The 72,089-nt window shown below is 42.2% G+C and overlaps 2 protein-coding genes and 1 pseudogene across 4 annotated transcripts; 1 reads left to right on the top strand and 2 right to left on the bottom strand.

Annotated features, from left to right (window-relative positions):
* Positions 1-12,675: 12,675 nt before the first annotated feature.
* On the bottom strand, positions 12,676-28,215 carry PIN1AT (peptidylprolyl cis/trans isomerase, NIMA-interacting 1). Its single transcript, XM_087369890.1, has 2 exons — positions 27,851-28,215; positions 12,676-12,996 (listed from the first exon to the last, which is right to left on the bottom strand). Exons 1-2 carry the CDS (start codon positions 28,083-28,085, stop codon positions 12,872-12,874), a joined length of 360 nt encoding a protein of 119 aa, XP_087226016.1. The 5' UTR covers positions 28,086-28,215; the 3' UTR covers positions 12,676-12,871.
* A 24,734-nt stretch (positions 28,216-52,949) lies between these two features.
* Positions 52,950-55,244, top strand: LOC147881446 (putative pentatricopeptide repeat-containing protein At5g09950 pseudogene; annotated as a pseudogene).
* Positions 55,245-55,720: 476 nt separating this feature from the next.
* On the bottom strand, positions 55,721-57,240 carry LOC147881445 (glycine-rich protein). 3 transcript variants are annotated; one of them, XM_087370174.1, is made up of 5 exons: positions 57,071-57,240; positions 56,811-56,855; positions 56,686-56,718; positions 56,443-56,571; positions 55,721-55,902 (listed from the first exon to the last, which is right to left on the bottom strand). In XM_087370174.1, the coding sequence occupies exons 1-5, from the start codon at positions 57,108-57,110 to the stop codon at positions 55,880-55,882; spliced, it is 270 nt and encodes an 89-aa protein (XP_087226300.1). In that variant the 5' UTR covers positions 57,111-57,240; the 3' UTR covers positions 55,721-55,879. The 3 variants fall into 3 exon arrangements, with proteins under 3 accessions (XP_087226300.1, XP_087226298.1, XP_087226301.1); XM_087370172.1 differs by lacking the exon at positions 55,721-55,902 and having other exon boundaries at positions 56,323-56,571; XM_087370175.1 differs by lacking the exon at positions 55,721-55,902 and having other exon boundaries at positions 56,323-56,547.
* Between the last annotated feature and the right edge of the window lie 14,849 nt (positions 57,241-72,089).

Raw genomic sequence — 72,089 nt, 5'->3', positions numbered from 1 at the left:
GTATGCTGATGACATAGTTCTCATCTCCTCCTCTGCAATAGGTTTACAGTGACATCTTGAGACTCTAGAGGTATTTTGTAGACCTTGGCAAGACCAAGGTTATCATTTTCAACACGATGCCATCTTCTAGATAGTGACATATGTACATATGCTATGGGCCTTACCCCGATGGAGATAATCGAGGCTAGGACTAGAGTCATCCAAATAGCTAGCTGAGAGCGGGATCAACTCAGCTTGGTATGCACATATCTCTCAGCGATTTTGGTCTCAGGGCCTTTAAATGGATCATCTCCCCCCCTTTCAATATAGTATGGACTCCCCATCCCTCCAGGTCCCACAAGATGAGATCAACTACATCATATGGTTGAAACTACTTTAGCTATATACATCATGGATTCGGGGAGGGGACTATGAGTTTCCTACCAAGATCCAATTGTACTGGGACCATTTCTTAAGGATATCAAGTGATGGGCTGATCATAGGCCCCATTAGGATAGGCAAGTTACCCACGCGTTGAGGATTGCCATAGGACAAATGCGAGTCTCGTCTCACCAGTTGAGGATCGAGGCAAGGAGGGTTGCAAGCACATCTAGAGAGTAGTGGATTTGCAAGTTATGCATGCTACTAGTAGTGGAGATAGAGGAGAACTTCTTTTGCATTTTCCCTGCTGATTATGAGATCTAAGGATGCTACCACTACTTCTTTGTTGAAAGGGAACTAATGATGAACAAGCTAAAACCTCAAATAGTCACTCTAGAGGAATTCCATCATGAATTATGAAAAAATCCACCTTATCTACAATACTAAATTGTTGAGTGACTAGTGATAGCCCCACACTGGCTAAATATGACTCCATAGTCTGTACTACATTGTTGTTGGGCTGACTAGTGATGACCCACACTCAATGACTATGAGGAGTAGGAAGCCTCTGCACAATCAAGTGGAGAGGAGACAATTTGGCCTAATAAAGATGTATTCAAGATTGATAAAATTTCAGAATAGTACTTAATGATTGGTAAATACCTTTAGCCCAGGGACATTTCAAAAGGGTATAACAGGAGTCAAAAGCGACAGTGAGTAATATAGGCAAAAATATTTAGTATAGTGAGTGGAACACTCTACAAGAAAGGTCTTGAGGGCATATATTGATGAAGTGTGACCAGTTGTGAGATCCCTTTAATCCTCCAAAAATTTCATGAATCATCTTGTGGAGGCCATTCAACTAGTAAAATGGCAACACAAAAAATCTTGTTGGCCAAATATGAGTGGTCCATTTCTATGAAGGATGGTCATGAACATGTGAAAGTTTGTGATGCTTGCCAAAGAATGGAGTGAGGGACGATTGAAATTGAACTCTGATGCCCATTCTGACGTTAGTCCCCCTTTGAAAAATAGGGAGTCAATTTCATCGTCTCTATTGCTCCATCCTTAAAGAAGAAATACACTTAAGTAGCTATTTATTACTTCATGACGTGGTTAGAGTGAGGTAGCGGCTACTACAAAGAATGACGTTGCTATGGTTGCAAAATTCTTTGTTAATCAAATTGTCCCCCAATTTTGCACCAAGGGAGATATAGCTGCCACTAATATGGGGACACAATTCATGAATGAGATAATAGAAGGTATTATTGAAAGACATTCCATTTTGCATGGAGTGGTGACACCATATTAAAAAATCGCAACTAGGCAAGTGGAGAGCACCAAAAAGTGTTAGGTGTAAATTTTCTAGAAAAAATTAATTGTGGGTGGTGAAATTGGGATTAGTTTGTGCCACAAGCAATCTAGGCATATAATTTGACTTCCTTAAGTATGGTACAAAATGTATCCTGCCTATTAAAATAGAGATTCAAATGGCATTGGAACATAACTTAGGAGAGCCAAAATCTTTCAAACAAAGGCTTTTTCAAACCTTAAAGTCCCACTAGTTATGGCAAGGACTAGTGAGATAGTCAATTTAAGACAAAATATGACAGTCTAGCTAGCTGAACTTTCAAATAATGGTTTACAGTGTGGACAAATTGCAACAAAATAAAACCTTATTATTCTAGACCAGTACAAGAGATTGGAGAGTTGTAGCATTTGAACCAATCATTTCCTCTTTGCACGTGTAATCTATTGTTATTCAATGTAAGCATTTGCATGTTTTGAGTGTGGAATTTTCATGTATGCATGTGATAAGGAAAATGATAAAGGATTCCATTATTTAATTCATATCAGGCAATGCTACCATTCAATTAAGATTTGTCATAGTAGTAGGAAATACTATTTTTTGACTGAGTATTTAGGGGATCGAAGAATGAAGTGTCGATTATGGGAGCAATGATGGGTTACAATTGCACCAATATATTATCGAGTGGAGGGCCCTGATCACATGACTCAAGATTGCAATCGGGGTTGAAATCACTCAACTAAACATCACTTGTGATGCAATTCTACTAATTCAAAAGCTTAGATGTGAGTACCAAGTTACTTGAGGTATTACTAGAGAAAGGCTTCAAATCTTTTGATTAAGTTTTACAATATCAAAATCAGCTAAGCATGATCAAAATGCTCTAGTGGATATTTTGCCTCTAAATTGTTTTGGGTCTTATAGCCTAGAGGATAAAGTTAGTTTACTGCAAAATTTTGAGCAATTTACTGTACATATCTTGCGGGCTAGAGTTTGGATTAAAACATGTCTCAAACATTCTATTGTATTTGGCAAAGACAAATGTAGAACTGTGCTTTAAGATAGAAGATGAAATCAGGCTAGGGAAGGAAATATTCAAAGAAATAGCCTCAAAGTACTATTTTGTGCACTAGTTAATATTGTTTTGTGATCCAGCGCTAAAGGGCAGTGGGTTTGATTAACTACATGGTATTGGACCATGATGGTTTGATGAAAAAATAACAATTTGTTCACTCTACAATTGAGAGGAGCACTCATAATGTGCTTGCCAACTCAAAACATCCTAGGTCACAATTCCCTATCACACATAGTAGGCTAAACACTCAATGATAGAAATTACATGAGAGATTCTTGGTTGATTTGGTAGCACTTCTTTAGAATGCATCTCTCATGAACTTTGTCAATTGGGTGCGTTTGTCTTCTACTAACCTATGGGTGTAAATGCCAAAGGCTCTATCAATGTGGTTCGAGAAGTGGCATGCTTCCACATCCAATGGTGTGAGCAGAAGAAAGAAGCATTGTCATGGCCCAATGATGGTTGTGATTGTTAAAAAGTTGAACAAATTGTTGAGATCCTATTGGCTCATGAATTTTTGTTTGGGAGTTGAACCTCGAGACAAGCTTCACCAATCAAGAGCTACCAAATGTGAAAATGTTTTGACAGCTCAAAAGCATTTGTTAAGCAAGATTGTCTATCAAAAAATTCAATTAATCCATCAAACCTCACTTGTTTGAATAGAAAAGAAAAACAAGATTTGAACCAATGATGCACTAAGTCAAAGAGGCCAGCTAGTAGGGCATTCAGTCATTTGGAGACCCATTATGTGGTTGATTGACTTGAATGTTTTGGGAGACATTAAAAGCTTGCTTTAGTTCTATGTGAAATGATGACCTTGGATGGGTGAAGAATGGCTATTTTATCACTAGTCATGGAGTTCAATATCTTATACCAAATCCATCTTTAAAAGAGAAGTTACATGGTCTCCTCACCTTTGACTTCTCTCATAGTAACTCGAAACTTTGTTGGAAGTTTACTTGCCATCATCTTCAATCTTATTGCACATTTCTATGTTACCATTATGAGAGCTTCCCCATCAATACATTCCCTCATTTGATAGAGGAGGTTAACAAGTGGTTGAGGGGATCAAATCTCGATACTCTCTTGAAGTTTGATTATCCTCCGAGCAACTTGAAATACATTATAGTGCTCACTTGACTATTCCAAGACAATGAGAAGGAGATTCACTGGACAAGCTAATTTTTTCTAGTGAATAGCAGATTTATTGCTTGCATGCTAGGATCTAGGTGAATGGTGTGATGATCAATAATTTTAATAAGGTTTCACACAGGGTCCTTGACCGACTCTTGATCGAACACATGCAATCAATGGAGATTATTGATGCTCTGTGTAGCATGGTTCAGGGGGTAGGATGATGGAAACTTAATGATATCACACCATGTGACTTCATTGGTTTCATTATCTACTGAGTTCTTGGGAGATAGAGGTTTGTCTATGTGAGGTTAAAGGGAGTATGGATAGCATATATAGTGTACATAATCAGATAGCTGATTGAAGTACATACGTCCCACATTGTGATGAATTCAATCCAAATTGGCAAGGCAAAATACATTTGGATGAGTTCATACCTCACCATGATGTAGAGATACCTTTCCATCATTAACCTAGTCCTCCATAGGTAGCTTGCAAAGTGAGCCATCTATCTCCTCAAGTAGTTGGTCCTCTCTATGAATTGGTACAAGATGCATCTTGACACTCACAAAAGCCATCATGCGGATGAGCAAGATTGGGAGCAATGAGGAGAATAGGTTGCAGACCAACCAACTGGAGAAAAAGGGGCATAGAAGGGTAGGGGAGGAAGCATGATCATCCTCAACTTGATGAAGATGAGGCCCTTATGCCAATCTATTGGATTAAATTTGTCCAAGTCAGTAATAGCAAAGAAAGAATCTGTCTCACCTCGCCTTTTGAACAAGAGGAAGCCCTATTGCCTCCACCATCTCATCCCTAGCTAGAACCTAGTGGACAATAAAACTCATTGCTTACCTGATAAGATTTTAATCTTCTATGGAATTCCCCCTCTCTCGTGATAGTAAACAGGTTATGTGAGAAAGAAATCATTAGAACAGGGTGACTCTTGTTTTAACAAGGAGGATGATGGTAGTGTAGAGGATGATTAGCATGCCTATAGATTTAAAGAATAGATGGACTACTAAGAGAGGTGGAAGTAGTTATGATGGATTATAAATTTAAAGCCCAATGTTTGGACCAACAATGAGAACAAGCTGTTATCACAAACTCAACAGCACTCTCTAACAAATTTGAGTGTTACATGCACTAGAGAAGAGACACTCGGAATTCTCTCGAGGGATACATTGGAGAAACAAGGATGGCATGTGCAATGATGAGTAGACAAGCTTGACTATAGTAAGCAGAGACCCTACTTTAGTATGCTCATGTACACGTGTGGAAGACCAAGTCCCAAGAGGAGGCCTTGTGCTACTAGATGGTAGAGTAGAAAGGATTTTGAGAGTGGCCTTGTGACATAAGGTGGTAGAGTGGGAAAAGACACAACTAATGGATCTCCTTAAACATGATCAAGAAGTTACACAGAGACCTCATGCATAGTTGATTGGAGCATTGGAACCTTGAAACCAAAATGGTGAGGTCATCACAACTCAAGTTCAATATTCCTAGAGAGTTCCAGGCAGCCGGTGTACAACAAGTTAAAGATAAGGCAGATGTCAGCTAGTTTCTTATTGGACTGCATCAAAGTGTAAGATAAGGTGGATGTCAACTAGTTTCTTATTAGGCTATATTATAAGGCAAGAGGTCAAGCTAGATTACAAAGGCTTTATCTACCATTCTTGCACAATAATTAATGGAACATAGTAGGATTCCTTTAACATGGTAATTCCATGTAAAATAGCCATTCTAAGCCATTTATAGCTTTATTTTTCCAAAGATTCCTATCAGAAAAGTTGTTCCAAACCAGTTTGTGAATCTTGGTCAAGAACTAAATAGAAGGGATAGATCTTCTCAATGCAGGCAGGTCCCTTGGAAATTGTTAAGATCTTGACACTCATGCATTGCCTATTCTTTATGTAGTCCACTCTCAACTGAATGTCTCAACCATCACATTTTATGTCACAAGAGGTGGTGATCTATTTGACCAAGACATCCTTGCTTCGTGCAAAGTGATGCAAGTACTATTCTCCATAGTCGCAAAGGAAGATATTTAGGACAATTTGCCATTACCATCTTGAACCAATAATCCTAAGACCTTGTAGCTTCCCTTTGATTGACCAACACAACCTTAAAAATCCTTAATAAAGAGTAATTGCCTAGCCCAAACAAGCATGTCTAAGCACATGATGCAAGTATTGGGAGAATCATTGGCTTTTCGTTGGTCCTCATCCACATTTGAAAGGCATCTCATTCTAACTCACATCCAAAGACACAAAGGGCCTTTTGTTAGTTATTTGTTGTAAGCATAGTTCGATTTTTGGGAAGGGGGATGATCAAAATGATGATATTTAGCAATTCAAAGAGACATCATTAACAAGCATAAGAATATTGGAACTATCGAACACCATATTCTTGTCTCGTATTGTTTTTTCATATTCCATGGGACAAGTCCACAACCAATCAACAAGCACCCTCAGAGAGCCAACAAAAAATTTCTCATAATCAACACGCAACGAGAGATAGAAAGAAAGATATATTAACATCTGCAGGAGGCCTCGCGGGCCTATGGGACAAAGTATGGAATCAAGTAACTCATACAGACCACTATGGGCCGGGGCAAACGGCTCACTAAGGCCCTTTGCTGAGTACTAAAATGCTATACTAGTACAAAATAGCAAAAAAAAAGGTAGCAAAATAGCATGAAAGTGGCATAAAGATATCAAGTGCTCAGAGCTAGAATCCCAAGTGCATGAACCGGCTCCATGTATCCAGGCTCCATGATGGCTCTCTAATGAGATGCAAAGAGCTCACGTATCTGCATCTGTCAAGATGTCTCCCATGGTGGTGGAGGACATGGTCTCCTCGATCTATGGATCCGATGGGCTATGTCAAGGGTGATGCCTCGCCTCGGTCGATCTCCCTTAAGGAGAGTTAAAATAGGTCGAACCTTGATCGTGTGTGCTCTGGTTGCCTGTCGCACTGTGTATGGTCTCTGTGCCCCTCGTCTAGCAGTGTTGTGTCGGCTCCCTCCACTGATCCATATATCTCTCATGTCAGCTAGCTCCTCCTCCTCTATCCCAGAGTGCCCTGAGGTTGAGTCAAATGCATAGAAAGCTGTGATCTGTCTCTACACTCGGTCTACCTCGGTACCCTGTGGTGCGGTGGTCCCATCCTCCTGCTCTCTGATATGTCATAGTAGTATCTCTCTATGTCATCGCATCTCCATCAGGTAGAGCCCAATACAAACCTGGTCCTGGAAGTGGATCAGACGTGAGGGTGGGCCAAACCCGTACCCCTCTTGAAAAAGGCAGTGGTAGCGCCCTCGGATCTCATAGTAGGCTAGGCAAACACATATAAAGTGCTCCTCTATCTCAACCACCCCCATCGTGCACAACCTGCAAGTCCGCTGCTCTCTGGGTATGCATGCAGCTATCCTTGTCTCGATCCTCAGCGGATGGGATGAGACCCGCATCTGTCCGATGGTAATCTTTAGCGCGTGTGAGACTCCTCTATCCTCAAGATACTAAGGTCTGATGATGAGCCCATCTTCTGATACTCTTAGAAAGTGGTCATAGTAGAGCTAGGTCTTGGTGGGGAACTCTTGGTCTCCCCCCCAAGTGCGAGATGTGTGGAGTTGGAGGAGATCTAACCGTATGATGCGGTTAATCTCATCTCATGGGATCGACTCGGGCGGTGCATCCATGCTATACTGAAATGGGAGAAGCCGATCGATCTGAATGCCATGACTAGCTAACCATGCGATGACGCGTGCAAACCATGATGTACCTGCCCCACTCTCAGGTAGTTGTATGGAGGACTCTAGTGCTAGCCTCGGAAGTCTCTTGCAAGGTAGGTCCCAAACTCTGTGGAGGAAGGTCACTGTCTCAAAAATGGCATCAACCTGGAGAGGGGTCATGGCAAACTCTGCCTGTACTATCTGATGGGGGACCGAGGGCTTACTCCGAATCATCCTGGAGCCCATAATCACCTGTAGCCGTTCGAATCTCTTCCATTCTGCTGCTGAAATATCACACCCCCAAAAAGGTGCCGCATACATGGTGGTCAGCCTCACTAGAGTGTCGAAAAGCCAACACTTCATCGGTGGATCTTGGAAGTGTGCCTAGAAGCACTGTCGCTCTAGTTGGGCCAAGGCACCATGCCCTCATGTGAGTCCTGCTCTAGCTGCATGGGTCATCGTGAAAACTGGCCTTGTGAAAACTGCACCCAAGTATGTGTAGGACTGCACAATCTCCACTGGCTGACTCTGGTATGTAAAACTATGTTGGTGAAGCACTACGTAAGAGGTGTTGAATATCATGACCTTGGTCTTCCCAAGGTTAACCATTAGGTCTCTCTCTCTGCAAAACACCTCTAGGTGCCGCATACATGGTGGTCTGCCTCAATAGAGTGTCAAAAAGCCAACACTTCGTCGGTGGATCTTGGAAGTGCGCTTGGAAGCACTGTCGCTCTAGTCGGGCCAAGGCACCATGCCCTCATGTGAGTCCTACTCTAGCTGCGTGGGTCATCGTGAAAACTGGCCTTGTGAAAACTGCACCCAAGTATGTGTAGGACTGCACAATCTCCACTGGCTGACTCTCGTATGTAAAAGTATGTCGGTGAAGCACTACGTAAGAGGTGTTGAATATTATGACCTTGGTCTTCCCAAGGTTTTAAACCATCAGGTCTCTCTCTCTGCAAAACACCTCTAGGGCATCTAGATGTCTATGTAGTCCCTCTGCCAAAGATGACAGGAGGACTATGTCATCCGCGTATAGTAGAATTTGTATCATCAAGTCTGCTAGTGGTGCTCCCTCGCCTCTTAGGCGGTCTATGAAAGATGTAATCTCATCAATGTAGAGCCCAAAGAGAGTCGGTGAGAGGGCATCCCTGCTTTACTCCGACCGTGCTCTCAACCTAGTCTAATAGGCCTCCTAGGACACGAACTTTCTCTCTAACGGACTCATATAGGCTCACCACTCCCCAGATCAGAGCCTTTGGAATCTACATATCATGTAGTCTCCTGATCATACGGGATCGTGGGACAGTGTCGAAGGCCTTCCGAACGTCTACAAAACAAGCCTAGACTTTCTGGCATCTCAACCTCGCCTCAATGATATCCCTCAAGGTGAAGATGTGGTCTAGAGTGGAGTGCTATCTCTGGAAACCTGCCTGCCTTAGAGCACGCTACCCATGTGCCTCTGTATAGTTGCTGATCTCCCTCTCTAGTATCGATCCATAGATCTTGGCCAGCGTGTAGCCAATCATGAGAGTGCGATAGTTCCTAGTATCCATGGGGTCGCATGCTTTGTGTATCAGTACTATGGTGGTGGTACTCCATGAGGGTGGGAAGCCGTGACATATGGCTTGGTTGAACATATGTGCTAACACCGGAGCCAAAACCTCCTATCCATGATCAAAATGCTCACAGTCCGTAGTCCCTCATGGTCCTAGGCTCTCCGGTCATGAAGCCGACTGAGTGCAACCCGCACATTCTGTGCGGTGAACAAGTGGCAAGTGGTGGTCCGGCATCGGGACATCATAAAGAGAGCATGCACAAGTGTGCCAAACACTTGGGTCTGTGATGGGTATAGGTGGCTTCCCCTCCAATAGAAACCCCCAGCCAATGGTGGGATCCCCCCCTCGAAATGAACCGATCACCTTGTCCATTATATGGGTGAGGAAGTCCCGCTGCTTACGACATGTCAGTCGTCATGAAATCTGTTGTGCCTCGGATGATGTCAAGTGGCCAAGGGCTCGCTCGCGTGTGAGGTGAGCTCTTATCTCTCTTCACTCATCATCATACCAAGGATTCTGTGGCATCTTCCCTTGTGAGGCACGTGCAGATCGAGTCGTGGGGAAAGACCTGATGGCTGCGTCCATGACTACTATGGAAAGGGTGTTTGAGGGGACGAGGTCTACAACATCTCCAAGTAATAGGGCTGGAGGTTCCTTCACCAAGTTGCTCACATAGACAGGGTCCAGGGCACGATCAAAGTGAACATGTACACGAGTGGGCGCGGGGGGGCTCTCTGTGGCTGCATAGTGGTAGAGATACAAAAGGCTAGGTACGAGTAATCAGCACCGAGTGGGGGAGGGGGCACAATAAAGTCGTATATCCATGAGGTAAAGACCAAGGAATCCAATAGGTAGTCCAATGTGCTTGTCCCTCCGCCATGTGGAAAACAAGTGAGACCACCGAATGATGGCCATCTCTCTAGACCATTGTAAATTATCAAATCATGAACAGCCCCTAGCTCAAATAGATGTCATCCGTAATCTTTCACATGTGCATATGCAGAGTGTCTCACTATCCCGAGCTTAGCTACATCTAGTTCTGGTACTATGAGGGAGTCCGATGCAAAGTCCAGTAGGCCCACCTGCCTATTCGCTATGCGTGCATTGAAGTCACCAAGAAGAAGGATGTCCCCTTGCTTGGAGAATTCAGTGACATCATCATGAATCGACTCATATGGACTGTGCTCTTCTGTAGTGACCTCACATGCATAGGATGAAGTATCTGGAGGAAAATAACACAGTGCTATGAGAATCGGTCGTGCGTCTAGTAGCTGGACTCGTATCCACATTTGCCGCGTATGATCCTCTCTCCGTGCCACTAATATGAGGGGTCTCGTGTGATCTTAAGAGAATAGCCACTCCCCACGAACCCCGCACACCAGTGTCTCTCCTCATCTCCTTCCTATGAGATGACTCCCATATATATCCTGTCACGGTGGGCAATCCTCTCTTGAGGCTCTCATATGTGTCTTAGTGTAGAAGACCATGTCTTTGTCAGTGTATGTCTCCCAAAAAACCACCTGGATCGGACCAGAGTGTGCCATTGCAATTCCACACTGCAATTCTTAGTCTACTTTGCGTCCCTCTGGCCCGACACCGTCATAATTTACCCTCTTCTATCTCTTCCTTCTCCCCCCGGTCCTGATCTCCTCTCTCTCGAACGATCACCCTACCATCTCTGTATGCAACCCATTTCCCTGCTTCTCTCGCTGCCCTGACGTGTACCATACCTTCCCTCCGGTGTTCCTGCTATAGGAGGGTGAGGCCATCGTCGAGGTAGATCCGGGTTCCTTTCAAGGTCACCCTTGTGCTCATGAGAGTCTTCCTGTCCATGGCTGTTCGGAGCTTCATCACAAGTGGCCTTGTGGGTGCATCGGGCTACCAACTCTCCAAGCTGTCTCACTGTCAGGTTCACACCCATTTTAGTGAACCAATCATTTGCATCTGCCACAAGCGTATCTCCTATTGTGACGCCTCAAACTAAGACATTTAGGGCTTTACTGTTTCTCCTTTTATCCTCCTTTAGAGCATCTGAAATAAACCCTTTCTTGGGGACAACAATACCTTTCTTGACCACATCGCTCCATTGCAGCCTCTCCTTTCTTGATTTTCTCAGTGAATTCAGCATGTAGTGTCTTGCAAGAATGCAAAGTCTTTTCTGAGTTTTACATTCTCAGATTTCGGTTCATTTATAATTTTACATCCTTCTTTTGACACCACCTTTGTCCCTTTGAGCTGCTTCATTTGTTCCCTAATGATGTTCAGCTCCTCTTGTAGGGATGGCTGGAGCTCCCCTTCATCTCCGTGTGTGTTTGATTTCAATTTTGCATTCCAATAATTTTCCACCTCGCCAATGAACATTTCCTTTGTAGCAAAGCCAACTCACAATAGAAAATGTCCCAAAAAAGAGAGAATTTAGAAAACAGACACATCCTTCAATCCCCTTACAAAGCTATCTCTACTCCCCTCTCTACATACATGGTCTATGTTCAATATCTCCAAATCTTCAAGACTAGTCACATTTTTTTTCAAGGACAACACTATTGCTCACAAAGCAAGGTGGCACCATATGTTAAATACCAGATGCACCTTGTTCCTGTAGTATTTGCCTTTGTACATTCATCTTATCTTTCGTAGATGAGGGGGGGGGAGAGAGAGAGAGAGAGAGAGAGAGAGAGAGAGAGAGAGAGAGGGACATGAAAGAGGGAGGGAGGGACAATATACTCATAACTCTAGTCCATAAAATGTAGTGATCAACCACCATCAAGAATCTGACTGGCTAGTACATATATACATATATATAATCATACATGCAACTAAACAATACACAGAGATTCAACTGGAAAACTGAAAGTTAGAACAATTACTAGATCTAGATTGTAAAAGATAGTAGAGGAACTCCTCATGAGTCTACACTCAGTGCAAATTAGAAGGAAACATGAAGGGGCAATTGACAGCGAGCAAGTACCAAGAAATCTAAAGAGGGTGCAAGTGAGAAGGAATACCACGGACTAGTAACAGCCACAACTAGGGACAACAGCAAGAAAGTACCAAGAAATCTAAAAAAGGGTGCAGATGAGAAGGAATACCGTGGACTGGTAACAGCCACAACAAGGGACAGCAACCAGCCTTGAGGGAAGGCAAGGGCAGGCATGGATGGAGGGAAAAAGGCTTGAGCAAGGGCAGATAGAATGTGAGTGCCAAATTAGCCTGATTTAACGTGGCAATGAGATTTTTAGGTACATTTTAAAATTACAAGTATACATTTGCAAGGAGGGGAACAGGTCCACTGACACAAACCACCCCCGCCCCCCCCCCCCCCCCCCCCCCCGAGATTATTTTTTTATGTTTTTTTAAAACATATTGTATTGTACGGTACCCTTTCATATGGCTCATATTGATAGGCACACATACTATAACTACCCTGTTAGCAAAGTTGAGTCCAAATGAGAGGGCAAACCAATGCACATTGCAAGCTACTAGTTCTCATAACAGAGTGCAAACAGTTTTAAACATATTTTCCAACAGGGCAGCCACAGTTGCAAAAAGCTGAAAGCTGTAACAATAGAGAGAATCCCCACATGGTACTATTGAATCACGTATGCTGTAGCATATCCTCTTCAACTAAAACCTTTTTTATTGAAAATCTCTTAAATTCATATATAGAACATATAGCATGGCTGTTGCCCAGCACATGCATGTCACCCTGTCCTCAAAATGATGTGGACCCCACTGTCGGTATCCACAATTTCACTCAACTCCCCAACCTTCAAGGCATATGTTGCATCTTCAAAGGGTTTCTGCATCTGCCCACGGGAAAATGAACCTGCAAAGGTTGGTAAGCACAACATATAAGGTTTTTGAGTCCCAGATCTCTCTCTCTCTCTCTCTCTCTCTCTCTCTGTCTGTGCACCTCTACTTCCATGTTGAGGGGATGGTGATCTCATGATGTAATCTTGTTTTGCGTTTTGCCCTCATGTGTCATTTTTGGCCTCCCACAGATGCTAGTACGACTTTCTTTCTTTCTCTCACCATTCAATTTGAGTGCCAGCAATTGCTGGTGTAGTCTTGACAGACAACAAAAGACATGAACAGCATGGATATTTGAGCGTAACCAAGTTTTAGTACACAAGAGCAGCCCAACAAAGGGAGGAAAAGAAAGAAACAATAAATACACCAGGACTGACCTAACATTAAAAAAAAGGTAATGGCAACCATTTCAAACAGAAACAAAGATAAAAGTGTGACGACTGGATTGCACAAAGAGAAACCAAGTCTGCTTTTCAAACTCTCATTATCTTGTGAGTGATAATGTAACATAAGTCCAGCTCTCATGTTCCAGGTTTGAAATTTCATCTTAGTGACAGCAATTGCTGCTGGAGTCCTGACAGAGAACAAAAGACATGAACAGCATCTGGATATTTGAGCGTAAGCAATCGTTAGTACAAGAGAGCAGCCCAACAAAGGGAGTGAAAAGTAAGAAGCGATAAATACCCAAGGACTAACCTAACATTACAAAAGACCTAATAGCAAACATTTTTCCAACAGAAGCAAAGATGAAAGTATGATGGCAACTGGATTGCACAAAGAGAATATCTGTGTTCTTCTCAATCTGGAGTCCCAGGCAGCTAGTTCAGCAAAGTCACATCCTCTTCACGCTGGTGTTGTCTTACTTCCACCGTAAGTAAGCATCCGTCCTCGCAGCAGCACTATAGTGCTCTTCCAACGCAGGACGCAGCAGAGCAGGCAGGAGCCGATGGCCTGTTATCTTAGCTTCCTGGCCCGTAGCTGTTGGAGATTGTGTGGTCACCTCCCCATCCGTAAGCACCCATATGAGGGCGGCATGGGGGGGGGAACCAAGAGGTGATGTGGCTGCCACATGGGCAGCAAACATTTGGCAAAACATGAAATCATGGGGCTGCCACATGGGCTGCCATGTGGACACAAGGGTCAAAGGCATAGTTCGTAGTTTGGGGCCAGCATAGAAGGGTGCAGAACTGCCACGTGTCTGTCAACAATTGGCTGAAACGATCTGCACGGGAAAGCCAGGCTGGAGCACTGCGATGATGTCAGCAACATGGGCGATCCATATGCCAAACAGTATTTGCTCTTTCAAAAATCCAAGGCAGATGTAATAGCACTTTATATACAGTGATGACACTGTGATATGTGAGAGCTTCAAGGGACGGGCTGAAGAGGAGGAAGAGCGTAAAATTCAATCCTCAAGCCTATGCTGAAGTTCCAAGGGAGGTACCGGCAAAAACGGTTGAAGCATTGCTGAAATCTTATGCCATAAAGGACGATAATGAGCTCCCAAATCGTATTTGCTGGCAGCCATAGAAAAAGATAAAAGTGTGCCATCATCCTGAAGTACATCCGCCACAAATGTAATGCCTTTAAAGGAGAGAAAATAAGAACGTCTCGGTTCTTGAATGGCCAAAGAAGGGTGGAATACTTTAGACCAATAAGTATTCTCAACCCTCAAAGAGTTTCCCGACAAAGAATCTCGGCCATGCCATTCCAAGTGAGATAAGATATGTTTCCAATCGAGAAGCAAGCGAGAAACAAAAGGGCAACCTCTGATCTTGCCTTGGATAGAGCCAAATATGAAATCCCACTGAGTAGGCTGCCAATGCCCAAAGACAGAAGTCTGAATATGTAATAAGAGAGAGCGGATCATGAAAGCCCAAGGCTGATCTCCTTGCATCAACTACAACATCATTTTTCCCCTGTGAGCAAGTAAATGCATTTGAATATTGAGAATGTTCAGACCCCCGTGCATCTTTGGAGAACAGAGACGATGCACAGAGAGTAATCTGAGACTTTTCTTGCCATTTTTTGCACACCAGAAAATTTCCATGATAGCTGACATAAAGGAATTCAGCTCTGCCTTAGTGAACATAATCAGACGCAGGTAAAATTGTATGTATGCTATCAAAATGGATTGTGCGATTCGCAAGCGAACATGTAGTGGCCAAGTTGCAAGTTTCCAATATTCAAGTTTTGCCCTCAACTTTGTCAACACCCAATCAGTTTGTTGAGAACGGGTGAGTTCCCAACCTAGAGGATAGCCAAGATGTCAAATAAATTGAGAAGCGGAGATAATTTCCCCACGCCACAGAAGACTGTGCCATTCCTGTTCATGCAACGGCAACAATTTTGATTTCTGAAAATTTACCCGAAGACCAGCAGCCAATCCATACGTAGAAAGAGCCTGCATAATCATGGACAGATCACTCCGAGTATTTTTTGGGGTCAAGAAGGAATCATCAGGATATGCTTGAGCGATCATGCTGTGACTGCTAGCAATCTCCAAACCATGCAACTGGTCAGTGTCCAAAAGGTGGTCCAGATATTGAAGCATTGGATGAGTGGCTATGGCAAAAAGTAAAGCACTTAGGGGACATCCTTGCCTAACAGAACAGCCAAGAGTCCAGGATGTAGAAATATCCCCTGAAAGTATGCAAGCAGCTTTACTATCTTGATATAGCCAAGTGATAACTTGCTGCATTTTTGTGCCAAATCCCAATGCCTGCATAGTCGATGAAATGAAATCCCACTTAACAGTATCAAAGGCTTTGGCAATATCAACTTGCAATAATAAAACATCCTGCTGCGTGTATTTGGCATATTCAATTCCAACATAGGCATTAGCAATGTTATCTGTGATATGCCTACACGGGACAAAGCCATATTGGGCAGGATGCAACCCATCATGTAAAAACCCTTTCAGCCGATCTACAATCATTTTTGTAGTGACTTTGTAAATGACTGGCATAAGGGTGATGGGTCTCCAGTCTGCCAAAGATTCACAAATTTGTTTTTTTGGAAGGAGTTTAATAAGACCTCTCTTCCATGTGTCTGGCATTTTCTGATTTTGCCATGCAGCATTCACCATATGTAGCAATGTATGCTTCAAAAGAGGCCAATATTCTAGAAAAAACTCAACTGTAAGACCATCCCATTCTGGAGATTTCCATATGCCGCAAGATTTAATTGCATCTGACAGTTCCCTCTCAGTAAAAGGTTCCTCCAATTCCAAAGCTTGAGTAGTGGAAATAATAGGAGAAACATGCTGCAACAGTAAATTTCGTGCAACCAAAGCTTGTTGTGAGGGAGGATCTGCAGAACTAAATTACTGAGAGAAATGATGCACACAAACAGAAGCAAGCTGTGACCGCGAGGTGGTCCATGATCCATTAGGCATAAGCACCCTGCAAATTTCTGTTTTTAATCTCCTCTGATGCAAGCTTTTGAAGAATTCTTTGGAAGAGCAACCTTTATCTGTAAAGGCTGTTTGTCTGGCTCTAGTCTCCCATTTAGCCAGTTTTCTGTGATCATTAAGTTTAAGACAATGTCTGGCCTCGCATAGTGTTGTTTGCTCATGCAGGGACAACGAAAAAAGATGGCTGAGTTCAGTGAGATCCTGACAAGTGAATTTGGCCTGAGCAATAGTTTCCCTCAGAGTCTTCACGTAAGACTTGTCATAATCTCTTATCACAACTTGCATTTTGGAAACAAAAGAATCCCAAGCATCATCAATATGAATATGGCTGCAAGAAGACAGAGGATGAGATGCTTCAGTAACCATGGTCTTGAAAGCAACATGTTGCAAGTAGCTATTGTTCACGATCAGATGTCGCCTTTGTGGCAATCTATCATCTAGCATATCATGAAAGGATAACCGCAACCATAGGGGTGCATGATCGGAATGCACAAAGGCATAGTCAATCCACATTTTGCATGTAAAATCCCCATTTTGTTGCGGAGCTACGCTATACCATCGATCCAGACATGCCTGATATGAAGAAAGAGCATTACGTTGGAATGTGTATCCAGGTGACAAAGGCTGCAATTCCTTCCAAAGGTCCACCGAATCCAGATGCATCAGTAATTCAGACCATGCATGCCTTTCAAGGGTTAACATATGAGTATGTCTGGAGGTATTGTCACCCTGTTGAGGAGCATTATTGAAATCCCCACATATAAAGGCATGATATCTCCATGGATATTGTTGCATGGCATCCCAAATTTCAGTTCTTGCTCTAGAGGATTGAGCTGCATAACCAGAGGCAAATTCAAACACTTCTCCTCGAATAATGCATTGAAGAACAAGCCATCTGCCTTTGTTGTCATTTAAAGCAATAACTGGTTGAAGCTCATGTTTGACCAAAATGACCACCCCTGAGAAAGAGTGCTCTCCAGCATAGAAAATGTCATAGCCACAGTAGTGTCCTGTCTTTCCTGCATAGACATGTTGGTTGTGTTCTTGTAATGCCACTATGTCAGGCTGAAATCTATTTATGTACAGCCACACTGTCTTCCATTTCCTACTATCACACATCCCATGGACATTGAGTGTAAAACATTTGATATGAGCAATATAACAACTATGTACAACAGCAAATTTCATGATATCAGCCCTGCATTTCTATCTGAGGGTCAATGCTTCTCCCCTGAGAAGAAATATCCACCTGAGGAGTAGACAGCAAAGCAGCAACCTCTTCTTCAGGGAAGAGTGTTCTGCTAGCTGTCACTGCAGCCCATGTGATCCCAATTCCTGTATTGACCTCTGGGGTGTTTCCACTAGAAGACGCACCATTCCAAGTGCGAGGGGGTAGAAGTCTTCTAGCAGAAATAACTTTTCTTGGACTTTGCCATCCATCGGTTGGAGGTTTCTGTCCTTTTGTCGAGGGTTGAATAGCAGGAGGGGAATGTGAAGAAACATTCCCATTTGAAACCACTGGAGCTTTGCCTTTATCCTGAGTTCGAGAAAGCTGTCTACTACCTTTGTTTTATTTGCAATAGAAGTAGGAGTATCTTTAGGAGGCATTTGAACCGGCAAAGCAACAGAGGCATTTTATGCTGATTCATTGGACACTGTGAAGCCATGTGTCCAAATTTTTTGCAGTCAAAACAAGCCCCTGCAAATAGTCCCCATTTCAGTTTGTAAAAAGCACTTCCCATGTCCACATTATTCACCATAACTGAATAAGAGTCTGGTGTGGGATTATCAGTATCCCAAAGAATGCAAAATCGATTTGAGTTGCCGTTTGGCCGTGGTGGGCAGACCACTTTGCCTAAAGAAGCTGCAATTTTAGGCAAGAGTGAGGCCATGCATTGTGGGAAGTCTACAACTTCAACCCAGACCGGGCATCTGTGTCGGATTAAAGCTTGATAATCCCTTGTGGGAGACCATGGCAATACATGCACCATTTGTTGCCCAAAAAAAAGAGGCGAATGTTCCAAAAGCATTTGTCTACCTCAAAAAAACCCCTGGCTGCATAGTGCACTTTGCGAACAAACAAGCCAGCCAGTGTGCGAGTCAACCGGTTGCCTATCTCTGCAGCAGGTGGCATCCGACCTGGAAAAAATAAAATGACTACATTTTTAGCATACTCTCTGACTGGATCCACAATTTCATCTACTTCCACCATGAGGCCAACTGATGGAACCGAGTCTTTCCACTCTTTCCTGGTGTCTGCAAATCCTTCATGCATGACATCATAGACCAATTGGGCCTCAAGAGTATCATGCACCGGGTCATGCTGACCCTCAGCCTGCTTTTGCTTCTTGCAGTGAACCGAACGTTCCTTTTGTAAAAAGTGGAACTCAGAAAGGAGGTACCTGTAAAGTGGTAGTGGAGGAAAAAAACCAGTCCCAAAAAAAGCCTACAGGAAGCCCACAGAGAAGAGAGAAAGAGTGTATGTGTAAGGAGAAAGAAGGGAAAGAGGAATGTAGAGGTCGAGATAGGATAGAAAACAGTTTTGTAGGGGAAGAAGAGAGAAAAAACCAGTAAAAAACCCCAGATGAACTATATTTCAGAGGAAAATGGAAGATTTTGGCGATGGGAAAGGTGCAGCAGACCCAGAGACTGAAGAGGGGAGAAACGGGAGCGAAGGCCTGCAAGATCAGTGCGTAGCTGTAGTCCGGGGGCAAAACCCTGCGTGGAAAAACAGTCCAGGAACCGGGTATGATTTGGGAGCAGCAAACTGCAACAGACGAGGTGGTCCGTACAGGCCGTACAGCTGTACGGAAGCTGTACAGAAGTCTGACGGGCTGTACAGCGGCTGACTACTGCTCCAAAAAGCTGATTTCAGGGCATTGATGCAGCACAACAGGGTGCTGATGTTCACGAGCTGGTTGCGGGTGGCTTTAGAGCTGATCTGCAAGGCTTCCTCTCTCTCACACACACACACACCCCGCCACACACACACACACCTTATTGGCTGGCACACACACAGGTTTGTTGAGTACACACAAGTAATGAAGTTTTGGATTCCATAGTTAAACACTTCTGCGTGAAATCCTAGGACCCTCTATCAGTGTTCTGCTGCAGGATACCCTCTGTCTAGTTCATTTCTAACGGTGCCCTTACCAAGGGAGTTCTGGCAGCTTGGACCATGGAACTACCTCGAGCTCCCAGATGAGTACCCACTTGCATTGGAGGTGAAGGTTTTGAATTTGCAACCTTGAAAGGGGGGGTCCATTAGAGTTTTGATTTCTGGACCCACCCATTTTGGGGGTTCAACCTTGCCTCCACATGGGAGAGAAGCAGTGGACACCCAGGTTATTCGAGTGGACATACACGTTGTTCGAGTGGACATACATGTTGTTCGACTTGATGATGAGGGATCAGTTGTTCAACATTATGAAGGATTGGCTAGGCCCCAGGGCAGGGAGTTGTGGATCACACATGGTGACACAGCTAACTTAGGCTTCCGTCCAGACAAGCCGGAATGGGTCCTCGCAGTGGGAGTGATTCACTTAAGGCCAAAGGTTCAACTTAAGCAAGCTATGTACTGGACCTTGCATTAGTGAGCTACCTCACATACATCATCCATGATGCTAAAACAAGTTTTGTTCGGGAGCGTAGCATCATAGACAACATCTTCCCTTTCTGGAAGGCTGTTGATTAGGTCCAAGAGGAATCACAGCCTCTTGCAATCCTTCTCTTGGGCCCCAGGAGGAGTAACAGCCTCTTGCAATCCTTCTCTTGGATTTCTAGAAGGCCTATGACAAGGTCAATGGATTCGAGGGGTTGCGGCTTTGTACGCAGGAAGCACCAATCAAATGCTCATTGGTGGTCACACAAGGAGCCCTTCGCGTTGTCCCATATAGTCTATCAAGGCTGACCTTTAGCTCCCTTCTTGTTTCTACTCATGGCAGAGGCTATAGGCTATTTCTTGGGATATCAAGCAGTAGGCCCCACTGGGATGCGCCTCCCGATTCGCCAAGAGGAGCTTCGCGACTCTGATTTAGCAGACGACACAGCACTCTTCGTGGAGGGCTCAATAGAGAGTTTGGAGGAGGTCGAGGAGAGCACTGCAGATTTATTGTGAGCCCTCAAGGGCCAGGATCCAACTGGTCTAAATCAATTGGCTTTCTCACAGCGACTGAGGATGTCTGAGAGATCCAGGAATGGGAGGCCACACGAGGTTTCAACCGGGTTCCGTGTGCGCCGTGATCACACAATGAATACCTTGGTTGCCAAGTGGACACTAATATTTCAGCGGAGCAGCAAATAGCCCCCGTCTTCGAGAGCATTCGGGGCAAGCTTCTATACTCAAGCTCAGCCAAACTTTCGCTAGCAGGTAGGGCTTTGCAAGCAGGTTCTTTTGGGCCTAGTGCAACTTCTTAAAGATGGCCACAATCTAGCGGACTCACCTGTTTCCCACATGAAGGGGGGAGTAGTACAGTAGACTACCTGCTCGGCCCACTGGCACTGGCCCCACAGATACATGACTTTAATGTGCCGCACCCCCACTCGGAGCCGACCACTCATATCTCACTTTTTGTATATCGGTCGCCATGCCAGCCATGAGGAGGGCCCCCCCACCACCCACTCGTCTTCAAATCTATTTTGACCGTGCTCTTGACCTCGTGTACATGAGACACTTGGCTTATGAGCTCCCAGTACTACTTGGTGATGGGATGGACCTCGCACATGCATCAGACACTCTTAGATCCTTCCCCACGACACGATCCGCACGTGTTCTAGATGGGAAGATGCCCCAAACTCCATGGTTTGATGATGAGTGCAGAGAGATGAGAGCCCACCTTACACGTGAGATAACACTGGGACATTTGACTCTGCTAGAGGCACACTGGGTCTCATACCGAGTGAAACGGCATAAGAAGCAGGCTTTCCTCATGCACAAGATGGATGAGGTGATCAGTTCTTGTCGCGGAGGAGATCCTACCACATGATGGGGACTCCTATCAGAAGGGAAGTCACCCATTCCCATCACAGATCCCGCAGTCTGACACACATACGCCTCTTTGTATGATGTCCCATGTCATGCACCACCTGATATGTCCACTATGCCCAGACCCACCACATGTCCTCGTAGAATGTACGAGCTGCCCTTCTTCGGCTTCATAACCGACGATCATCGGATCATGAGGGACTACGCACTTAGCATTTTGCGCATGGGCAAGAGATCCTGACCCTGATATTAGCACAGTTGTTCAATCATGCCGTATGCCATGGCTTCCCACCTACCTAGAGCACCACCACCATAGTACTGATACACAAGGCAAGTGATCCCATGGACACTGGGATTACCGTACTCTTGTGATTGGCCATACTTTGGCTAAGATATATGGATTGGTCCTAGAGAGGGAGATCAGCAGCCACAGAGGGTCATGGACAACGGGCACTTGGGCAGGCAAAATTTCAAAGATAGCACTCCACCCTGGATCACAGTTTCACCCTAAGTGCTATTATTGAGGAGGCGAAGTTGAGGCGTCAACATGTCTACACTTGCTTCGTAGATTTTCGTAAGGCATTTGACACTGTCCCACGCTCTCGCCTAATCAGGAGACTACAGGAGTTACGGCTCCCAAATATCATGATTTGGGGGCTCATGAGTCTATATGAGTCTGTCAGAGGGAGGATACACGCCCCAAGAGGCTTATCAGATTGGATTGAGAGCACCATCGAAGTTAAGCAAGGCTGTCCCCTATCGCCAACTCTCTTCGGGCTCTATATTGACGAGATCACTTCTTTTGTCGATCAACTAGGCGGAGAGGATTCGCTCCTAGTTAACCTAATGGTGCAGATATTGTTGTATGCCGATGACATAATCCTCATATCATCCTCAGCAGGAGGGCTGCAGAGACATCTAGAGGCTCTGGAGGTGTTCTGCACGGGGAGAGATTTGATAGTTACCTTGGGAAGACCAAGGTTATGGTCTTTCAACACCTTGCGAGCAACGTCCCGTCATCATAGTTTCACATACCGTGGCGAGCCTGTGGAGATAGTGCAGTCCTACACATATTTGGGGATAGTGTTCACTGAACCAAGCTTCACGATGATCCATGCGGGTACGACACGACTCACACGAGGACGGGGTGCTCTGGCCCGACTAGAGGGGGCCCAACTAGAGAGGAGATGCTTCCAAGCACACTTCCAAGACCCCCCAACAAAGGGCTGGCTCTTCAACACGCTAGTGAGGCCGACTGCCATGTACACAACACCTTTTTGGGGGAGTGATATTTCATCGACGGAGTGGAAGAGATATGAGAGATTGCAGGTGACCATGGGATCCAGGATGATTCAAAGTAAACCCTCAATCCCCCATCAAATTATACAGGCAGAGTTCGCCATGACCCCTCTCCAAGTTGATGCCATCTTCCAGACAGTGACATTCCTTCACAAAGTTTGGACCCTACCCCAGGGGAGACTACCGAGGTTAGCACTTGAATCCTCCAGGCGACTAGCAGAGAGTGGTGTTGATACGACATGGTATGCACGGATATCCACATGGTTTGGTAGTCACGGCATTCAGATGGATAGACTTCGCCCCTTTCAGTTCAGCCTAGACGCACCACCCGAGATGATCCCACGAGATGAGATCACTCCAGCTCCATTCATCTAGGGCTTGGGGGGGAGAGGATCGCTCCACCAAGCTCCAGTTCTACCATGATCACTTCCTGAGGGTCTCAGACGGTCTTGTCATTAGACCTCAATATCTTAAGGATAGGAGAGTTTCACATGCACTGAGGATCGCCATTGGTTAGATACGAGTCTCATCACATCAGTTACGGATTGAGACAAGAAGAGATGCACGCATACCCAGAGAGCAAAGGACTTGCACACTATGCCAGATGGGGGAGATCGAGACGGAGGAGCATCTTCTATGTGTCTGCCCGGTCTACTATGAGATCCGAGGATGATATCACTGTCTCTTTCAAGAGGGGCATGGCTTTGGTCCACTCACACGGTTGATACATTTTCACGATCAGGTTTGTGTTGGGCTCTAGCTGCTTGAGATGCGCCGACAGAGAGACACACTGATGGGACAAACTAGAGAGCAGCATGGACTGATGCCACAGGTCACAATCGACAGATCACAGACTTTTGTCACATACTTCAGCTGCCAGTGTAGCTGAGGGAGAGGAGCTTGATGAGATGAGAGCATCATGGGTCAGTAGCAGGATTGTCCACCAGAATGCGGTTAGACGAGTGACACACTCTTCACGTACGACACAGAGAGAGCCAAGGGTACGCACGATCGAGGTCTCGCCTATCTCCTCCCTTCTCAGAGGTGGCCGCCAGAGACGAGGCATCACGCTTGACATAGCCCACCGGATCCAGAGATCGAGGAGACAACACCCTCCCCCATGTCACGAGATAGCTCGACAGACACAGATACGAGAGCTTCTCACATCTCATCAGAGTGCCACTAGGTTACCTAGATATATGGAACCTGAACACGTACTAGGAGTGCTAGCCCTAAGCGCCTGACACGCTTATGTTACTTTGCTACTCTAGTGTCTTGCTTTGCTCACTAGATCAGCATGTTAGCATGTTAGCTTTTGCTTTCAGTTTTTCAGTTTTTCAGTTTTCAATTCTCAGGAAGGGTCTTAGTGAACCCTTTGCTTCAGCCCTCAGTGGCCTATATGATGTACTTCTTGGGTTCGCACTATCTCATAGGCCCGCGAGGCCTCTAGCAGACGTTAATATTTCTTTCTTTCTTTCTTTTTCTCCCACCTTGCATGTAGGTCGAAATAGGAACAAGTACTCTCACGAGGGCGCTCTTCCCAAATGGAGGGCCAATCGGGAATCAAATTCTAATCCATTTTTTTGCCTGCGGATGGCTCCACCCAAGGGGTATGGGGAGGATGACCATCGGAAAGTGGGGACCACGGTGTGTTGTGTCCATATCCTCTACGGTGAATCCATGGTACCACAAGAAAAGATACACCAAGTGTGGGCCGAGGAAGATCGGGCTTTGCTCAAGAGTCAGAGTGGTCTCTGGAGAGTACAGTTGAAAGAGAAAAATGTGATCACCTTCCAGTGCCAAGCTTGCCTGGATCCAGTGGCACACCCGCTGCCTCGTATGCATGAGTCCCACAATCTTGCCTATCATGACTTTGTCCTGCAATGATTGAATTGCAAGTTGCACCTGTTGCTTAGCTTCAGGTGCTTATCTTTCGAGGAGAGAAGGACCTTAATGGCAATGGGATTCAAGGGCGCTGCCATGAGAGCCCCTCTGGCCCTTAATGGCAATGGGATTCAAGGGTGCTGCCATGAGAGCCCCTCTAGCCAGGCAAGGGTCACCGCCAAGAAACTTCCTCTCTAAGATATAGCACAGAACCACCGCTGCGAAAAGGGAAAGGGGTGGAAAAGGCAAAGTAAAAAAGGAAAAGAAGGACAACCATCACCTCTGACTGAAGAGCTTCCAGCCAAAGCACTGGCTGTCACTAAAGAGGAAGACAGAAACCTTGCCAGGCACCAAAGGTGTTGGGCCAAATAAAGTCTTTACTCAAGCTGAGGAGATGAGGGCACCAGGGTGCACAAGCTGCTGGGACAGCTTCACGCAGCAATGGGCAGCCACCTTTGCTGTCCGAGGGCAAAGCTGAGGCGCCCTTGACAGTTCGCAGCCCCCTCACAAGGGGCGGTTACCAAGGTGAATTTTGTTTTTTCATGAAAAAAAGGAACCAAGGCCCAAGCGTGGCCCTTGGGCTAGTGCGGGCTAGCAAGGAGGCCCTAGGTGCAATGAGGGGGGCACACAGGTGCCCGTGGCACCTAGGCGCAGCCATGGGGCAGAGATCCCGCAAGAGCAATGCAACACGGCCCTACAAGGCGAGAAGGGAGCGCTAGAAGAGGCGAGGGCGAGCAACAAGGAGGGGGGGCTGAGGGCGAGGAGGGAAGGAGAGGCGAGGAGGGAGATGAGGTGGCAGGAGGAAGAGGGGAAGGCAGTGATGATAGAGGAGTTCCAGCAGCTACGGTCACACATGAAGGAGCTTAGCTTGTTTAAGGCCCTAGGAACTCTCGGTTCCAAAGATAGAAAGGCTCAACAACAAAAAATTTGAAAGCGAAAAGGAAGAAACAAGCAGAAAATTACAAGAAGAAATGCGGAGAGAGAGAGAGAGAGAGAGAGAGAGAGAGAGAGAGAGAATTAAATTAGGTTAAATTTTCATCACAACCCAACCTAACCCTAAAAATTTTACATTATTAAAGAAGCAAGAAAGAAACGACAGCTAATGTGCTAACACTATGAAACAAAGATAAACCAATGTACATATAACACAACAACTTAAACACCAACACAAGCACAGTATAATTAGACGATATCAGTAACAAGCTTCCAAATCAAGCCATAATCAACTACAGTGGACAGCCAAGGTCAGATAGTCGAAGCTGTAATCAGCTACAGTAAACAGCTCAACATGCCACATCCACAATGGACTCTGGATTAACACGGTAATTAGCATGCATGCTACTCTTCAGCAGTCAGATATATCTCTATCTGACTTCAGCAGTCAGACTGGATGCATGGTAATTAGCACACATGCAGCTTCAGCAGCCAGATATGTCTAGGTGAATCCAAAAGCATGTCCAGAGTCATCTTCAGAAAACACGACAATAGTGCAGTTTCAATCTTATGATAGTCACAAGGTTGAAAACCATAAACTCCATCACCCATTGGAGGGACTAGCTACTTGACATCGCCACCGATGTTTTCAGCAGTCATCTAGTCTACATGCATATCATTGGGCGTACTAGGTCGCACGTATATTTTAGCATCTAGGAAAAAGTCATGGCAAAGTAACATAATCAAAAGGATAATAGAACTTTCTTCAGATTAATTATATTTAAGTTTTAAAAGCAAGGTAGCGTATTGCCATCCTCTTGATATTTTCTGCAGATTACACAGATCATATTTTCTGCAGATTACACAGATCACAAGCTGTGTGATGATAGAGATTCCAAACAATAATCGCTTATATCTAGATGAATCCAGGAACATGCCCATATACCTAGATGAATCCAGGAACATTCCCAAACTCATCCTCTAAAAACACAACATAATGCAGTTTCAATTTCATGAAAGTCACTCATAAGGTTGAAAACCATAAATTCCATCACACATAGCAGGGACTAGCTACTATGACATCCCCACTAACGTCATCAGCGCCTAACAGTGGGTGTAGTGTATACCATAGTATAAACATATGCTCTCACACATACAAATCCACACGCAAAACTTACTGAGTTTCTCTTGACACTCTGGAGGTGAAGGGCAGACTCAGCCATGACGAAGGCTAGCATTACAGGAGAAGGCTATCACTAACCTTGCACTCTGTTTTATACCCCTGAAATTCCAAACACTAATCGCATGGCTGTCACTCGACCTTGCACTATGTTTTATACCCCTGAGTATATACCTAGATGAATCCAGGAACATTCCCAAACTCATCCTCTAAAAACACAACGTAGTGCAATTTCAATCTCATGATAGTCACTCACAAGGTTGAAAACCATAAACTCCATCATGCAGAGCTACTATGACATCCCCACTGACGTCATCAGCGCCCAACAGTGGGTGTAGACCATAGTATAAAAATATGCCCTCACACATACAAATCCACACACCCACACATACTTGAGCATCCATTTATACAAAGTCTTCGTACTGAGTTTCTGTCGGCACTCCGGAGGTGAAGGGCAGACTCAGCCATGATGAAGGCTAGCACTAAAGGAGAAGGCTAATCAAAAGGTGGTCCAAAATCTCTTCATTCAAGCTACAACTGCTTGTGAAGTCTAAACATTTTCATTTTATACCCTTGAGTAACCTAAAAAGAGACTAACTGAAAAAAAATGCAGAAAAAAAAAACAAATTTACCAAAGCTCTAAGCAGCTGAACTTGACGATTTAAATTACAGCTGAATATAATAACGGCTGATCTGATACCGCAAGAACTTCTGTACTACTTTATAAAGTTATCATATTTGCGATCAATGGGCAAAACACAACAGATATACAAAAGCAAAGATAGTAACCTAGGCAGACATGAGCACCTTGTGGATGTAAAGCACAGAAATGTTCCCAACTAGGGGTTTGAACAAGTACATTCGGGTATTCACGCAGTGAACCATAAACACCTGGCCAAGAGTTCATGATAGTCCATAGGCTAACATATGCCAATCGCAAGGCATCCTAACATCTAGCGATGAGGTGAGCGTGCGAGGGCCTCCTTAGGAGAGGCAAATAAACTAAATGAAGTGCATTATGGTGCACCAGAGACTTAACAGAATCTACGGGAGAGAGAGAGAGAGACAGAGATTGTCTTTTGCGATCGTCCATGGATACCGAACACAGGCTATGGAATACAAAAACGCTTCTCACAGGAAAATTCAAGAACGGAATCAGCACGAGCCAGTTTTACCAAGGTCGCCATTGCGCTTCGCGGAGCTGCAGTCGGAGTAGCGGGCCGCCAAATCTTCAAAAGTGGCCTTACCGCTCAAGATGTCGTCTCTAAATCCAAGAAGCTTGGCAGCGGCAGCATCGCGAGAGGTAGATTTGATGGAGACGCCCTCTGGGTCACGCCAAGAAGCAGGGCGACGGGAACCCTGGTGTTTGACGAGGATGTGGGAAGCTCGAACCTTGCTAGAGGAACTCATGCTGATCGGTAACGAAGCAATAAGGTGTTGTAAAAGGTATCTTAGCTGCCTTGGTAGTCCCTCTTCTCTTAGCTAAGGCCTTTGGTAGTCCCTCTTCTCCTTCTCCCAACTACAAATGGGTGAGACACAAGATGATGTTTTCCAAGATTCGTCCCCTCATCATCAAAGCTTTCCCCCCACTTCGTCTAACCATCACACCGTAATCATCAAGCACTAGTAAGCTCATCAAGCGCTTGGTTGGTAAGCTCACAACAAAATGGAACCTTTCTTTTAGGGTGTTTGCACACGACATGCCCCTCTTGCCCAAGCTTGAATAATATGGCTCTTGGCCGGCACTCGTGCTTGCACACCCCTATGGTGAATCTTGCATTGAACTAGACCTTTTAAAAAATAGCTCATTCTAAGACTTTGGCTGCTTCAGCATATCAAGGGTATTATGAAGTTCAAACACCAAGTAAGCATTTTTCAAGGATGGAGGATTAAGTAATTTGTTTAATATCTCACTTTTCATTACATGCCCATTAAGTTGTTTGTTGACAAAAAAACCTTGCCATATCGTGGCAAACTTTTTGTTCTTTCTTTCATTGGTATTCACATTGGACCCATGTAATTGTAACACTTCAACCTGTTGCATTGAAGGTTTCCCTCCCAACTTCATTTTCCCTTATTGCAGTGCACAAATGATCAACATAGCTTGTTGAAATCAAATCCAATCTATCTTGAAATAAAAGATGCCTTATAAGCATTGAAGTAGCAATATCAATCTTGAAAGAGAGCTTATAATAATTTGTTTGTTGTAGGTTAGCACCAAATAAGGAGCACACAACAAAGAAATAAATCAAGAGAGAGCGAGAGAGAGAATTAGCTTGCTACAATTGCTTCAAAGTGGCAAACGATAGCTTGGTTTCTATTCCAATTAAACCTGTATGCACATGAGAGAGAGAGAGAGTGTGTGTGTGTGTGTGTGTGTACACGTGTGTGTGTGTGTGAGAGAGAGAGAGAGAGAAAGAGAGCTTACAATAGCAAACCCATAAGCATCTGTGTGCGTACGCATGCACACAAGTGCACACACATGCACACGCACACGTGTGCATGCATGCACACATGCACACAAACATACACACGTGCACATGCATAGACATGTATGCACACACACACACGCATACACGCATGCATGCACATACACACACATACACACATGCACACACCCGTGCACGCACATGTGCACACACATGCGAACATGCACACGTACGTACGTGCACATGCACAATTTCCCTTGCCATAGCATAGAACTTTGTAAGTAGCCACATTACTACTAAAATAAATACAGCTCAATTAATGAACAACTTGAAAATGTATAGAGTGTTTATCTCCTTTTAATAATATAAGGGACTCTACTAGTGGTATATAGGGCCTTTAACGAACCCTTGCTGGGGGATGAGTTAATCAAGGTAATTGCTAGCATAATCAAATGTTAATATTCCCCTAGTTCATTTGTTGTTATAGGAGTTTTCTTATATATATTTCCACAAGCATGTATGTACAAGTATAAGTTTGCCAATCTAAGCATAAATAGTTATGCCAATCACAATTGAGTGTCATAATACACTCATCTCCCATCAATGGTAAGGGTTCCTATATTTAAGAGGGCTTCTCCGGCACCAACACTCATTATGGCATATAGAAGGTTAGACATTATAGTCTAAGGGCAGCATAGGTGTGCAATAATAGTACCCAAGTTGGGTAACAACCATGAGTTTATTAAAAAGGGAATGCATAGAGGCATAGGGAATTTAAACCCTAGGAACTAAGGGTTACCCTTGTATTAAAAATATTTGGTTTTTAAAGGGTAGGATTACTTTCATAATTGGAGATAGCTGGATGTGAAGGAGTTAAAGCATTTTGGAGCCCAACGGACAGATACTAGCGAAGACAACTAGCTAGGATTTATGAAGCAATCCATGGTACCACCCCGAGTGTGGTGAAGTTTATCCAATACAAAATGGCATCCAAACGTGTCTCTAACTACAAATGGCACGTTATTGAACTTGCACGAATTTGATCACAGGTGCATCGACGTGGTAGACCGTGAGCTCATAGTTCTGTGGATCTTCAAGCATTAGCTGCCAACACAGACCTCGAAGTGCGTCGTTTAGCCTGACATCTCTGAGCGACGTGAACTCGAAACATGGCTCGAGGAGCAAACACGCAAAGGGATGGATACGTGTTACAGCTTGCTAGCTGCATTGGAAATGGAACTCACCCAGGTAAGCCTGCATGCTTTCAAGGCCTTGGCTCCCATCCGTTCAACAAAAGTAGCATTGTCTCTAGCCTTCAACACTCACTGAACGAAACATTGTTTTGTTACAACCGGAGTGTCACGACCTGACCTTCATGCTATGAAGCTCTGCATCTCCCCAAAAGCTTGCACTTAGCCCGACTCCATGGATGACACCGAGATGGGAGCTTCTCACACTCATAGTTCACAGGGACCATGACCCGTAAACTTTGTAATATCTTTCACCAGTCTACCTTCCCCCTTCCTCTTCATTGCCTAACAGAAGAGCTATAGGAGTGGCTGTGTTCATGCATTTTGTTTGACTTGTTTGTATATTGTAAAATGTGACGCCAGAATAACGAGAGCTGACTGGCTTTCTTACCCAACCTCTTCCCCGTGCACAATGAGACTGGGTCGAGGAGAATGGGTAAGTTGGAAGCAACCAGACATAGAAACATCTGGCTAACAATAGAAATCGTTAGACTTCTATGCACTCTGAGACTCACTGAACAAGATTAGCACCGAAGATATTGTACAAATGTAGACTTAGAACGGGATACCACTATGATACACGAGTTGGATACCAATGGGAAATGCAAACATGCATGAGTTCAGCCAGCACCAGCACAAAGCAGACTGTCCATCGCTTGTATTGCAGTCAAATAGTAAATCTACAAACTTAATATGTGCAGCAGATCTCTCGGGTTACCTAGTGCCAGCTTGAACTTCGCTAGGCGAGAGATATTCCTGATACGCATGATGATACGTTTAAAATGGTAGACTTGCTGCTACTACTCAGCGTGAGATATACATCCTTTCTACAGGATTGACCTTGCACTTTCCTTTGGTAATATCGACGTAGTAATGGGCACGTACATGGTTGTAGAAAAGCTAGACCTAATATGAAACCGAATACAGACTAGACATAATTTGGAGTATATGATAAAAGAGCCGAAAGCACGGAGTTCATGATAGAGTGGTAAGCCGGGCTATTCAAGTTTCAAATTAACCATTTTCTCAATGTTAATGACAAATACTATAATTCGAGACCAGTAGTGAGGCTAGATAAGACTCATTAGGAAAAAAGGGAGCTCATTTTGGGGTCTTGTAAGAAATTCACTATTTTCTCTTTTCTCTCTCTACAAAAGCAAGAAAATATGGATACTTGCGTGAGAAATGTCACTGTGAAAAGGAATAAATATATTCTTTCACATGCTTTACATTCAATGTTCATATAAGAGCAACACTTTTCTGTGCAGAATTTGGTGATTCTGACACCGTAGGCGCGTTCGGAACGGCCCAAAACCCCAAAAATGGCTTTGGAAACGCTGGAATCGGACATCCGGAGGCCCGGAAACGGCCAAAAAAGGCCGAAAAGTGGGATTTGCAGCAAAACGCGATCTGGCACCTTTTGAAATTCCAGTGCCATTTTTGGGGTTTTGGGCCGTTCTGGACGCGTCTGCGGTGTCAGAATCACCAAATTCTACACAGAAAATAAATTTTTAAAAGATTCAAATTAGATCACCTCATTAACGTGACATGCTTCTACGAACATATAGTACTATTTCTTTTTCTTATTTTCATCTTCTTTTGTTGAATTTTCAACGTTACGTTGGCCCACTCCTGATTGGTTGAGAGCCTATTTTCTCTCTCTTCTAAAAGGCCCCAAAATGAGCTCCATTTTTTCCTAATGAAGTGCTATAGTATAAAGGTTTGTATATTGTAAGACAGTATGGTATTGAAGCTATGAATAGTGCACCTTTAACACTAGAGCCAAATGGCTACAAATGGTATTGAAAAATACCATAATAGGTATGCTATAAGAGTTGTACCATTCAAAAAGGTTTACATATGATTTATAGTAATGGATCTTTGCAGGGACCTTAATGTCTACATGGTTGTTTTTACTACGGATACTTTGGTTCTAACAACCTTGTTTCTTGCAATGGAACATAACAAGCAGGCCAGAAATGGTTATAAATATAACCCCCTTGAAGATTTTTGAGCTCACTGGTTTATAGTTTACCAACCCTTCACCCTGGTTGATCGAAATACTTTATTCTATACTTATATAGTCCCTTTAGGAGCAAGAAGTGGATAAGAGTGCCGTAATCTCTATCTCCATTCTTTGATGCTGTAGAAATCCTAATTTTATGTCACCAATAGAAAATAGAAATAGCAGATTATGATAATATTGAGTTCTTCTTTGCCCTTATACATTCACCATTATGTAGCATGGATAAGAGTTGTTGATAGTTTGTAAACTGCTCCCCTTAGACAATAAAAGGATTTGTTTTTAATAGAAAGAAAAATCTAGAGTAGGTGACTAGACCTTTCCTACATTTTGAATATAAAGTCTTTTTTGGAGTCTTTGATGAGACATGGAGAGAATTCTTGATGATGTAAACTCTAGGAATAGGAGGAGATATACATTTTCTCTATAATGAGACAATGGTTGAGACCTATTATAAGCTCATAGTTGGCTTTTCCTTTTAACTAATGGTTTAATCACTTGACATTTGATCATGTATGATGGTAATATAGCCCTACCAAGGTTATTAGGGAATGGACCTTTGCTATTATTGTATTGGGATAGATGGACAGAAAAAGTAATACCGGTTTTGTGTGACATTTAGAATTAGCAGAGTAGGTAGTTCATTTGGACACTTCTAACTTGTGAACAGTTTGAAAATACTTGATAAGAGGAATGACAAAGATGAGTAGTTGATAGGATTGCTTAAAACATAGGAAACAAACACGCTTGCACCACCACTGTAAGGTAAGAAAAATCTTATGACTAATGGTCTTGCATGCTTTGATTGTCTTCTTAGGCCACTTTATGGCACCAGGACTTGAGGGTGCTTGGTTATACGGATCCGTTACCAGCATCTTCTCTTGGATGTTAGGCTATTATGACTATGTTAAACAAGAAAGTCCATGAGACCATCCTTGCCTTGGATTTGCAAGAGTTAAGAGGAGGTTAAGAGATCACCTAGAATCTAATAGATAACTAGTCATGCGACTCTCTTTTAATCATTGGTGCCAAAGTTATCAAACAATTATCTGTCTCTTTGAGCCAATTAATGGATGAAGACAATTCAGCTTTAATGAAATTTGCTATGAAATATCCAACCACAATCATCAATCTCTACCTCCACTATAACCTCACTGCCCCTACAGGTCCTATTTCATCATAAAATTGTGTTTTTCTATCCCTGAGGGGACAACTTCCAATGTGTTACAACATAACTTCTATGACATGGATGGATTATCTAATGAAGAGCAGCAAGCTATTTTCTATGACCAAATGATGGCAAGTGCAATGACCCCAAAAAAGAGTATGTCCCATACATACACTAACCCCATCTTTCCACCTCGGGTCCTTGATGCAGAATTAGTGGCATCTAAAGCATATTTTAAGATATGCTAAGACGTGTGTGAATGTATGGAGGACAATAAGAAAGCTAAGGGAGACAAGGAAAGGAGGCATCTTGAGATGGAGGGTGATGGGTTGCTAAGGGAGGCAAGGAAAGGAGGTATATCTTGAGATGGAGGATGATGGGAAAGCTAAGGTAGACAAGGAAAGGAGGTACATTTTGAGATGGAGGATGATGGGAAAGCTAAGGGAGGCAAGGAAAGGAGGTATATTTTGAGAGGGGGGACGATGGGAAAGCTTATAGAGGAAAATGGGAAAACTAATGGAGGACAATGAGGATGATTACATAGCTAATGGAAATGATGTACGTGTAGACATGGAGGATAAATAAGGGGAGAGAGAGAGAGAGAGAGAGAGAGAGAGAGAGAGAGAGAGAGAAAGAGAGAAGAAATACATATGGTGACAAAAATGTGTGAACATGTATAGCAATAACTATACATATATATTATTCTTACTTGTGGGACTCTTGTCTATATAAGGATATATATAAAAGACTCTTTGTAATAATCTTACATATACTCTCTAAGAGTCTTTTGTGTTTATGTATGTAGAGAGAGTCTTAGGTATAGACACAAGAGTCCCTTGGGCACTTATGGTACTCCAAAAGGTCTAATATATGCAAAGACAATATCATATTTTCCACTCTATTCAACATATAGGTAAATTGAGTAAGAGCATTCCTTACTCAGTATTTAATGGGGAAAACATCAAACATAAAAGATAAGAAGCATGCTACTTTTGCAAATTGCAACATAAATCAACTATGAAAGTAAAAGAGCCCTCACTCAAACTTCCACATCACTCGAACGCAGTTGCTTGAATTCTTTTAGATTGTCCATACAACAAATGACAGGAAGGAAGGGATTCCAACGGATCAAAGAGAATCCAAAAAGGATATCTCAACAAGTTGCACATGAAATTGCATGAATCACTTCCCAATATCTGGTCACCGATACCAACAAATCAGCTAATACCCCAGCTTTTGTCTGCAGAAGACTTATATTTAATTTAGCCCATAAAAATTTGAGGAGCATAGATTCTGAGGAAATCAAACAGAAAAACCCCGTGGACCAACTGGCTAGGGACACTATGCACTTAGAGCTCATAATTACTATTGAGTCACTTTCAATTCCTTATATTATGGCTACTTATAGAGCCCATAAAAACCCATTCCATTGGATCACTAATGCCCACCCCTGTGTTTTTTATGAGCTAGTTTTACTGATCACTCTTGCCCTTTAGGTATGTATTGGACCCATTATGGAGTTAGCCAAGGAAACACATGACAAAAATATAGAGGGATCTCCAAGTTCCAAATAAGTACTTATCGGATGGGTGTGCCTCTTTGCACACAAGTCAATACCACCTAGGTTGAGGTGCCTTCTGGGTAGTTAACTCCATATAGGATGTGAAGTTGAATCTACCTCAGAACATATATGTAGTCTTCACTGTGGATATTGGGAAATGTTATGAGAATATACCTTTATAGGGAGACCTTGGATTAAAGATAATATTGTCTAGAGTCATTGATATGGCCTTTGATAAGAGGGATGGTATGTTTCTGACCATCAACCCAAAGCAAGGGTGGTCCGAATAGAACAGGACTAGAAAAAGAGGAGCTTTGACTCTATCCAGGGAGACATGCAAGGACATTAACACTTGGTTACTAGAGAACATGCATGTGGTATTGGGAAGGAAAATCTTTCGACTAGTTTCTAGAATCCCGATGGGATTCTCATGCTCTCTTATAGTGTAGTCATACTTTTAGGTATTTGAATGACATCCTTCTACTAAATATGGAATCACCGTAAGACTTCTTCCAAAAGAGACCAGCAAGTGAGTTGGACACTTTGTGGATCTAACCTCTCCAAATTCTTCACATCAAGGATACCATGATATACTCAATGATGAGTCTGATGGGAAGGAGTTTGGATTCAAAGTCACCAGATTGGGCACCATTATAGGAGGTGAACGTGAAGGAGGGACAAATAGTCTGTCAAGATCGAAAGATTACCATCACTGAAAGCATGATAGAAAATGCGCTAGGCATTCCTGGAGGCAATTTGCAAGTACACTTCTTCAAGAAGCAGTGAGAGATAGGGTATTCTATATGTATACCCCAATGCTCAGATTAGCAAATATGGTGGAGTCAAGCTTTCTAGCTTACCAACAGACTTCCAAGATGTGCTAAAGAAGATAATGCACTTCTTTCCTGATATATGAGAGGAACCATGAAGTTCTAGTAGGTTCAATCAGTAGTAGAGCAAGTGAAAGGACGTGATGTCTCTTTCTCAGGGCGATCTCCAAGAGTGTGATAACCAACTTGAAGAATTGCGTGGATAGCAAATCCAAATTGTCATCTCAATTCATTGGAGTTGCAGTGCACCTGATGACATCTACCCTCAAAGGGATTTTTGAGCAATACAATGATGTCTTAGAAGGTGACTTTTCTACAAGAGAAAGCCACCGATGCAGCAAAGGTAGTGCAACTTGAGAAATTTCTCAAGGAGGGTGCAGAAGCCAAGGTAGAGGAGGTAGAAGCAAGGGCCTTGCAGGCACAAGAGCAAGCTAAAGCCGCTGCAAAAATGGTCGACATGGAAAGGCATAGAAGAGAAGAAGCAGAGAAGTGCATCAAGGAGCTTCGAGATAGACTTGAAGATGTTAGAATTGATGGGGACATCATGGAGAAGGAGCTAGCAATGATGCAAAAAGATCTTGAAAATCAGAGAACAAAAAAGGAGGCTCTTTACAAACAGCTCTGCAACATGCAGAAGGCATTGAACATTGAAAAAGACAAGATGATGGAGGAACTAAAAAGGGAGAAAGCAAAAACCAGAGCGATGACGTAGGAGCTGCAAGAGAGCTTCAAGGCCAGGAAGGATGGGGCAGAGAGTAGCCATGGTGGAGAAGATAATGCGGCAACTCTCCATGCCAAGAAGGATGTAAAGAGTAGCCACAGTGGAGGAAGTTGCAGCATCCACAGTGGGGGTTGTTATCTAGAACCACTTTTGGAAGTTCAAATATTAAGCTACAAGACCCTGGAACACAATTATGATAGGGTTGTGCACAAGCTTGCATTGACTTTTGAAAGTTTTTAAAAGCAGTCTATCATCGTGAGAGATTTCCAAACTAGAGTGAAAGTCTTGGAAATGGTCCATGTTGATGATTTTTAGCAATTTAAGCAGCTTCAAGAGATGCTAAGGGAATTAGATGAAGCAATTGCACGGAGTGAGCAAAGAGTGGAGGAGATGAAGGAGAACATCCGCACCCTTAGGAGTGGGAGGAAGGAATCAGGAAGCATGTATAGAGCTAGACTGTGGTATTGGCAGCTGCAATAATTAAATCAGATGCCTATGCTACTATACAGCAGGGTGCAAAGTGCATGGTCTGCCATACCCCCATCATAGATGACTGCATGATCCAATGGCCTGCATGCTACCACCCCGTGCATGTTTTTTGCTTTGGCCCTTGTGATTTTTGGGTATGCATACTCACCCCCTAGGGGACCTTGTAACATTTGTGCCATTGGCATTTGTCCCCCACTTGAAGGATTTTGGCTTGTGAATAGGTACCCCCAGATTGAGTTTGTGGCCAATTAATTAATTTGTCTCGTGACAAGGGGGTGGGGGGTGTTTGAGTATATTAATGTAAGAGAAGGCGACAAATAAAGCATTCAATTTAAGCGAGGGTGGTTCTAGAATACATGAGGGCAGTGAATGAATCTATAATGTTCGCTCAGCGAGTATATACATCCAACAGCGAGAGGTTGAGAGACTCAAGGTTATTGCCAAGTGAGAGGGCGAGTTGGTACAAGAAATCGGTGTGCAGGTTGGAGAGCTCTAGGTTGACCATGGATTCATGCTTGGCCTCAGAATGGAAACCGAGGTGCACAAGGGAGGGGGCATGCGATCAACACAAGGTGGAAGGCGATGGTGGAGCTAGAGCGAGGAAGCATTTGGAGAAGTCAGTGAAGGCAAGGATCAAGGGAGGAAGAGAGGCTTGGGAATGAACATTGGAGCATAGAGTGCAGGGTAGAGAAGGCATCATGGTAGTGGAGGGAGCTGGGGAGGGAAGGGGAAGGCATGCAAAGGGTGGGGGGAAGTAGAGGGTGGAGGAGTTGGAGGAGGGTTGGCCGAGGCAATAAGCGCCACTTCAGGCGAGGAGGGTGGAGGGAGTTGGAGGAGGTTGAGTGAGTCTCAAGGAGTGGAGGAATGGTGAGTGTAGGCATGGAGAGGCAAGGCAGAGGGTAGAGTGAAGGGAGGCGAAGGGGGAGGTAGGCAGAGGGGCTTAGGTTAATTGAGTATTTGAGTTGCAGTCTTAGATTAATTGAGTGTATTAAAGAGGGAGGCATGATTAATTGAGTGTATTAAAGGGGGAGGCATGAGTAATTAATTAATTGAAAAGTTAGGAGGAGCAATTAGGCATGAGTACTAGTCCTTTATGCTAGCTTTCAGATGTCTCAATAACCTTGAGGAAAAAGGGTATTTTTTTGTAATTATTTTTAGTTATAAGGATGGAACCAAAGGTCCTATTGGATAACCACTTGGACACACCTTGGTCATGATTCTATTATGTGCATTTAGATCCTGTCTCTAGTATGGTGATGATTTGGACTCGTTCACTAGTATGGTGACGAGTCTTAAATACATTAATACTTTTCTATCTTTTGGGGTCCTTTATTTTGCATGGATGATTGTTCATGAACTTTATATGTTCCCGTGATGCTAGATTATTAGAATTGAAAAGGCGTTTAAAATTCTTAGCATTGATATAGCATTACTAATTTATACATGGTCAACTGCGTATTGGTCTCCATGATTTATGTATTATTGAAGATCGGGTCTACATATTCAATTGGGGTTTGATGTCCATGGTTAATATGCTCCTTGGTGGTGAAGGGCATTAAAAGGGACATATCCACTAAATTTCACCTTGGTACTTAAGGGCATTTATTGTCTTGGGATTCTGTTTAGATTTTCAGTGTGAGTATACCACGAACAAGTATGGGTAGATATAAAAATGGCTGGGAGAAGGTCCTTGTATATAAAATGCCCCAATTATTATGTAATAATGGACTAGTGAGAGGGCTACTTTGGAGGGAGGAGGAACTGGCACACAACCCTTCTATTGCTTGGAGGACTGGTCTTCAAACACTATTACACAACTCTGCCAGCATCAGTGTCTCCCCACCTCTGACTAGCATGGGTACCTCATTCCTCTTAAACTAGCTTGAGAGCTTCAGAGGAACCATCGTGGGAGCATTTGTTAGGTTCTTGAGATCACGTTCTCAGTTTCACATTCTTTGCATTTTGGTAGCGCACTAGACTTCTTCCAACTTTTTAGGAAGCCCTCACGTATTACAAAATGGCTTAGCTTCATCTATTTGAGATGACTACCCCTACATATTATGGAATGATGGCGTGGCTTCCTCTATTTGAGATGACTACTTGGCATGATCAACACAAGCCCTGAGTAGCCCACGCTACTGTTCAAGCCTTATTGCACTTGTAGATCTATGGAGACTTGGATGAAAGTTTTCCCATGAAATGTTTGGGACAAATCTAATGGAGAACTAATGGAGCTTGGGAGGCTAATGCAAACTGTACATGAGGTATTTGAAATACTTTCGACTAGGCCTCTTCTCAAAAGCGAATGCACAGTGAGAGACTTGTGAAGTAATTTATCACGTCAAGGCTTTCAAACACATATTGGGGCTCTAAAGCAAATCTTGCAAGTGTTAGGGGACTTTCTAGTGCTTCTTCATTTGGTTCTTCACCCTCCTCTTGTGGGCAATTTGGCACTGTGTAATATCCATGGTTGTTGATTTCTAAATCTGGCTCTATTTGTGTCGTGTTCCTTGTCACTTTGTACAGCTCTCGGAATTAGTCTGTCTCGCTATGTCTCTATGTCCATATCTCTCTCTTTGTCTGGGTTTTGATCAAATTTTATATTTTCTTCTAAGTCGAAGAAGGCGCTACTATCATGAGCAATGTTGCATGTTTTTTTGGCAATCCTCTCTGTTGGAAGTAGTCCTAGTAAGAGATTCCATTTTCCTTTGAAAGCCCTCTCAAAGCTTTTCTCTTTAGCTTCAATTGCACCCTCCAATTTCAAACTGCTCAATTTGGGGGTAATAGTGATATCTGCTTCTAAGATGAACCATTGAATATGGTTAAGTGCTAGAAAGTTTCATTATTATCTTAGTTATCTTTGATCTTTTGGACGTTTGACCATTGGAAGTGATCTGAGCCATTTTTTAGTCTTATCTTTGGAGCATTGTCCTATAGTTTGACAGGTTTGGTAAATGCTCATAATGCATTTATGATATATTTTGAATTGAATATGCTTGAAAGCTATTTTTTGGAGCAATAGACACTGTATTTCCTTTATGCTAAGAGTTTGGGGTATCTAATTATCTCTCCAACCCATTATACTTATGGAGAAGGAGATTTCTTTGTAAGGGACTAGTTTGAGGGTAACCTTACCTTTTTTCAAAATCCAAGAATCTTACGCTAGTTTAGTCTAATAGAAGTCACCACATGTTATAATATCTATCCCGTCAAAGTTATCTGTGTGATTTTTCTTGAAAGTGCATATTCCCAAGTCAGCAAAATCCATAGTTCTTTTTCCTATTAAAGATACTTCATCAAAGACAAGTAGTTGTACTTGTTTGTATAGTGATATGAGAGTGTCTAACATGTCTCTTGGCAAACTTGTCAAATTTTTAGAATGAGATGAAGTGAATTGTGGTCCCATTGATGTTGAATGCTGCTTTGCCAATGTATACAAGGAGCAAGGCTATTGGAAGCTCTAAATCAATGTTAGATATGTTGTGAAGGTAATACCATAATAGCCCTTGCACAATAAGTAGGAGGAGATATGTCTTGCCAGTACCTACTCTACCTATTAGGAAAAGGTGGATGCGCTCTTCAGAATGAAGCCTTTTTTGCAACATTATGTCATCAAACAAGTCTCTTTGTTGGTTATTTAATGATTGCAATTGCTTTGAAGTATTCTTCATTGGGAATAAGTATATTTTTCTTTATTGAGACCACAAACGTTTTTTGAGCTGCCTCTTTTTGTAGGAGTGGCATTTCAAGGCGAATGCCATATTAATTATAAAGGGTGTTTGTTTGTTTAGTTGAAATGTCAATTTGGGTGTCTTCTTCATTTATGAATTTTATAAATTTCAACAAATTTAGATGCTAATAAATTTTAATCAAAATTAATTTTTTGTTCATTTTGTCTATGACATCTTTGAATACCATGTTTGCTTTTTCCCACAATTCACACATTCCTAGTTTCTCATCCTCATTTCTTGAGAATGGACAATAAAGGAGCAATTTTCATGGAGTAGTTGGTTGGATACTTTACTTTGTTGAACTTGACAAACCTAAGTACTTTTGGTCTCTTTCTCTTTTGGATGGAGTTGTTGTTGTGGTTGTATTCAATGGCAAACTCTGTGAGGCATACCTTAGGCATATTCATATGGCCTTCTAGTTATCAATTATTGAAGCGCATGCAATGTTTGTGCAAGTATCATCTAGAGTTTGCAGTTGAGCTTTTCTCTTCAATAAGAATGTTAGATTATTTTTTTCACTTCATTGCTATTGAAGTTGTAGATAGGTGCATCTTTCACCCAAATTATTCCATGTTCATGTTGACTTCCTTTGCTTTGGAGCTCAATAATGAAGAAATGATCTACAACACAGCCAATGATGTTCTCATCCTTCAAAAGTAATCTCAAGATGTTTTCTCACTTATCCACATAATATCTAGCACATATTATAGGATTTTGCCTAATGCAACATCTTAATATTGCATTCAAGGATTTGCCATGCACATTCCCATTGTCTGAATAGCAAGTTTGCGAACAATGCTCCAATGGCTCTTGTAATCTTTTAGCACAAGAGAAAGTGATGAAAAAAGGGTGGGCCTAAGTGCCTCATCATGGCGACAAACACTTCCTTTGTAGTTTCTCTTTATGGTTAGGTGACATTCTCAAGTTTCGGAAGTATTTGTACCTTATTCCAGAGTTTAGGATTTTTCCTATGTTGGTGTCATACTTGACATCTTTTCCTACCAAGGTTTTATTTTGCAACATGCCTTTTCTTAAGCGCACCCATATTGATTGCATCACTTGTTGTATTAATACTTTCATGGCTTTGGAAAAAAGGTTTGAATATTTTGTGCAAAATTCATAGATTTGTGCATTAGTTCCCATTTCACAATGTCCAGTATGTGAGGTTTGAATTTCCAATATTTCTTTGTGATCCAAAATACAAGGTTGGAAATTTTAATTCTTCACAATGTCTATCTTGAAACAACCCTAAAGGCATTTGATTTTCACATGGAGTGACAAGTGATATTATTGTGTATATAAAGTGGTGTCTTTATGAGAGCATTCAAAGCATTCATAAGAATATATGGTTAGACATTGCTAAGAAGATAAGTTGTTTTTTGTTCTCCGATTTTTTTAATGCCAATTATTAAAGACAATTCATCATTCAAGAAGTGTGGCAAGATTTTTTGGATCTTTGTTGTGTCAACTAGTACATTCACAACAATTCCAGTCAAACACAGGATAGATCTAAGGCACCGACTCAACAGGATACCAAAAAGTTTCCAATAGAAAATGATAGCTTCTTCTTTTTTCTTCCAAAACGAGTCCAAAACTCACACTTCTCCACTCATTCCCCCCTACAACTCCACTATCAATGCTTCTAGTTAGATTGAAGCAATGAGCAATGAGTAGATGACAAGAGAAAGTAAGTGCAATGCAAAATCATACCTTGAACTCCCTAGCAGTGGCACAAAAGATGTGTGGTCTTGATGGTGACTCATGTATCATGGGAATCTTAAAGGAATGCCAATGGAGCCTCCATCCCAAGCTACTCCTTGTGAGATCAATGCAAAGCACGAGCCATCCGCAAGTGTCACTCAAGCGGCTCTCGGATTGTTGCAATGTGTTTCCATGAGAGAAAGAGGGAAAGGGGAGATGGGAGAAGACAGGGAGAAGGGGAGGAGAAGAGGAGAATGAATGGGGATGGAGTGGCAAACACAAAGGCACTATAAAGGAAACAAGAGAACACCCAAAAGCACTCTTGGAAGAGAAGAGGGAGCTTGTATTCCAAACTTGTGCATCCAACAATGAAGACCAAAGTCAAGCACTTGGCCTTTTATACATGTCACCTTTTGAAGGGAAGGACAACCCTATTCTCTTTATACCACTCTCTTTCATCATTTTTTTACAACCATCTTGGTCCTATTTGGCTCTAAGGCACAATCCTAGCTCTATTGACTAGCCAATATACACCATCAAATGACATTGCCAACTAATGTAGTTAACAGTGTGCCATGTTGCTTGTGCCTACAAGTGCATCAATCAACACATCCCCCTCCTGCACAACAGTGTGCAAGGGAAACCTACAATCAATATTCTCATGGGTTAACTAAACATGAATGGCATTGGTTGCAAGAAGCACAAGGCACCATTCATTGTTACAATCACCTGCTCAACAAGTCCAGGCTGTCACTCTACACCACTGTACAGAGATGCCCACCCATGTGAATTTGTCGAAGGCCTTGAATGGAAACTCCCTTACCAATTGGATTCACTCATGCAAATCTTCTTCCCAATATTTTTATCTACTAAGCCCCTATTGAAGTACATGGGCTCCTTGCATCTTGACACTGGAACATTGCTAACACAAGCCAATTCATCTACACTCCTCTGGCATCTCGTTGAGCCTACCTTCATCCACAAGCTTGCGGAAACATCAACAACCCATTCACACAAGCTATAAACACATTCACACAAGTTATAAACCGGCACTTACCTCCATGTAAAGAGCAGGTAAAGAGAAAACTTGCATCGAAAATTACTAGTACACGAGGTGACATATAGACATGAGCATCTATGGTTGCTTGTCCCCAGGTGTTGAACTCTTCATGTCAAATGCTATGTCCAAATATGTATCCTAGAAGTGTAGCTATAATGGCAGTGATAAGCTCTAAAATATTTCATTACATCTCCTCATATCTGTACATAGATTGTCAACATCTGGATTCATCTACTCAATCACTCACAAGCCTACTCCATCATCTGAGAATAAGAAATCTCCTTGGCTATGTACCATCTCCATTCCTTATTATCTCTTGGCATGCCAAGATCCATTTAGAGCAATGCATCGCAAGCGAGTAGGCGCAACACCTCCTTTTTCCTGTCATCAGAAAAACCATTTTTTACTACTTGGCCAAGCCCAGCATGCTAAGCTTGTCCTCCGTCATGACCTTTCCCTTCAGGTCCAATTTATGGAGAACAAGATGCTAAAGAATCCCTCCCCACTAGCTGGATTGGCAATGGGATTGCATCTTTTACCCTTTAGCCTTCACCTTGTCTTCTGCCTTCTCTAGCACTTCATCTTTCATCTTCTCGCACTCCTCTAGCACTAGGGATGATGTGTCTACTTTGTCCATCTCCTCTTTATACTTTATATTGTTACTCCTCTTGCACAAGAACCACCTGCAAGCTCTTAAGATAAAATGTGGCTTTTACAAAGCATTGCAATGCAAAGAAAGAATATGTCCAAAGAACTTGCCCTAAAAAAATAAAGTGTGCAAGAATAGCCATCGGCAAGTTGTACCAAGCCTTAGTCACCCCACTCGTCTCTTTCACAAGCGTAGTCTTTTTCCTCATTGGCAAAGTAGCGCATGAGCGTGTCTCTATTTGCCATGCCCAATTTTTGCATCATCAATATTTCACGTGCGATTTTGTGTTGGACATGCAGATGGATAAGCCTGCACATGGAGATGCAATGGGTTAGTTGATTGATTGTAGTAGACACAAAACTCCAAAGCATGACACTCTCCCCCACTCTACTCTCCCCAACCCCTTTGTCAACGCTAACTTTTCCTCCACCCTACCCTCTCTCGCTTCATTTTGGCACTTCTCCCTCTAACTACTCACTCTTCACCACCAAGACCCACCTACATGAAGCTCTCTTGAGGACTCTTTCAATTCTCTTGTCAAGGCTCCTTGAGCTTCCTTAGCTCAAGTTGAATGATATTAGTTCACTCATGATGCCCGTTGGGTATCCTAGCATCACATCCAAATCAGAGTCACCTTAGACTTGCTTATGCCTCATAGTGTGCTTGGATTTGCATCATTTCTAATTCTTCCCAATTTGTCTTAGAGTTCTCCTACACCAAGTTCCTAGAGTGCTACTTGCCTTTCTTGGTTCTTGTCATCCATTGATGCTCAGCCCCTCCAAGATCTTTACATGCTAAGCTGTATATATTTAGAGTCTCTTAGCTAGGTCATCAAACATTTTCTTAAGCAACAATCATGTTATCCATTGCAACCTAGCTCCAAAAGTCATTGATGCATAATTGATGTACATTATGCATTGCCATCTAGTGTAAATCTTTGGAAATAATGCATGTATTCTAACAACACACACACCTCATTTCCTAACTAGCATGGGACTCACTTCATTCTAGTGTCCCTCAAGTAATTTCCAAATGTTGATGTTTAATTCTTATTGTCCCTCTTTCCCACCCTGCACTCTCATGCATGTGTAACCTCACATTCTTGACTACTTGTAGGACAATGCATATGTGCACCCGAGGAAAAGCAATATCTGTCAATCTATTCTCTCATTTGTGCTACTGATAAAATGTGTCAACAATAGAATAAAAATCTTGCAAATTACTAATGAATGCTCAATACAATTTCTCTTGTAACAATCAATGGTGGGAAATACTGCCACAAGATTGTGAATTACATTCTATTAGTGGGTAGCCAGTTGCAAATGATTGATGGATGCTTAATACAATTGCTCCTGTAACAATCAATGGTGGAAAACACTGCTACCACAAGATGGTGAATTACATTCTATTAGTGGGTAGCCACAATCTGTGTAAGAATTCACAACTAGACTCCTCACTTGCATGCTAATGTTGTGATTGTGAGAGCAACTTGCGGGTGGACATTGAGGGGGGGTGTTAGATATCAATGCTTCACTCTCATGTAACTACGTGGGAACCAGCTAACTCTATTTGTAAGCCCCCCATATGAGGAGAAGGCATTTGAGTAGCTCGGTTATCCGGTAGGTCCTGGTTTGGACACTAGAAGAGGGCCATGTGTGGCATGATGGCTGGATAGCTTCAGATAGAGTTGGCACACTGCAACCTAGACTACATGCAAGTGCGGGAAGGCATCCCATGACTAACCGCACTGAGGGTAGATGGAGAATTTCCCGAGGCAGCCCACTCTCTAGCTATGGGGCCCGTTTGGAGCCCCAGATGATCCGGGATGGCTGTGGGCTGAACAAAAACCGTAGGTCAGTTGCTCTATTCTGTGCCACACTTCTATCGTGTGGTCGGTGGCTTATTTCGGGACCGACCTGCATTCGGCCAGTTTGGGTGGACTGGGTTGGTCGAGTCTAACCGACTACGACTGGTGGCTATATATGAGCAAGACCATGAAGCCCATATTCACTACTAGCTACAGCAACATTGATTCCTTAGCATCTAGCCTCCATCCTCTACTATTTCCAGATCACCATCGAAGCTTCTCTCACAGGAGCGCACGGTTGGGAGGCAGCGCCATCTATTGTATCAGTTCTACAGTAATCAAATTTTTGATTCTCCATACTATCTGCTTTTCTCTCTTGCATACGAGATCCTGTTATCTATTGAGCACAGACGTTGTATTGTTTTCTTACATATATATGTGGGGTGTGTGTGTGTGTGTGTGTGTGTGCGTGTGTGTGTGTGTGTGTGTGTGTGTGTGTGTGTGTGTGTGTGTGTGTGTGTGTGTGTGTGTGTGTGTGTGTGTGTGTGTGTGTGTGTGCGCAACTTATGAGATCCAAGGAAGCTTTCAAGCACCATTACTAAAACACAACTGATTTAGAAGAAATATTCTTGAAATAGCTCACTCAATTGAATGAGGAGCTCACAGCATCTCCCCATTCAATTGAGGGAGCCATTTAATGAATATAATTTTGAATGGGTTGTGTTTTAATAATGGTGCTTGAAAGCTTTCTCTTGGAGCTCATACATTGTGCTCATATGCTCAATCCACGAGTGGCATAATGATTGTACATAGCTCAATTTACAAGCAATGATAGAAATTTTCGAGGTTGCAATGTGGATGCTCATGCATATACTGTTTGAGGAGCTTCGCAGGTTCAAGTCTAAGATCATCTCTTTAAAAGAGCTCAAAGGTAGAAGATGTGGTCATTAAAGGGCTCTTAGATCTATAGGCTAAAGCTCATTGAAGGGAGCATGAGAGAGACTTGCAGCATTTGAGTTTCTCAAGTAATGACAACACTTGCAAAGGAGAAAAATTTTCAAGAAGGTACTCCAATACTTTAAAGAAGAGAAGCTTTGAGACTAGCATAACTCACAAGTCAAGAGGTTTAGACACTCTCAAGAGAATTCAAACCATTGTAAGGTATTAGAGCATAGATAGCAATGAGAACATTAAGGATAAAAGGATCAGAGTATGTGGATTGTTAGAAGCTTTTAAGGCTGTGTAGCTATGGTGGCAGTGATAAGCTCTAAAGTATTTCATTACATCTCCTCAAATCTGTACATAGATTGTCAACATCTGGATTCATCTGCTCAATCAACTCACAAGCCTACTCCATCATCTGAGAATAAGAAATCTCCTTGGCTATGGACCATCTCCATTCCTTATTATCTCTTGGCATGCCAAGATCCATTTAGAGCAATGCATCGCAAGCGAGTAGGCGCAACACCTCCTTTTCTTGCCATTAGAAAAACCATTTTTTACTACTTGGCCAAGCCCAGCATGCTAAGCTTGTCCTCCGTCCCACTAGTTGGATTGGCAATGGGATTGCATCTTTTACCCTTTAGCCTTCACTTGTCTTTTCTGCCTTCTCCAACACTTCATCTTTCATCTTCTCGCACTCCTCTAGCACTAGGGATGATGTGTCTACTTTGTCCATCTCTCTTTATACTTTATATTGTTACTCCTCTTGCACAAGAACCACCTGCAAGCTCTTAAGATAAAATGTGGCTTTTACAAAGCATTGCAATGCAAAGAAAGAATATATCCAAAGAACTTGCCCTAAAAAAATAAAGTGTGCAAGAATAGCCATCGGCAAGTTGTACCAAGCCTTAGTCACCCCACTCATCTCTTTCACAAGCATAGTCTTTGTCCTCATTGGCAAAGTAGCGCATAAGCGTGTCTCTATTTGCCATGCCCAATTTTCGCATCATGAATATTTCACGTGCGATTTTGTGTGGGACATGTAGATGGACAAGCCTGCACATGGAGATGCAATGGGTGAGTTGATTGATTGTAGTAGACATAAAACTCCAAAGCACGACACACTCCTCCACTCTACTCTCCCCAACCCCATTGTCAACACTAACTTTTCCTCCACCTTGCCCTCTCTCGCTTCATTTCGCACTTCTCCCTCTAACTACTCACTCTTCACCACCAAGACCCACCTACATGAAGCTCTCTTGAGGACTCTTTCAATTCTCTTGTCAAGGCTCCTTGAGCTTCCTTAGCTCAAGTTGAATGATATTAGTTCACTCATGATGCCCATTGGGTATCCTAGCATCACATCCAAATCAGAGTCACCTTAGACCTACTTATGCCTCGTGGTGTGCTTGGATTTGCATCATTGCTAATTCTTTCGAATTTGTCTTAGAGTTCTCCTACACCAAGTTCCTAGAGTGCTACTTGTCTTTCTTGGTTCTTGTTATCCATTGATGCTCAGCCCCTCCAAGATCTTTACATGCTAAACTGTATATATTTAGAATCTCTTAGCTGGGTCATCAAACATTTTCTTAAGCAACAATCATGTTATCCATTGCAACCTAGCTCCAAAAGTCATTGATGCATAATTGATGTACATTATGCATTGCCATCTAGTGTAAATCGTTGGAAGTAGTGCATGTATTCTAACAACACACACACCTCATTTCCTAAATAGCATGGGACTCACTTCATTCTAGTGTCCCTCAAGTGATTTCCAAATGTTGATGTTTAATTCTTATTGCCCCTCTTTCCCACCCTGCACTCTGATGCATGTGTAACCTCACATTCTTGACTACTTACTTGTAGGACAATGCATATGTGCACCCGGGGAAAAGCAATATCTATCAATCTATTCTCTCATTTGTGCTACTGATAAAATGTGTCAACAATAGAATAAAAATCTTGCAAATGTGCCAATTGCAAATTACTAATGAATGCTTAATACAATTGCTCTTGTAACAATCAATGGTGGGAAACACTGCCACAAGATTGTGAATTACATTCTATTAGTGGATAGCCAGTTGCAAATGATTGATGGATGCTCAATACAATTGCTCCTATAACAATCAATGGTGGGAAATACTGCTGCCACAAGATGGTGAATTACATTCTATTAGTGGGTAGCCACGATCTATGTAAGAATTCACAACTAGACTCCTCATTTGCATGCTAATTTTGTGATTGTGAGAGCAACCAAAACTATCTAAGAGTCTACGTGAGCGTATGCATTTCAAAGAGGGTGTCAAAAGATCTAGAGATTCCAAAATCTATAGTATACGAGCCAAACCTGAATTGAACTCCACACATGAGCATGCATCTGAGTATTTTGTAGCTATAGTTTCTAGATTCCAAATCCCCTCTTTTGGATTCAAGAATTGTTATACGCTTTATTCATACCATAGGGGCTCGGAATCAAAATTATGTGGCCACCTACCCCCCTTCATGATTTTGCTTTCATGCATGCTTTGGGGGCTCAATAGGCATGATGGTCACTATATCAATAGGACATATGTTGAGGATGGATGGTACTACAAATATGGCAGCAAACACCTTAAGGAAAAAAGACAAAGGTATGGTAGCACAACTTATGAGATCCAAGAAAGCTTTCAAGCACCATTACGAAAACACAACTGATTTAGAAGGAATATTCTTGAAATAGCTCACTCAATTAAATAGGGAGCTCATAGCATCTCCCCATTCAATTGGGGGAGCCATTTAATGAATATAATTTTGAATGGGTTGTGTTTTAATAATGGTGCTTGAAAGCCTTCTCTTGGAGCTCATACATTGTGCTCATATGCTCAATCCACGAGTGGCATAATGATTGTACATAGCTCAACTTACAAGCAATGATAGAAATTTTCGAGGTTGCAATGTGGATGCTCATGCATATACTGTTTGAGGAGCTTTGAAGGTCAAGTCTAAGATCATCTCTTTGAAAGAGTTTAAAGGTAGAAGATGTGGTCATTAAAGGGCTCTTAGGTCTATAGGCTAAAGCTCATTGAAGGGAGCATGAGAGAGACTTGTAGCATTTGAGTTTCTCAAGTAATGACAACACTTGCAAAGGAGAAAAATTCAAGAAGATACTCCAATACTTTAAAGAAGAGAAGCTTTGAGACCAGCATAACTCACAAGTCAAGAGGTTTAGACACTCTCAAGAGAATTCAAACCATTGTAAGGTATTGGAGCATAGATAGCAATGAGAACATTAAGGATAAAAGGATCAGAGTATGTGGATTGTTAGAAGCTTTTAAGGATGTGTATTAGTAGAGTGAACTTTTATTGTTAGTTGATATTGTTTCATTACTTGATTAAGCATGCGTGTTTGTTATTGTTGCTAGTCTAGTTTTTATGGCATAGATTTGTTGCTTGTATTGTCTTTAACCTCGTGAATATGAAGTGATAGCCATGAGCTCTTCTGGTCAGTCAATGGATGTCTGACCTATTCACCTTTTAGTTTTGGCACATGTTTGTGATTATAATTGATTCTGCTTCGTTGTACACCATTGCTTTCTCATGGGATAAAATGCAGCTAGTAGACTTTCTTCAGAGTGTGCTTTGTGAGAATCATAGAGTGAGCCTTTTGGAGAGGTTGTGTAGACTATGTCATTGCTATCTCCATGTATGTCTTTGCCATCCAATAAGCTCACCATGAGCCAAAGGTTTGTACTACATCCAGATGCTTAATTTTTTGAAAGAATCTTGATATGTGAAACTTTATGGTCTTTTAATTAATTTTTTTGAGTTTCTATCTACCGTTCGAGCTAGTTCTCTATTTATGTTTAGTCTTTGTTTTTTAATAGATTATTATTCTTCTTCTTAATTGCGAAATTCCAATGGCATGGTTCTAGACTTGTGTAGGTGCAAGCATTCAATAGTGTTGATCCTTTCAGTCTTAAAGACCAAGCCAGGCAAGATAAGGAATAGGTCAAAGCAACATTCTTAAACAACATAAATAGCAGTGCCAAGGTTGTATGACAATCCTATTGAATAGCAAAATCTCAAAGACACCATTATCCATGACATTCACAATCAAGATTCCTAAAGAAACGTCTATTCCCGTAGCTTATAAATATATGGAGAAGGAAGTGTGCCACCTTCTCTCCACATCTATGTGATTATGGTTATATAAAATTAAATATGTGCAATTACTTACACTATGGAATTATATGAGGCAAGAAAAAGTTTTTAACTTTGTAATTAAGTAAATTGATGCTTTAAGAACCTCTCTTTTGATGCTTTAAATTTACTTAATTTAAAAAATTAAGTTTTTATTTTCTTAACTAAGCAAACTTAGAAGGCAATGAGGGAGTGCTAAAGATTCTCAACACTATTGATGTGATCATATTCCACCTCACAATTTCTCAAAGGTCGTAATGATGAGGCCTTTGATGTTGTAAAAGAGGAAACTTACAAGCTCATGCAAGCAATGCCTTTTTCATGTATTTATTGGGCTTTTGTTCCCAAAAAACATGGGTCTCTAGTCATCATGAACTTAATAATTAAATCACCACCCTAACATTTGTAAAACTTTACCGACCTTAGGTCACATCTCATGTCCATGATTTTATTCGCTCTTTTTCTTCTTCAAAATAAAGTGTTGATGTCAAATTTTGAGTTAGCAAATAGGTCCCCCACTTGAAAAGAATTGTAAAATATATAATTAGTAGAAAAGGTACGAAGGGAGGTGTGGAAAGGTTAGAGAAAGGTAAAGAGGATGTCTCTCTACTTATGAGGCGAGGGGATCCCTCCCCTTGTAGCCTCCCTTCCCTCTTATTTATGAGGGTGAGAATTCAAATCGCTTATACTCTACTCTTTTTACAATATCTTTGTGTAGCCTAATGGTCTAGACAATCGTGTTAGTTAGTGTTGGTCAAGGCACTCCTCCCCCTCCCCTGCCTTGCCTCCTATCATGAAAATGTGAAGTTTAATCTTTAACCTAGCTAAATTGGAGTATTCCACCTTTTTACAACATCTTCGTGTAGCCTAATGGTCTAGACAATCGTGTTAGTTAGTTATACTCTACTCTTTTTACAACATCTTCGTGTAGCCTAATGGTCTAGACAATCGTGTTAGTTAGTGTTGGTCAAGGCACTCCTCCCTCTCCCCTTCCTTGCATCCTATCATGAAAATGTGATGTTTAATCTTTAACCTCGCTAAATCGGAGTATTCCACCTTTTCACCTAAGAAATCAATTGAAATTCTCAATTAAAAAATAAAGGTTTTTTCAATTACCTTTCTATTTAGGTTAACTTATGTACATGAATAATTTGTTGACTAAATGGAAACTAGGAGAGCCACTAGGGGATATGAAGAAAATATTTGCTAGACCATTATAAAAAGAGATAAAATGAGGTGCAATTACAACTACCCTTGTTCATGCGCAGAGTGCGCATAGGTCCCAAGCAATGGGACCATAGGTGGGTGCGTTACCAAAAGGAAAAAAGGGGAAAAAAAGAGACTGCAAGGTAGGCATTCACACAAGTCCTTGTAATGATTGCTTTTGCTGAAAAAGACAATTGCCTGACAAGCGTGTCCTCCCAAGGAAGGGCTCAATAAAGAACCAAGTGTAATCATTACTCATAGGAATTCTGCAAATTGCAGTTTGCAAGTAGGAGAAAGGAATTCTGCAAATTGCAGTTTGCAAGTAGGAGAAAGGGCTGAGACTATTGGAAAGACTGCAGATGGAAGTAAAAGCACCTAGAAATCATGTCCATGTGAACGTAAGAGTAGGAGAAGGGCTGAGACTATAGGGAAATTGAAGCAATTTGAAATGCAAGTGGCCTTGGGTGAGCACGCTCTAGCCTGCAAGGGCATAAAAATTGGAACCCAAGATCAAATGGCTACCTTATGGAGCACAAGGATCGTTTGAAACCATAAGGATAGGAGCACTACATTCTTCGTGGATGAATCCCCTCTCTGCTATCTATGTACGTCTCAAAACCTCTCAAAAATGAGCATCGATTGACAGTGGAAATCACATCGATGGGCATCAAGCTCCAATGGATTTGGCTGCCTTTGCTCGTCTCATGTATCGGTACGCGAAAGAGAACGACCTGCCAGAAGGCAAGAGTGTCCATGACCGCATTATACAGTGTGGAATTGAGCAAAAGAAGTTCTTGGGTAATGTCCTCGTTCAGATGTATGGTAGATGCGGCGCTCTCGAGGATGCAAGCGCCGTGTTTAACAAAATGCAAAACCGGAATTTGTTCTCCTGGAATGCCATGATTTCAGCATACACTTACAATGGGCAGAGCAAAACAGCCCTCCGACTCTTTAACCGCATGCTGCAGGATGGGATGACTCCAAACAAATTCATATTCGCCAGCATCCTTTCTGCTTGTGCTACCCAAGAATTTCTGTCCATCGGACGGTGTATACATACACAGATCAGGCGCAATGGTCTCGAGCCAGATGTAGTTGTAGGGACCGCCCTCGTCAACATGTATGGTAAGTGTGGCAGTATAGATGATGGAAGGAAGGTTTTTGACAAACTGCCTAAACGGGACTTAGTCTCCTGGAATGCTATGCTTGCCGTATATGCCAAGCATGAACAACAGAAGAATGCCCTTTACCTCTTTGACCAAATGCGGCTGGAAGGAGTTTTGCCAGATAAGTTTACATTAACTAGCGTTCTTGATGCTTGTGTCAGTCACGCAGCCCTAGCCACAGGCAAGTTAACACATACCAATGTTGTGGCCATTGGATTAGCGTCAGATGTTGTTGTTGGAACTGCCCTTATCAACATGTATGGGAAGTGTGGAAGCTTGGAGAACGCATGGAGGACGTTTGAGAGTATTCCTGAGCGGAACAGGGCTACTTTCATCAGCATTCTCTCTGCATGTGCGAGCCAGACTGCTTTAGACGAAGGTAGACAGTTGCATGCCTGCATCTTGTGCAGTGGATTGCAGGTTGATGTTAATCTGGGGAATGCCTTGATCAACATGTATGGCAAAGGTGGAAGCCTGAAAGATGCATGCAAGATGTTTGATTACATTCCAAATCGAGACGTTATCTCATGGAATGCTATGATCTCAGTTTACGCACAATGTGGGCAGGCCAAAAACGCTCTCAAAATCTTTCGTCAAATGCAGTGGGAAGGAGTTACCCCAAACACCGTCACATTTGTCAGTGTTCTTTCTGCATGCAGCCATGCAGGTTTGGTGAATGAAGCTTATAGATACTTCTTGTCCATGAAACAAGATCATGGTCTTGCTCCCTCAGTGGATCATTATAACTGTATGCTTGACTTACTTGGGAGAGCCGGACAGCTTGATGAAGCAGAGCAATTGATCCGTAACATGCCAATAGAACCTACAATTATCTCATGGACAAGTCTGCTTGGTGCTTGCAGAAATCAGGCTGATGTGCAGCGAGGGGAACGCCTTGCAAAGCATGTGTTTAAAATGGATCCAGTCAACCCTGCACATCATGTCATGCTAGCCAATATTTATGGTGCTGCTGGCAGGGGGGATGATGCAGCAAAGGTCATGAACATGTTGAGGGACTCTCAAGAAGCTGGCAAATTGGAGCTCATTTAAGTTTTAACAGATGATCTATAAAAGAGTGTGTTTGCAGACAAGTGATGAACAAGACTGAGTGCATCTCAGTCTGGGAAGATTAATTTATACAATCAAGTTAAAGCGATTGGGCTAATGAATCCATGAAAATAGCTCAGTGGGCTGCGAAAGAAGAACACTCTTCGCATGGATGGCAAGGAAGTATTTATTTACAGGTGCCAGAACGTTGAATGAAGAAATGCCAAGACGATATCAAGGGAGCATGCTAGGATAGTAAAACCAAAGCTGTTGTACCGAAGGATGCTATTGCTCCGAGAAGTTTTAACCCTGAAGTGCACAAATAAAGAAAAGATCTGCTTGAATGATTGCTCTCCATCCAAAACTTCTGAGGTAAAGTTTGGAAGGCATTGGACTGAGAAGTTGAAAGGGATGCTATGATTCTTTGTATGGAGAAAAGGGCTTTGAAATGTGCTCTTAAGCATTATTGGAGGGATGTATTCCTAAGTAGACGAGTTAGAAGGCCTTTTCTCTGTTGTGGATCTAGAACATGTTCAGACCTTAACTATGGGGGGGAAACTGCATAAAAGTGTCAGAAGCGCTGGTTCTGCCATCCCTAGGGATCACTTTCAAATAGCTTCAATTTTCATTTTTCCTACATTTTGATTTATCTATTTCTGGTGATTCATTCCATGTCCTACATAATGCAAATTTCCTCTATTTCTTCTGGTTTACACGACAGCCTGTTAATCAATGGATTGAGTGACTTGTGAAGGTTAGACAACAGCCTCAAATCTAGGGGCAAACAAAGAAGCCACGGTGGCAACCATTCATCACTCGCTAGGAAGAGTTTAGACTGGTTGATGGGGATGCTTTACAACTGGGCCAAGTTGTTTATAGCACGTGCAATTTTCAAAATTGTTATGGGGGAGAATTGGCATTAAGCATGATTGCCCTGATGCAACATCCCACAGTTATTTGGTTGTAATCCCTTACACCTATCACCAATCAATGGAAGATTGAACCGCAATAAATGGAAGCACAGGACAGCAATACAACTCAAACCCATGAATATTAAAATAGAGGCTCATAACAAGGGGGCTTAAAGATCTCAAATGATCAATACAATAAGATTTCCCATGGTAGCAGCCTATACAAAAACTATAGGCACAAGAGTTCTCAACGAAGCTCATATATCATGAATAACAAACGTGATGATTTTCATCAAAGCACTTGTGCTTGTTATTTAAACAACGTTCACAATCTTCAACGCTCAAATTCCTGGATACCTACACACAGATACGTCACATTCCCCTTAAAGTTAATCATGTTCTGGAGTCACTGACAATTATGAAAAAATACATGCTTTTATATATACACCTAGATGAGTTCAGGAACACGCCCAAACTCATCCTCTAAAAACGCAATATAGTGCAGTTTCAATCTCATGCTTTGTCTATTTAGTGCACAATCCTGCCTAAATGGGTCACCAACATGCTTTGTACTCACAAACGAGAGCTGTACCTTAGTAAGACTAGAATATATCCTATCTTACAAATTAGTTTTTCTAGGTTGAACGAAAGGACAGCGAGAGGGGGAGGGTGAAGACTGGAGAGAGGGGGGGATTGGATAGAAAAAAAGAGAAAGGGGAAGGAGCTTCAAAGAGACATGGAAAAAGTGGAGTAAGAAGATAAAAAATGAAAAATAACTTAGTAAGCAAAGCTCGCTGAAACAGCAACTCCTCATTTGGATCCAAAATTGGCTGTCTACATCTGACATTGAAGACGCCCATAAGCTTAGCAAAGATTATTCGCTTTTTGAAGCATCACCACATTTTTCTTTGGATTTGAGCTTCTCAAAGTCGATGCCTTCAAAAGTAAGCTTTGAATTCACATAGTGTGCGCCGTAAGCAGCACCGAATCCCCACCCAAGGCCTAGCCCCACTCCACAACCGCCACCTTCAACATAGCTTACGGTTAGAACTTAGTATTGCTATTTCAGCAATAGAAAGAGATTCTGAGAAGGCACCACAACGTCAAGGTAGGTAAAACGATGCAGAATTGAAGACTTACCGATGCCAAGGCCTAAAAAGTGCACAGGAGCTCCTGCAAGACGGAAAAGGACTCAATTTTCCAAAGTTGCAAAACACTCCTGAGAAAAGATAAACAAGATGATGACATGTCAACAATCTACTTACCTCCAAAGCCCCATCCCACACCAAAACCGCAACCCACACCCAAACCTGCAATTTACAACAACAAGACCTTCATTATAAGGCTAGGACGTAAACTGTCTTCGAAAGCCAGAAATCATTGCTGGAAAAATGCATTTGCTGCCTGCTGAAAGGATCGCTGCTACTGCTTGCCATAGTCATGAAATTGCATTACCAAAAAGCAGTAACAAGAAAATCGATAACATGAAAGAGAGAGAGAGAGAGAGAGAGAGAGAGAGAGAGACCAAAGCCAACACCGGATCCCTTGAAATTGGTAAGCACCATGGCTGAGTGTGATCTAGATCTCCTTACTGCCCTGGTCACCCAGACGTATATCCCACCTTGATTGATGGCAAAAGGGACAATTGGTCCTCATGGGGGATATGTTTCCCTTTGAAAGAGCATTATTTTTTACGTTTTTAAGACAAAGACAAAGCCATAGCATTTCTTTTTGGATTCTTTTATTATGGGAACTTTGCAAGGGCTTTACCTGAATGCTATGATAGAAGGATAACCTAAGAGAGGATTTAAGGGTGTCGTAATCTAAGGGTGAGGTTGCCACATCTCCTTTGGCACGCCTAGTGAAATTTCCGCATTGTTCCCTTGGTGCATGACATAACAATTCAACTCAAAATGAGAGAGGGCTATAAGAAATGTCAGACTAATAGTTGAATAGTAGAAAAGTGTCACATCCATGGTCAAGTGTGTTGGAAACGGCGCCCTAGGTCTAGAGCATGGAGTGCTATTTCCCATGGTCCCCCTCGTATTTCCTCGAATGGTGCATTTTGCACAGCATAACAGAAATACCTATTTTCACTCTTTTTACTAAGACTCTAATTCTCATTCTTAACTAGTTGCTTGGAATGAGAAGTGAGTGAAGTATGCCACACTTTTACTATCCAAATCAGCCCACATGAGTATCCTATTTTTGTCCTACGTCTGCAAGTCCTTCAGGTTTACACATGTCCTTAGGTTTAGGATGGGAAATAAACTTCTATCACTAGAAATTGGATGGATCTATTTTCCTAATAAAAAGCATAGACAGGTTACAAATTTTCAAGGTAAATATTTTACATGACACAAAGACAATGCTTGAATAGGATGTCCTAAATGATGAGCTTGCCAGCATGGTGGATTGGGAGTTAGATGCATTTATCTGACTTGATTCCATAATCGGCAATGTGCACATATGGTTTAAGAAGATCTGTAGTAAAAGACTATCACTTGTCACCAATCTAAGTGAAACAATGGGATACAATATGGGCCAAGCACAAAGCTAAAGTCCTTCGATCGAATAAGAAGAATCGCATGATTGAGAGTTGGGATGACTTCTTCATCCTTGAGATGTGGAATTGTAAAGGAGTGAGCTGAGATGTAGGGTGCTTGGAGGTAACATAGGAAATGTGACTTTTGGAACATATCTCATGAAGCAAGAGATATATCGAGGAGAGTAAATTGGGTTTGGAACCTGCAGGACTGAGTATCTAGTCCATTTAATAGGTTTCCCGGGTTTCAATCAAATGGAGGTGGTACATTGGCAAGCAATACAAGGGTGATGCTGGTGTGCGCAAACACGAAGAATGAAGAGAGAAGTGAGACACCCACTTTTTGTGAGAGTTATTGCAGCAAAGATCCCATGTGGACCATCACACCATATTTCAATGGTGGGAGCCTATCTTAATTTTTCTCCGGCTGGCATACAATGAAGGGTCATTCAGGTGTTATATCGATTTGCGCTTGAAGGGAGGAGTACAGAGGAGGGTGTAGGTAGAAGGGAGACTTGAGGATGCAATAAGTGGATTAGAAGATATAGGATAAAGAATAGACTTTTTTTATATGAATGTCTACCATCTGATCCATGCTCTCTTAAAAAGACTCACACAATTGCATTATGCCCAATGGTTTCACATAGACTTGTTCCCCGGCAAAATCTTGCTTGATTTTACTCCAAGTGGAGCATGTTATGTGGGAATCGTTGATTGGAGAATGGTACAAGCTATCATAGAGGAACACAGAAAGGCCTCTAGAAAAATGAAGCAGTCGTAGAACAAGAGTTTAGACGATTAGCATCGATTGTTTTTACATACTTGACAACACTAGCTTGCACCAGGGTTGCAAGTTTACAAGAAGAGGGAGATATAGTCCAGATTTGGACACTTATGCCCTTGGTTGGATTATTAAAGAAATGGTGTTCTTCATGGATGTCCACAGATCTTGGATTTTGGGTCTTCGTATGCTTAACCAATCACTTGCGAAACAAATCGGGATACACATTGGTGAGAGGATGATGGCAAACGACCCATCAAAGAGGCTTACACCTAAACTTGCTGTGCAAAAACTTGGATGGTTTGGTTGTGATGGAGAGTTGGCTATGTGACCTATTGAAGAGATGAATCTTACTCTAGGCTTGCGGATTAGCCAATTGTAATAAAAGACATTTTTTTCGAACATGTATTTGTTATGATGATGCAATGAAATCATATTTTGAGTTTCATTTTAAAGCCTCTTGAGTCTACTTTCCTCGGATTTATAAATATCATGTAGTAGCGTCATGCATCATTTCATGTTGAATCGTCATGCATACCAAATCCAAAATTGGCACCAAAATTTTGAATGCATAAGCACGCATCAATACACTCTCTCCAAAAGAAATTGACACCCCACATAAATATAGATCAAGTTGCACCATTTTTCCAATGCAAAAACTTTAGCAAAAATAACTTTTTGAAAATCTCATCACCTCACACAATCTCCTTCACATTCATGGCTTGTAGTTGTGGTTAAGCTTTACCCCAATACATTAGATATCAGAGCAGTCAACCATTTTTACAACCCAATGCGAATCATTATGCAAAACTTATTTTCCAAAAAAGAAATCTAGACTCCAAATGCATAAATATACATCAATACAATCTCTCTAAATAAAGTAAGCACCTCACGTGAAGATAAACGCAAGTTGTGTCATCTCATTCACATGAAGATGAAGACAAGTTGCACCATCAAAGGAATTATGGAAAATGTATAGAAGTTGAGCTTGGATAAGTCTTGGCAAGCATCACTTTTATTGAAGAGGGGAGTCTGCCTACCTGCCACCATCCAACAAGAAAACATGGTAAGAACGAGCTTAACTTAGGTTGGTAAGACAGGTGTCATAAATGTGAGGGAAAGAGTGGGGGAGTGGAACGATGAAGACAGAGAGAGAGAGGGAGACACAAGAAGTGTGGGTGTGTAAAGTGTTGAGCCACACCACAAACTCATAGAGTTTTATTAGGATTAGGGATTCACCCTATGACTGTCTTAAGACAGTCATAGGTGTCATAACTTTAAAAGGGTGGCAATGTGCCTTTACCCCAACAACCTCCCACCTAAAGGCCAATGTGCCTAAAGGGGAGAAAAGAATAAAATTACAGCAATATACACTTACTGTATACAAGACCATAAAATAAGAGTGGTCTCATCCTAATCCCATGATGTGGCGGCAATGTGCAAACCACTCTGTAGGCAAGCTCTTAGTGAGCAAATCTGCAGGATTATCATCAGTATGCACCTTCACAAGCTCAAGTCGCTTGTCTTCCAGTACCTCCCTGATGAAATGGTATTTCACATCTATGTGCTTGGTCTTCTGATGAAAGACCGGATTCTTTGCCAACATGATAGCACTCTAACTATCACAATGCAAAACTGGCATATCTCCTGTAATGCCCAAATCTCCCACCAGCCGAGTAAGCCATATTGCTTCCTTGCAAGCCTCAGTGGCTGCAACATATTCAGCTTCAGTGGTTGACAGTGCAACGCATTTCTGCAACCGAGACACCCATGATATAGCACCTCCTTCAAATATGAAAATATAACCGGTAGTAGACTTTCGGTTATCTGCATTCCCTGCATAGTCTGAATCTATAAAACCATGCACCAATGCATCCTGCCTACCATAGCATATGCACAAGTCTTTGGTACCCTTGAGATACCTCAAGACGCCTTTCACTGCTTCCCAGTGCCGCTTGCCTGGATTTGCCATATACCTGCTGATGACTCCCACCACAAAAGCAATATCCGGATGAGTGGCAACCATGGCATACATCAAAGAACCAACTACAGATGCATATGGAACCTTGGCCATTTCAGCCTTATCATCATCTGATCTGGGGCTGTCCTTACTGCTGAGTTTTAAATGTGGAGGCAACGGGGTACTAATAGACTTCCCCCCCTCCATTTTAAACCTCTGCAGTACTTTGTCAATGTACTCCTTCTGTGACAGAAACAAAAGTCCTTTGGACCTGTCATGAATAATCCGCATACCAAGAATATGGTTTGCATCGCCCAAGTCTTTCATGTCAAAAGATTTATGCAGTTGCTTCTTCAAAGCACTAATCTCCTGCTGAGATTTGCTGGCAATCAGCATGTCATCCACATATAGAATGAGTAGTATCAAACTGCCATCTTTTGTTCGTTTGGTGTACAAGCAGTGATCGGTCTCACACCTATGATACCCTTGGGACTGCATGAAGGCATCAAACTTCTTGTACCATTCTCTTGGCGCCTGCTTGAGTCCATACAAGCTCCTCTTGAGCTTACACACACGCTGCTCTTTCCCTTTAACAACATATCCCTCTGGCTGACTCATATAGATCTCATCATGGAGATCTCCGTGAAGAAAAGCAGTCTTCACATCCATCTGACATAAATCCCTCCTGCTTAAATCCCTTGGCAACCAATCTGGCCTTATACCTTGGTAAAGCATTTGAATCCACTTTGACTTTGTAAACCCACTTGCATGGCAAAACCTTTCTGCCTGTAAGTAGCTGCACCAAGTCCCATGTATCATTTTGAAGTAGAGAGTCCATTTCAGATTGCATGGCTTTCTCCCACTTCCTTTTCTCTATTCTTCCCATAGCTTCCTTGAAGCTGGAAGGCTCACCACAATCTGTCAGCATGATAAAATCAGCCACATTATTGGCTCCTGGAACAAACCTGTCAGGAGGCCGTTGTACACGGGTGCTCCTCCTAACAAAATGTTCCGAATTAGGCTGATGTCTAGCCTATTCGTCATGCATGACGGATGGCTGTACCACCATATTTGGCTGTTCTACAGCCCCATTTGCTGGCATATCCAGTGGTGCATCATTGGCAAAATTGTCTAGCTGATTTTCAGCCTGTATACCCTCTTGAACAGGGTTATCTACAGCAGCCTGCTGCTGCATATTAATGGGCATTCTTTGCTGTCCGACATCATCATGAACAACCCTCCTGTATTCCACAGGTTGCACGGGTTCTTTGTGTACACTATCCTCTTTAAAGATGACGTCATTGCTGCGTATAATCTTCCGTTTAACGGGATCCTAGAACTTGTACCCCATTTCACCTTCATCACCGTAACCCATGAAGATGCATCTGAAAGACTTTGGCTCCAGTTTGGTGCACAGTTCTTTGCATATATGAGCAAAGCACTCGCAGCCAAACACACGTAAGTGCTTATATGAAGGTGGCTTGCCAGACCACACCTCCTCTAGCACTTTCAACTCCAAATCCTTATTCGGCGAACTGTTAATTAGGTGAACTGCTGTTTGCACGGCTTCTGCCCAAAAGCCATGGGGCAATGCAGCATAAGACAACATACATCGAACTTTCTCCTGAATAGTTCGATTCATCCGCTCACTCACACCATTTTGAGATGCATTATGAGGGGCTGTGAGTTCCTGTTTAATGCCCTTAGCTTCACAAAACTGTACAAAAGCATGTGACACATACTCACCCCCATTATCGGATCTGAGGCATTTCAGTCTGCGTTCTGTCCGATTCTCAACCTGAGCGACAAACTTCTTGAAAGCATCTAAGGCATCGCTCTTATGCTTCAAGAAATAGACCCACACTCTGCGTGTGGCATCATCAATAAAAGTAATGAAATACTTTGCACCCCCTAGTGATAGCTGTGGCATCTCACACAAATCAGTGTGCACTAGATCAAGCGGTGCTCTATTCTGGGGAGTTCTCCTCTTATGAGGAGTCATAGAATGCTTGCCAAATATGCAATGATCACAAGTCGGCAAATCTGAAAAAGAAAGAGACGACAGATAACCCAAACGTGACAGTTCTTGCATTCCTTTAATGGACATGTGTCCCAATCGGCTATGCCACAATGAAACCTTTGGCAGCTTGGTTATGGCAACAACATGATTACCTACACTGGAAACATAAAGAGGGTACAAGGTATCACTCTTATAACCCTCAGCCACTACACCCTGGCCATCAGTAATCACCCATTTGGAATCCCCAAATGTGGTGTGGTAACCACTGTCATCCAACAAGCCAGTGCTAATCAGATTTTTCTTGATTTGCGGCACATGGCGAACACCATCAAGCATAAATATGCGTCCATCAGGGAATACTATCTGTATACTGCCAATCCCTGCAATCTGACATGCATAGTTGTTCCCAAGGTGAACAACTCCATGAGTACCTGTGTAGGAAGTAAACCACTCCCTATGAGGAGTAACATGAAAAGAAGCACCTGAATCCAAGAGCCAGGTGTGCATCTCATGGCCATCAATAACCAATGTATGTGCAATTACAACAGAAGAGGCATCCAAGTCATCTGCCTTGGCCTTGCCTTTGCCTTTGCTTCCACACTGCCTGCATCCTTTGTCTCAGCCTTCTTGGCTTTCTGATCCCGTATAAACTTGAAGCACTTAGACTTCACATGTCCCTTCTTGCCACAGTAAAAGCATTCAATATCCTTTTTGCCACGGGACTGACTGCGGGATTTGGACTTGCCAGCAGATCTCCCCTCCTGCTAAGTCCTACCTCTTTCCTGTACTTGCAAAGCATTGGAAGACTTGCTGCCCATATTATTTTTCCTGCTCATCTCCTCCATAAGAAGAGAGCTCTCCACATCAGCATACATAAGAGTGACATTTGAATTAGACAGGGTGGTCTTGAAAGTGTCCCAACTCTCAGGGAGGGTACACAACAAGAAAGTAGCCTTGAACTCCTCATCAAGGTTCAATCCCTGTGCAGTAAGCTGTGTAAAGATGGCATTGAACTCACTCAAGTGTGAGGTCATAGCTGTACCTTCCTTCATGCGAAGATCGACAAGCTTCTTCAACCAATAAACCTTACTGGCTAAACTCTTTTGGGCATACAACTCTTCTAGCCTTTGCCATAGCCCATAAGAGGTCTTTTCAGCCTGAACATTGAACACAAGAGAATCACTGAGAGTAAGCATGATAGCAGCCCTAGCGGACAAATCAAGCTCCTCCCATTCATCATCTGACATCCCAGATGGCTTGACACCCTTCACCCTTATGGGCTTAGAAATCTTCTTTAGCAGAAGGACATTCAAACACTGTTCTGCCCATAATGCATAATTGTGTGCCCCTTCCAATTTCTTTATGTTCAGAATTGAAGATTCACTTCCCCCTGATGCCATATCAGATAAGGAAAGTACCTGACGCCCTGTAAGTCAAAAAATAACTAAATAAAATTCTGATTTCTCAGAAAACCTGCTCTATCAAGAGCCAGGAGCACTCACAATAGTGCTATTTTTACTATCAAAAAATCTGCAGCAAAACAAAAAATTTTCCCTCCAGTCACTGTACCTTCTGACACACTATACCGTGCTCAAATAGGCATAAAACAGTAACTTCAGAATGCTGCAGCTGTTCCACAAGTGCTTTATCAGTGCATCATCAGCTGACGAAGCACAAAACACTGATGTCCTGGACACTTCTCCCACCTCAGATGAGGTATTGCACTGATTTTATATGCATAAACCACTTGTCATACACTGTTTTGTCCACTGAAAAAGGCTCCAAACACCTCAGCCTGTCACAAACCTGCAACAAAGAATGGGACAAATCCCAAACAATCACCCTTCTGCAAGGGGATAAAAGGCATCTGAAGTTCTCAAACAGTAACTCAAGTGCTCACAAGTAAAATCTGGACAAAAGCCCCTTGATTTGACACCTATACCAAGTGAAAAACACCTCAACGCTGAGGTAGCATACAAAATACAGCGCTCTCCTGGCACTTTCACCTGACAATGTAATGCATAAACGGCCTGTGTACACAGTAACAACACAGATCCCAACGTACAAACACTGAAGAGAAAATCTTTTGAGCACTGTTAACGATGGACAGTTAGGGACCGAGTAAACTCGATGCGCCCTGGCCAAGCGTGGCTCAACTGAGATTTTTCAAAGTGTCGCACACGGAATGTGACCTGCAAGAAATGTCACTGAATACACTGCGGAAACAAGACCAATGTGGGCACCCTGGCTCCACACTGCCTCAAGGCATACACTGCATACACTTCCAGGCAAAAGCCCTTTGAAATTGTCACCCGAAAGCTGAGATTTGCACTCAGCAAAAGCATAAAAGCCCTCTGCAAAATCAAGGCATTTGACCTTCTCGAAACAAAATAACTGTGCAACCACCACACACTGTGGCACTAGTAACCTCAAGCACGAGGGACACGAGTGTACTTGCTGTACCTCAAACACACAGTTTGGAACTGAAAAAATTTCGGGAATGAAGAGCAGAGTGCTCTCTCTTTTCCTTCTTTCCCAAAACAAAATTTTTGTGCCTGCTGTACCTCCTGTACCTGCGCAGGGTACCTGCTGTACCCTGTACCTGCGAGGGCACGAAATCCACAAAAAAAAAATTTGACCTGAACCTCCTGTCAGAGTGTCCATACGGCGACATCCGTACGGTACGGCGTTGGCTGCTGCTGGTCACGCGATCGTATAGCCAATATGACGGCCTATACGGATTCCGTACAGTCGATACGGTTGGTTGTATGGGTCGCTCCGGTACGACTACCCGTGTGTAGCCTGGGTGCGCACCGGTGCTGCGCGCTGGCTGCGCCCGCTTGGTAGCGGGTAGCAACTAGCAGCAGCTAGCTGCTGCTGTTGCGGCTGCTCGCGTGTGACTTGTACGCGGCTGCTGCACTCGCTCGCATGCGCTACCCCACTCTGCCCGCGCACGCTGCCTGCTCCTGCTGCCGCTGCTCGTTGGTGTAGGGTGCGATGCCCGAGGGGAGAGGGAGGGGTAGACCGGAGTGGAGAGGGAGAGGTAGAGGCTCTGATATCAGTTGTGAGGGAAAGAGTGGGGGAGTGGAACGATGAAGACAGAGAGAGAGAGAGAGGGAGACACAAGAAGTGTGGGTGTGTAAAGTGTTGAGCCACACCACAAACTCATAGAGTTTTATTAGGATTAGGGATTCACCCTATGACTGTCTTAAGTGTTATAACTTTAAAAGGGTGGCAATGTGCCTTTACCCCAACAATAAACACCCCTCCCTTGTTATCGGAGTCACAATAAAATAGAAGTTTATCCACAAACTTAAACAGCACGGTGTATGATCAAGATTGTAAAGAGATGGATTTCTAGAATGTGAAGTGGGGTGAACTAGCTTGTGGTGAACATGGTGGAGTGAAATGACAAGAGGTACATATGGAGGGGAAGGGAAGGTGTGGTATAAAAAATTAATTAATCAAAGTAAAACGAACATGGAGGGATGGAAGTTTGAATGAGGGGCATTATGAGGGGATTTTTTTAAGGGAAGGGGACGATATAGAGAGATAACATAAGGGGAAAAAATATAAAGGTAAAATAATTGAGCGAGGGGAGGGGGAAATAGAGGGAGGAAAAAGAAAAAGACTAAATAGAGAAGGGACTAGAGAAGGGGGAAGGGAGATAAATAAGTAGAGAGGGGGGAAGGAAAGCAATATATATAGGAAGAGAAGGGGGATAATTTAAAGGGTAAGTTTTTAAAGGAGAACCAGATGAAGCAGAAAGATTAAAGAATGGCGAGACGTGAGGAAAATTTTACATTTTAAATGGAGGGTCAAGGACTAGGAGAAAGGAAGGGAAGACGGTTTTTTAATTTTAAATGAAAACTAAGAGAGGGGTGGGATAATTGGTTAAGTAGACAAATTTGAGTTAAAAGCAAGGAAGGGGGAAATTTGAATTAGATGGGGAGGGGGATAAATTATGAGAGAAAAGCATGGAAAGGGTGGAAAGGGGGGGGCGGGGGTTGGGGATGGGTTGTTAATTAAAAAGAAACTAAGAAGCTGTATAGAAGAAAAGGCATAGAGGGGGGGTGGAGAGGAAAAAGAAAAGAAAGAGCATATATAAAGAGATGGAAGAGGGGGGGGGGGGGGGGGTTAAGTATAATGCAATAATAAAGGAGGAAGGGTAGGCCATGGACAGACGTGCGAGTCCATGGTGGAGCGTGCAGATTAGAGCCCGAGAGGCAAAGAGGGCCAAAAGGAGTAAAAGCCACAGAAGCATGCATGCGATGGCGCAAGAAGATAGGTAGTAGTAGTACTGTAACAACAGACGATGGTAGCCTGCAATTGCAATAGACACACGGAGCATGGGTGTACATTGTAGAGGGTGAGAGAGTAGGCACTGAGTAGTGGAGGATTGTGAAGTGTGTGAGGGGGTATGCTTAGTAGAGGAGGGTTTAAATAGGTAGCGGAGAGAGCACTCAAGAATTTCAAGGGGGTGTAGTGGAGTCCAAGGACCGAGATGTTTGCTAGTCAAGGGGAGGCAGAAGTCAGATCGATGATGATTAAAGGGTTGCAAAAATCGAGGGTCGAGGAAGCCAAAGCATCATGCAACATGCAACGTGCGGGGCAACGAGGGCTAGAGGGAAGGGAAGTTTAACATGTGGCATGGGGAGTTTGGGTTTAGTTTAATCATGAATAATTTAAGTAAAAGAAAAAATTAAATAAAGATTAAGGAAAAATAGGGAAAAAAGGTTAGGAAAAAATTACGGTAGGGAGGGTAGGGGTTTAGTATAAAAATTAAAGGGAAATTTTTTTTTTGTAAATAAGAGTCGAGTAAAAAACAATAATGGGGGGTCGGAAAAAGTCTAAGTAGATGAAAATAAGATAATTAGAAGAAATGAAATAAGCAAAAAATAAACTGAAAATAAAGGGAAAGATTAAGGATAATTGGGATAATAAACAAGAAAAAAGAAAAAGTTATAAAGAAAATTGAGAAAAAGGAAATTAAAAATTAGAATTAGGAGAGAAAAAAACCAAAAAAATTAGGAAGTAGTTAGGGTTAGATGAAAGAGTCAATTGAAGTAAGATGAATTTGAGAACATAGAAAAAATACATGAAAAATTAAGAAAAAAATAGGAGGAATTAGGGAGGGGAGAAGGGAGAAAGGGAAAATTGACGAAAAATATGGAAAAAATTAGAGAGAAATTAAGGGGGAAATAAGAAAATTTTGAGATGGGGAAATTAGGAAAATTAAGGGGGAAATATAGAAAAAGATTAGCAAAAATTGAAGGGAAGATAAGGTGAGTTTAGGAAAAAATAAGATGAAATTTTAGGGAAGTTAAGATAAAATACAGTAAAAGAGGAAGAAATTAAGGGAAGTTAAGAAGAGAAATAAGAAATCTAAGGAAAAATGTTAAGAAATTAAGTGGATGCAAGAGAAAAAGGGAATAGTAAGTGTGTGTGTGTGTACCCACCTTTGCCCGAGTAGGATACAACACACTAGGTGAGACAATAGGTCATCACCTACTATGATGACCTACTGTCTACCTGAAAAGAATAAGAAGTATTGAGAAGTGCAATTTAAAGTAATGGAAAAGGAATGGAAGAGAAGTAGTTGAGTGAGATAGGTAAACAGTATGGAAGCAAATCGGTTAGTAGATATATGGGTAAGTTATGGTTATAGTAATATCAGGCAAGTAAAAGAAGTGGACAATTATGACAATAATCTAGGTTAGAAGAGTTTTATATAAAAAGGGAAAAACTAACAAGGTAACTATAATAAAATAGTATTGCTCAAAAGAGAAATCAAAGGAGTCAAAAGGTCAAAAGGTCAAAAGCCATGATGACTTAAATGTCTTGTTTGGGAGGTGGGAGCCGTAATCAGGGGTGAGCTGTTGAGAGTTTTGGATTTGGAGTGTGGCTTCCGATGAATAATTCTGCAAGGACAAGAGAAGGATTAGAAAGATGTTTATTAGAAAAAACAAAACATAGAAAGAACAAGCTAAAGAAGGAAGTCAAGAAGCCAAAAAGGCCTTAATGACTTAAGTGTACTATATGCAACCATCCAGAGTTGTAGGGGAAACGGCCTGTGTATGGAAGACTTGACAACACCCCTTTGCATAGTGAAAAGACAAAAGAGCGAAGCTAGACAATGAAATAGGACTAATTGCATTAATGAAAAAGTTTGTACAAGTCAGTGAATCCCTGTTTATAAAGGAAACCAACAGTGGGCCATTTTGTAGAGATGACTTTGTGGAAAGTGTATAGAAGTTGAGCTTGGAAAGTCCTAGCAAGCATCACTTTTATTGAAGAGGGGAGTCTGCCTACCTGCCACCATCCAACAAGAAAACATGGTAAGAGCAAGCTTAACTTAGGTTGGGAAGACAGGTGTCATAAACACCCCTCCCTTGTTATCAAAGTTGCAACAATAAAATAGAAGTTTATCCACAGACTTAAACATCACGGTGTATGATTAAGATTGTAAAGAGATGGATTTCTAGAATGTGAAGTGGGGTGAACTAGCTTGTGGTGAATGTGGTGGAGTGAAACAACAAGAGGTACATATGGAGGGGAAGGGAAGGTGTGGTATTAAAAATTAATTAATCAAAGTAAAACAAAAACGAAGGGATGGAAGTTTAAATGAGGGGCATTATGAGGGGAAATTTTTGAAGGGAAGGGGACGATATAGAGAGAGAACATAAGGGAAAAAATAAAAAGGTAAAATAATTGAGCAAGGGGAGGGGGAAATAGAGGGAGGAAAAAGAAAAAGACTATAAGATGAGAAGGGACTAGAGAAGGGGGAAGGGAGATAAATATGTAGAGAGGGTGGAAGGAAAGCAATATATATAGGGAGAGAAGGGGGATAATTTAGAGGGTAAGTTTTTTAAAGGAGAACCAGATGAAGTAGAAAGATCAAAGAATGGCAGGAGGTGAGGAAAAATTTACATTTTAAATGGAAGGTAAAGGACTAGAAGAAAGGAAGGTAGAGGGATTTTTTAAGTTTAAATGAAAAATAAGAGAGGGATGGGATAATTGGTTAAGTAGACAAATTTGAGTTAAAAGCAAGGAAGGGGGAAATTTGAATTAGAGTGGGAGGGGGATAAATTATGAGAGAAAAGCAAGGAAAGGGTGGAAGGGGGGGTGAGGGTTGGGGGTTGGGTTGTTAATTAAAAAGAAACTAAGGGGGTGTATAGAAGGAAAGGCATAGAGGGGGGGCGGAGAGGGAAAAGAAAAGAAAGAGCATATATAAAGAGATGGAAGGGAAGGGGGGGGGAGGGTAAGTATAATGCAATAATAAAGGAGGAAGGGTAGGCCATGGACTAGACATGCGAGTCCATGGTGGGGTGTGCGAATCAGAACCCGAGAGGCAGAGAGGGCCAAAAGGAGTAAACGCCACAAAAGCACGCATGCAATGGTGCAAGAAGCTAGGTAGGAGCAATACTACAACAACAGACAATGGTGGCCCGCAATTGTAGTAGACACGTGGAGCATGGGGGCAGATTGTAGAGGGTGAGAGAGTAGGCACTGAGGATTGCGAAGTGTGTGAGGGGGTACGCTTAGTAGAGGGGGGTTTAAATAGGTAGGGGAGAGAGCACTCGAGAAGTTCAAGGGGGTGGAGTGGAGTCCGAGGACCGAGATGTTTGCCTACTAAGGAGAGGTAGAAGTCAGATGGATGATGATTAAAGATTGCAAAAATTGAGGGTCGGGGGAGCCAAAGCATCATGCAGCATGCAATGTGCGGGGCAACAGGAGCTAGAGGGCAGGGAAGTTTAACATGTGGCATGGGGAGTTTAGGTTTAGTTTAATCATGAATAATTTAAGTAAAAGAAAAAATTAACCAAAGATTAAGGCAAAATAGGGAAAAAAGGTTAGGAAAAAATTAAGGTGGGGGGGTAGGGGTTTAGTATAAAAATTAAAGGGGAATTTTTTTTGGAAATAAGAGTCGAGTAAAAAACAATAATGGGGGGTAGGAAAAAGTCTAAGTAGATGAAAATAAGACAATTAGAAGAAATGAAATAAGCAAAAAATAAACTAAAAAAAAAGGGGAAGATTAAGGATAATTGGGATAATAAACAAGAAAAGAAAAAGTAATAAAGGAAATTAAAAATTAGAATTAGGAGAGAAAAAAACCAAAAAAAAAAGGGAGTAGTTAGGGTTAGATAAAAGAGTCAATTAAAGTAAGATGAATTTGAGAACATAGAAAAAATTAAAAAAAACATGAAAAAAATAGGAGGAAATTAGGGAGGGGAAAAGGGAGAAAGGGAAAATTGAGGGAAAATATGGAAAAAATTAGAGACAAATTAAGGGGAAATTAGGAAAATTAAGGGGGAAATATAGAAAAAGATTAGGGAAATTTTAAGGGAAGATAAGGTGAGTTTAGGAAAAAATAAGATGAACTTTTAGGGAAGTTAAGATAAAATAGAGTAAAAGAGGAAGAAATTAAGGGAAGTTAAGAAGAGAAATAAGAAATCTAAGGAAAAAATGAAAATTTTAAGAAATTAAGTGGATGCAAGAGAAAAAGGGAATAGTAAGTGTGTGTGTGTGTGTGTAAAGATTAGATTAGAACCCCTCAAGAAGATCCGAGAATATATGAGCAACACTTAACATAACTGATTATTATATGACAAAAGGTATTTATAAAGATTAGATGTAGTTGAATCCCAAAAAGAATATAATTTTAGGATTGATAAAAAAAATTCCTTGAAAGAACCTTTGCACAAAACTTCAACTAGCAATGTTGATACCTACCACCATCCAACAAGCTTAAGTTATGGATAGCTTGAAGTGGAAGGGAAGCCAAGTATCATAGCATTATTGGACTTGTTATCGATGTCCAAAGTAAAGCAAAAGGTTAATCCTAGAAAATAAATGGATTTGAAATTTTCTTAATCCTTGCGCACATAAAATATCACCACATATGCGAACAAAATTAATTATCCATGTATAAAAGATAAGAGCTTTATACAGAATAGGCCAATGCTAGTAGAAAAGTATAGGCATATACTTTAAATTTTCCACTCAATTGTGGTAGGGCATTTCTTTTTCAAAAATATTTTTTTCCCAAAAAAGGCCCATGTTTTGCCAAAAACATAATGAATAAAGGATTTAAAAAGCCCCCAAAGAGCCACAAGGTACATAAGGCATGAAGGGGTTGAACAAGGGTCAAACTATCCAAAGGTTCTAAGGTCCAATTAAAAGACCCTAAGGTTCAAAGGACAAATTAAAAGGCCCTAAGGTCATAGGGTTCTAAGGT

The sequence above is a fragment of the Dipteris shenzhenensis genome, chromosome 31 (genome assembly GCF_047967505.1).
Source record: "Dipteris shenzhenensis isolate YYH24624 ecotype China chromosome 31, Dip_SZ_1.0, whole genome shotgun sequence".
NCBI classification, from domain to species: domain Eukaryota; kingdom Viridiplantae; phylum Streptophyta; class Polypodiopsida; order Gleicheniales; family Dipteridaceae; genus Dipteris; species Dipteris shenzhenensis.
This window is presented reverse-complemented; position numbering and strand designations above follow the sequence as displayed.

Bases quoted from the DNA above. Each gene is read 5' to 3' on its own strand.
- PIN1AT (XM_087369890.1), bottom strand. From the start codon at position 28,085: ATGAGTTCCTCTAGCAAGGTTCGAGCTTCCCACATCCTCGTCAAACAC. The intron at 12,997-27,850 runs GTAAAACTGGCT...CAACCTTTGCAG, and splicing joins GAAGCGCAATGGCGACCTTG to GTTCATTTTCCCGTGGGCAG.
- LOC147881445 (XM_087370174.1), bottom strand. From the start codon at position 57,110: ATGGTGCTTACCAATTTCAAGGGATCCGGTGTTGGCTTTG. The intron at 56,856-57,070 runs GTCTCTCTCTCT...TGTAAATTGCAG, and splicing joins GGGATCCGGTGTTGGCTTTG to GTTTGGGTGTGGGTTGCGGT. The intron at 56,719-56,810 runs GTAAGTAGATTG...TCCGTCTTGCAG, and splicing joins TGTGGGATGGGGCTTTGGAG to GAGCTCCTGTGCACTTTTTA.